Genomic DNA, 72,089 nt, shown 5'->3' with positions numbered 1-72,089 from the left:
AGTACATGAGGGGGCTGAGTACGCACCCTTGTGGGAACACCCCAGTGTTGAGAATCAGCAGAGTGGAGGTGATGTTTCCTACCTTCACCACCTGGGGAAGACCCGTCAGGAAATCCAGGACCCAGTTGCACAGGGCGTGATTTAGACCCAGGGCCTCGAGCTTAATGATGAGCGTGGAGGGTACCATGGTGTTTAATGCTGAGCTATAGTCAATGAACAGCATTCATACATAGGTATTCCTCTTGTCCAGATGGGTTAGGGCAGTGTGCAGAGTGATGGCTATTCTATTGTCTGTGGATCTATTGGGGCGGTAAGTAAATTGAAGTGGGTCTAGGGTGGCAGGTAAGGTAGAGGTGATTTGATCCTTGACTAGTCTCTCAAAGCACTTCATGATGACAGAGGTGAGTACTACAGGGCGATAGTCATTAAGTTCAGTTACCTTTGCCTTCTTGGGTACAGGAATAATTGTGGCCATCTTGAAGCATGTGGGGACAGCAGACTGGGATAGCGAGAGATTGAATATGCCCGTAAACACACCAGCCAGCTGGTCTGTGCATGCTCTGAGGATGCAGCTAGGGATGCCGTCTGGGCCGTCAGCCTTGTGAGGGTTAACACATTTAAATGTTTTACTCACGTCAGCCACGGAGAAGGTGAGCCCACAGTCCAAGTTAGCGGGCTGCGTTGGTGGCACTGTGTTATCCTCAAAGCGTGCAAAGAATGTTTTAGCCTGTCCGGAAGCAATATGTCAGTCTCGGCGACATGAATGATTTTCCTTTTGTAGTCCGTGATTGTCTGCAGTCCCTGCTACATACGTCTCGTGTCTGAGCCGTTGAATTGCGATTTTCTCTCTATACTGACATTTAGCTTGTTTGATTGCCTTGTGGAGTGAATAACTACACTGTTTATATTCTGCAATATTACCAGTCGCCTTGCCATGGTTAAATGCAGTGGTTTTCGCTTTCAGTTTTGCGTGAATGCTACCATCTGTCCATGGTTTCTGGTTAAGGTAGGTTTTAATAGTCACAGTGGGTACTATATCTCCTATACACTTCCTTATGTGGTTCCCAGTTTGCATAAAGTCCATTGAAGTTTTTGAGGGCCAACAAGGTTTTGTCTTGAGGTGGGATGTAAACGGCAATGACGATGATGGAGGAGAATTATCTTGGGAGATAATATGGTCGGCATTTAATTGTGAGGTTTTCTAGGTCGGGTGAAGAAAAGGACTTCCTATATGTTCCTAGAATTACACCATGAGTCTTTAATCATAAAACACACCCCTCTGCCCTTCTACTTCCCGGAGAGATATTTATTCCTGTCTGCACGATGTACTGAGAATCCTGCTGGCTTTACCGACTCCGACAGAGTATCCCTAGAGAGCCATGTTTCCGTGAAACAAAGTATGTTACAGGCCCCAATGTCTCTCTGGAAAGAAATCCTTGCTCTAAGCTCATCAACTTTGTTATCCAAAGACTGAACATTAGCGAGTAATATAATCGGAAGTGGTGGGTGGTGTGTGCGCCTCCTAAGTCGAACCAGCAGACCTCCTCGAGTGTCTTTCCTCCGCCGGCGATGTTTTGAGTCAGCCTCTGGAATAAGTTATATTGCTCTGAGGAGAGTAAACAAAGGATCTGCTCCAGGGAAGTCATTTTCCTGGTCATAATGCTGGTAGTTCTGGTGAGTTACCACCGCTCTAATATCCAATAGTTCTTCCCGGCTGTATGTAATTACACAAAACCTTTCCTGAGCTAATAATATAAAACATAGTACATACAAAAACAAAATACTGCAAAGTTTCCTAAGAGCTAGTCGCGATGCTGCCATCTGTTGTTAAACATATCAAACATATTTTTCCAACAGTCTTGAAGGAGTTCCCACATATGCTGAGCACTTGTTGGCTGCTTTTCCTTCACTCTGCGGTCCAACTCATCACAAAACATCTCAATTGGGTTAAGGTTGGGTGATTATGGAGGCCAGGTCATCTGATGCAGCACTCCATCACTCTCCTTCTTGGTCAAATAGCCCTTACACAGCCTGGAGGTGTGATGGGTCATTGTCCTGTTGAAACACAAAGGATAGTCCCACTAAGCACAAAACCAGATGGGATGGTGTATCTCTGCAGAATGCTGTGGTTGCCATGCTGGTTAAGTGTACCTTGAATTCAAAATAAGTCACAGGCAGTGTCACCAGCAAAGCACCCCCTCACCATCACACCTCCTCCTCCATGCTTCACGGTGGGAACTACACATGCGGAAATCACCCGTTCAACTACTCTGCATATCACAAAGATACAGCGGTTGGAACCAAAAATGTCAAATTTGGACTCATCGGACCAAAGGACAGATTTCCACCGGTCTAAAGTCCATTGCTCATGTTTCTTGGCACAAGCAAGTCTCTTCTTCTTATTGGTGTCCTTTAGTAGTGGTTTCTTTGCAGCAATTTGACCACGAAGGCCTGATTCACGCAGTCTCCTCTGAACAGTTGATTTTGACATATGTCTGTTACTTGAACTCTGTGAAGCATTTATTTGGGCTGCAATTTCTGAGGCTGGTAACTCTAATGAACTTATCCTCTGCAGCAGAGGTAACTCTGGGTCTTCCTTTCCTGTGGCGATCCTCATGAGAGCCAGTTTCATCATAGCGCTTGATGGTTTTTGCGACTGCACTTGAAGAAACTTTCAAAGTACTTGAAATTATCCGAAATGACTAACCTACATGTCTTAAATTAATGATGGACTGTAATTTCTCTTCCACAGTTTTGATGTCTTCACTATTATTCTACAATGTAGAAAATAGTCAAAATAAATAAAAACCCTGGAATGAGTATGTGTGTCCAAACTTTTGTCTGGTATTGTAGGTCAATCAGTAATTTACCCATGTGAACTATGACCTACCCTATTTTCTGTATACTTAATACTGTAATAACAACATACTGAGGCATGGTGTTCTCCAGCATCTAAAAAAATGAAGCTGAAGCTGAATGCTGCAACATTGTCATTGACTATTATACAAGACCAAGACCCTAGATAGATCTTTCTCTGGCAGTTACATGTGTTTCCTATCAGATTTTCAGGTTTCTCTGATGAACAGTTTTCCTGCCATCTAAGAGAGGCAATTTCTGCCTTAAAATGTATGTAATGATGAGGACATCTATGAGTAATGATGAGGACATCTATGTGTAATGATGAGGACATCTATGTGTAATGATGAGGACATCTATGAGTAATTATGAGGACATCTATGTGTAATGATGAGAACATCCATGTGTAATGATGAGGACATCTATGTGTAATGATGTGGACATCTATGTGTAAGGATGAGAACATCTATGTGTAATGATGAGGACATCTATGTGTAATGATCAGGACATCTATGTGCAATGATGAGGACATCTATGTGTAATGATGAGGACATCTATGTGTAATGATGAGGACATCTATGTGTAATGATCAGGACATCTATGTAATGGTGAGCATTGATCTTTTATAATGACCACACTAGAAAGCCATGTTGATTAGATATTTTGAACACGGTTCAATGAGTCCAGACCAGATCATTTTCACGGCAACATTTATTTGGTCTGGTGCATATAAACTAGTAACACCCGCCTACATTGAATACCATAGTTGAGGGGGATATTGAGGGATGTTCTGCATGTCAAGGTCATGTAAACATAATTTACAGTAATATAATATTATTCCGAGAAATAAAAACAATTCCCTAGCCAATCAGTGATATCCATTCATTAGGCAATGAAGTGCCAGGGAGATATGAAAACCAGCAGGACTACAACCCTCGAGGACAGGCGTACTGAACTCCTGGTGTGCTCAGAGAACCTTTTTTACTGTAGTAGGTCTGTACTGCCATCTTTTGGTCATATATATGTGGGTTACAGCTTCCTCCACATAGTACTGATGAAGTTGTGCCATTTTATTTGCAAGAATCATATTGTACTTACATTGCCTTTGGGTAAAGACATGATTGCTTATTTGGCAAATAGAGTATGAGACAAATATTTCAACAACCTCAACACAATAATACATATAAAAAATATAAAATGTTAAAATATACTAGGGTTCAAATACATGTGTATTTGATCATTTTTATTTAAATACAAATCAACTACTACTATTGGAAGTATTTGAAAGTATTTTTAAATACTTAATGAAATATTGTTTTCAAATACCTGGGTTAAAGTGTATTTGAGTCAGTGTATTTGAGTAATTTTAAATACATGCCAAAACTTTCCAATTGTATTTCCAAATACATTCCAATGTTAAACTACTTATCTATCAAATAAAACATATCTGAATTCTTTGTTTGTGAAAGTCATTGAGATATTTGAAATAATATTTGAACCCAGGTCTAAATAATAAACATCAACATTAACCCATTAATAAACCCCTTAGTCTCCTGTCCCTTCTGCCATTTCCTCATCCTTAGTCATTTTCATCTCCTTCTTCCTTGCTTCTGCCTCCTCCGCTACAGACTGCTTAACAGACTGCATCCCAATGGCTCCACTCTGTCTCTCCCTCACCTCCTGGTCCAGTTGTTTGTAATTGAAGTAGTTCATGATGAAGAGAAAGATGCCAGGTGCCAGCATCATGGCACCACATGCCCAATACATGTATTTGTAGTCAACAAAGACATCCACCAAAAACCCTGCAGAGAGAGTAGCAGCCATTTATTATATGATTATATATTATATATATTTTTTAAATATATTTTCCCCCTAATCAATCTACACACAATACCCCATAATGACAAAGCAAAAACAGGTTTTTATACATTTTTGCAAATGTATAAAAAAAATATTTTAAAAAATATGACATTTACATACTGTAAGTATTCAGACGTTTTGCTCAGTACTTTATTGAAGCACCTTTGGCAGCAATTACAGCCTCGTATCTTCTTAGGCATGACGCTACAAGCTTGGCACATCTGTATTTGGAGAGTTTCTCCTCTAAAGCTCTGTCAGGTTGAATGGGGAGCGTTTCTGCAGCTATTTTCAGGTCTCTCCAGAGATGTTCAATTGGGTTCAAGTACGGGTTCTAGCTGGGCCACTCAAGGACATTCAGAGATTTGTCCCCAAGCCACTACTGCGTTGTCTTGGCTGTGTGCTTAGGGTCGTTGTCCTGTTGAAAGGTGAACCTTCGCCCATGTCTGAGCCCCTGAGCAGGTTTTCATCAAGGATCTCTCTGTACTTTGCTCTGTTAATCTTTTCCTTGATCCTGACTAGTCTCCCAGTCCCTGCATCTGAAAAACATCCCCACAGCATGATGCTGCCACCACCATGCTACACCTTTGGGATGGTGCCAGGTTTCCTCCAGACGTGACACTTGGCATTCAGGCCAAAGAGTTCAATCTAGATTTGATCAGAACAGACAATCTTGTTTCTCATGGTCTGAGATTCTTCAGGTGACTCCAAGTGGGCTGTCATGTGCCTTTTACTGAGGAGTGGCTTCCGTCTGGCCACACTGCCATAAAGGCCTGATTGGTGGAGTGCTGCAGAGATGGTTGTCCTTCTGGAAGGTTCTCCTATCTCCACAGAGGAACACTAGAGCACTGTCAGAGTGACCATCTGATTTTTGGTCACTTCCCTGACCAAGGCCCTTCTCCCACAATTGCTCAGTTTGGCCAGGCGGCCAGCCCTTGGAAGAATTTTGGTGATTCCAAAGAACACAGGCCACTGTGTTCTTGGGGACCTTCAATGCTGCAGAAATGTTTTGGTACCCTTCCCCTGATCTGTGCCTCGACACAATCCTGTCTCGGAGCTCTTCGGACAATTCCTTTCACCTCATGGCTTGGTTTTTGCTCTGACATGCACTGTCAACCGTGGGACCTTATATAGACCGTGGGACCTTATATAGCCTTTCCAAATCATGTCCAATCTATTGAATTTACCACAGGTGGACTCCAATCAAGTTGTATAAATATCTCAAGGATGATCAATGGAAACGCTGCCAACAAGTGCTCAGCATATGTGGGAACTCCTTCAAGACTGTTGGTCTGAATACTTATGTAAATAAGGTATTTCTGTTTTTATTTTTAATACATTTGCAAACATTTCTAAAAACCTGTTTTCGGTTTTATTTTTTAAATCCATTATAGAATAAGGCTGTAATATAACAACATTTGGAAAAAGTCAAGGAGTCTGAATACTTTCCGAAGGCACTGTATATACACAAGCATCTTTAAAATGTATGAATACTCACTAAAGACACTGGCTGTATCACAACCAGCAGTGATCAAAATCTAATCTAATCAAATCAAATTTATTTGTCACATACACATGGTTAGCAGATGTTAATGCGAGTGTAGCGAAATGCTTGTGCTTCTAGTTCTGACAATGCAGTAATAACCAACAAGTAATCTAACCTAAAAATTCCACAACTACTACCTTATACACACAAGTGTAAAGGGATTAAGAATATGTACATAAAAATATATGAATGAGTGATGGTACAGAACGGCATAGGCAAGATGCAGTAGATGGTATCGAGTACGGTATATACATATGAGATGATATATACATATGAGATGATCGGGAGTCCCATAGGGAGGCACACAATTGGACCAACATCATCTGGGTTAGGGGAGGGTTTAGCCGGGAGCCTTTACTTGGCTCATCGCGCTCTACCGACTCCCTGTGGAGGGCCGGGCACCTGCAAGCTGACATTGGTTGTCAGGTGAACAGTGCTTCCTCCGACACATTGGTGCGCCTGGCTTCTGGGTTAAGTGGGTGGGTGTTAAGAAGCGCGGTTTAGCTGGTCATGTTACGGAGGACGCATGACTCGACCTTCGCCTCCTGAGCCCATTGTGGAGTTGTAGAGATGAGACAAGATCGAAATTAGGGGGAAAGAAATATTTTAAATTATGAATACATTTCCTTCACTCACCTGAAATTGGGGGACCCAGAAGCACAGGGCCACACTCGAGGATGGTGACCAGTCCTACAGCGCTTGAGAACCGCTGTGCTCCCACCAAATCCATCAGGACCTCAAAGAGCAGAGCACACACCATCCAAACGCCACACCAAAGAATACAGCATAAACCACCAGGCCTGCGTACCCCAGGTATACCGCAAGAAACGGGTAGAGGAGGTGACACACACCGTTGTACGCCACAGAGAAACTGAAAAAGTACTGGATCCTGGGTCTAATCCATTTGGTGTTGGCGATGAGGCCGGAGAGAAGGAAAGCGGCCTGGTAGTTATCAATCCCAATACCTTTGGCATATGAGGGGAGAAAGACCACTGGAGCAAAGAAGCCAAAAAACATGACCACATTGCCTATGAGGTAGATGATGAATCCTCTGTGTTTAAAGAGAGAGATATCCATTAATTTGTCTGCACAGCCACCTATCTTCTGCTTCTGCTCTGTTTCAGTTAGAAGGTCCCCTGCCTCAGGGTTAGCTTTGTTCTCAGTGGAACCAACCTTCTTGGCAGTTGTTCTTTTGGAGGCTGTGACAGGATGTTTTTGGACTGTTATCATGTTAACGGGTCTCATCAGGGCAGTTCATCACTATGGCTCCCAGGATCATAAAGCCTCCCCTCCATCCAAAGTTATCAAACAGGAACTGATTGAGTGGAGCCAGAGTGGAGAGGAATATTGGACTTCCTGCCATGGCCAGGCCTTTTGCCATTGGCCTTTTCACCTGGAAGTATTTTCCTATGATTGTAAGGGAAGACTGTAGGTTGAAAGAGAGGTCAAAACCTGTAGAGAAGAAAGGTTGCTTTATCAATCCATCATCTATGAATTAATGAATTCCATTTACATTGGCCGTATGACAGTGATGGTGTCACCCTGAACCTCTTGAAGATTTAAGCTATCCTCTGCCAATCTGTCAGATAACATGCCACTCAAACTTCACTACTATCAGTCCGAGTACAAATTGTCTGAAGCTGAGCTTACATTCAAGTTGCTGTGGTTTCTCTTTAGAGCTCTCTTCCTCTCCATTTAGTTTTTCCGGCATAGCAGTTTATTGACATTTCAACAATCCTTACCCTATCTGAGAATACTTCACTAAAGCATTGTTTGCTGGTATGATAGTTTTCCAAATACCATGCATGTAAAATTATTGACTCATCAGAGTTGGGGAAGAATATCCCAAAGCAACCTTTGTGATAAAATGGTCTAACAGGCCCCATAGTGAAGGTCCTTGAACTGAAAGAGGGAGAGAGTGTAGAGGCTCCCTAGCGCATTGACCCTGAGTGATCAAAGACTATTCCTCCCTACGAGTGACACGGCCTTCTGACGCACATGACATATCTACTCGGAAACCAACCACTCAGTTCCCTCCCTACCCAGTCAGAACTAGAGAGAGAAACATTTATTAAAACATTACACAACACATGCCTGATATTGATTGAGATTTGTGGTTTTCGTGGCTTTAAGCCCATAACAAAGAAAACTGGTGATTATAAATACATTCTACACATTTTCATAATAATGACAACATTTTAAGAAAACATTCAAATAAATACCTCCAATGACTCCAACTAATAAATACAGATGTATAATCGTAGTGCCAAAGGAAGCAGCAACCATAGATGCCCCAACCATGAGCCCACCAATGATAACCACAGTTCGGCAACCATAGCGGTTGACCAGTATACTGCTCACTGGACCTGCAAAGATAATGAGAGGAAAAGCGCTATATTTAAGCAATAAGGTACGAAGGGGTGTGGTATATGGCCGATATACCACGGCTAAGGGCTGTTCTTATGCACGACGCAAAGGAGAGTGCCTAGATACAGGCCTTAGCCATGGTATATTGGCCATATACCACAAACTCTCAAGGTACTTTATTGTTATTATAAACTCGTTACCAACGTAATTAGAACTGTAAAATAACATGTTTTGTCATACCCGTGTTATGCAATCTGATATACCACGGCTGTCAGCCAATCAGCATGTAGGACACGAACAACCCAGTTTATAATCATATATAATTACCTTTCAGTGGCTGTTGCCTTTATTTACACAATGGGACTGTTTCACAGACATAGAACCTGGCCTTGGACTAAAAATAATGCTAAATGGAGAATCTCTGGGAAATCAGCCCAAAGTGTGTGTTGGACAAATAACATTCCTATTGACACATCGTGATACCCCATAAGCCATGACATGCACACACAGTATACACTTACCTCCTGCGTACATGGCAGCCAGCATGATTGAGGACACCCATGCAATCTCACTGTAGGAGACACTGAAGTACATCTGAATCTCCTTGAAGTAGATGGTGAGAGATTTGGGAAAGGCATAGGAGAACCCGATGGAAATGAAGGCACCAAAGACCACAGCCCAGCCCCAGCCTCCATCTGGTGGGGTGTACCCCAGGTTAGTTGTGGCCGCAGGGGGCATGGTGAGTTAGTGACGGCTGTGGAAACAGGATATCTTTGTCTAAAATAACCAGTTGCAACTTGGTTCAAAAGAAGTGAACTGAATAATAGATCACTATCACAGTGATTTTAACATTCAACAAAAGCAGAGAAAATGTACACTCCTTCCTACCTCCTGTCATTACATGTATTGTTAGACTTGACTTCTCCTTAATCTTATGGCATTGCATTCATTACTATGTATCAAGTTTTGGTCATGTCATATGTGTTTTGTGCTTTAAAATATATGGTTCGGCGTTCCCATTTGGGAACTCCCCCCCCCACGTTCAGCTGGAAGGTGGCGCATGGAACGCAAAAATATTCCTAAAAATATTTAACCTCCACACATTAACAAGTCCAATGGCTCAAATGAAAGATAAACACCTTGTTTATCTACCCAGCAAGTCAGATTTCTAAAATGTTTTACGGCGAAAACATAGCACATATTTATGTCAAACCACCACCGAAGACACAGCTAATTTGCATAGCCAAGTTGAAAAAATATGCAATCAACAAACGCAGGATTAAAAGAAAAATAATTTCACTAACCTTTTGAAATCTTCATCAGATGACAGTAATATAACATATAACACAGTACATTTATGTTTTTTTCAATAATATGCTATATATATCCATAAATCTCTGTTTACAATGATGCATCATTCAAAAAATGCTACTCAAATGTCCTGAGAAATGACGATAGCTCTGGCAGATAACGTCAGCTAACAAGGAATATACATCATAAACTTTGACTAAATATGCATGTTCTACATATATATAGGAAGATATACTTCTTCTGAATGCAATCGCTGTGTTACATTTATTTTTAACGTTACAGGTTTCGTTCACTAGGCTATACTATGAGTCGGCGCTCAAAAAGTAGCATTATGGCTCCTCTATCTTGGAGTCCACAGAAACACAAATTTACCACATAAATATTCCCTTACCTTTGCTGTTCTTCCATCAGAAGACCTGGAAGGAATTATACTTACCAAAAACAGCGTTTAGTTTTGCAGTCTGTGTCTTTCGGTTCTCAAACACGACACATTTCGGTTGAAATGCAGCCAAAAGTCAAGTGGATGCGCACCAAAACGTAGAAATTACATATTATATGTCGACTAACCTTGTCAAACTAAGTTCATAATCAAGCTTTAACATGTTATAAAGGTGTACAGCAATTGTGAGGACGAACAGAAACACAGGCACCGTTTAATCGATCTTGGAAAAAAGACAGGACCCGAGCAGAGCGCGCATAAGAGTAACCTGTTTTTTCGCGTGACCGAAAGGTTTCGGCCCGCCAAAACTCTCGTGAGCGCGCGATTCTCACAATGAGAAGCCCCATTGGAAGCAGACATCGCGCTGAAGACAAAGAGACTATTCCCAGACCTGTAGGTGCTTGGGAAGGGTGGGGGCGATGACGTCAAAGTTGGGCCAACTTTTATGATGACAAGAGAGAGTTTGGGAGAATGACTGCCCTGAGAGTTCTGCTTTACATACAGACCTAATTTAAACGGTTTTAGAAGCTTTAGAGTGTTTTCTATTCAATAATATGTTTTGTTTGCATATATTAGCAACTTTTGACAAAAATAATTTCTGTTTAATATGGGCACGCAATTCCTCCAAAGGGGGCAGTAAACAGCCCTATCCCCAACATTAAGCGTCAGCTTACCTCTTTCAGTGCTATAGAATTCAGATGTGTTACCTCCGTTTTTCTCCTTTGACAATCTTTCATAGGTATCCCTCGTAGCGAAAGTTGTGTCTTCATCACGTTGGTGCTGCTCATTCCAAATATTGATCATCATCTTATCAGGGGTTTTGTCATGGTAGGAGGGAGGAGGGATCATTTCAGGCCAGTCAGAATCAAATTGACACACAGGGACCACTTTTGTGGCACTTTTATACAACAATAATACTGGGGAACAAAAACACATTTGATTAACAGTATCATTCAAAAGTTTGGACACACCTACTCATTCTAGGGGTTTTCTTTATTTTTTACTCTTTTCTACATTGAAGAATAATAGTGAAGACATCAAAACTATGAAATAACACATATGGAATCACGTTGTAACCAAAAAAGTGTTAAACAAATCCAAATATATATTTTAGATTCTTCAAAGTAGCCACCCTTTGCCTTGATGACAACTTTGCACACTCTTGGCATTCACTCAAACAGCTTCACGTGGAATGCTTTTCCAACAGTCTTGAAGGAGTTCCCACATATGCTGAGCATTTGTTGGCAGCTTTTCCTTCACTCTGCTGTCCAACTCATCCCAAACCATCTCGATTGGGTTGAGGTCAGGTGATTGTGGAGGCCAGGTCATCTGATGCAGCACTCCTGTTGAAAAACACATCATAGTTCCATTAAGCGCAAACCAGATGGGATGATGTATCCCTGCAGAATTTGGGCCAAGTCTATTGCTCTTGTTTCTTGACCCAAGCAAGTCTCTTCTTCTTATTGGTGTCCTTTAGTAGTGGTTTCTTTGCAGCAATTCGACTATGAAGGCCTGACTCAAGCAGTCTTCTCTGAACAGTTGAAATGAAATGTGTCTGTTACATGAACTCTGTGAAGCATTTATTAAGGCTGCAATTTCTGAAGCTGGTAACTCTAATGAACTTAATTGAAATGCATCACACCTCATGAAGCTGGTTGAGACAATGCCAAGAGTGTGCAAAGCTGTCATCAAGGCAACGGTTGGCTACTTTGAAGAATCTCAAATATAAAATATGTTTTGATTTGTTTAACACTTTTTTGGTTATTACATGATTCCATATGTGTTATTTTATAGTTTTGATTTGATGTCTTCACCAGTATTCTACAATGTAGAAAATAGTAAAAATTAAGAAAAACCTTTGAATGAGTAGGTGTCTCCTTTCGACAGGTACTGTAGCTAAAATGAAATGCAACACGTTCGCTCATCTGAAGTCACCTTTCAGTGAGATGGAAGCCTTTCCTTTCTATTCTAAGATTTGAAATCTCCAAAATGTGCTTTCCTTGGTTGCTTTCCACAGCTACTTTATTTGGTTTTTACCAAAAAGGCAGACCCAGCTTTACCTCAAAGACACCCACTTAATGAATCATCCCAGATTACATTAGGATTTTGGTGTCAAAAGAACATATTTGATTAGTCAACACAGGTCCATCTTTTTCACTTCCCAAGCACTAAGAAGGTCAATTGCCCAACATGCCAGATGCTTATGTAACGGATGTGAAATGGCTAGCTTAGTTAGCGGTGTGCACTAAATAGCGTTTCGTCACTTGCTCTGAGACCTTGAAGTAGTAGTTTCCCTTGCTCTGCAAGGGCCGCGGCTTTTGTGGAGCGATGGGTAACGATGCTTCGAGGGTGACTGTTGTCGTTGTGCGCAGAAGGTCCCTGGTTCGCGCCCGGGTATGGGCGAGGGGACGGTTTAAAATTATACTGTTACACTTACTCAGATAAATCTGTGTTTTCAGTGTAAATTAGTTCCAAACTTTAAATAATCTACATTTTCACAATTGAACATCGAACTCATTAAATAAGCAGATTTCTCTTAGATTCCTTATTGAAGTATTTGTTCAGGTCAGACAAATTCAAATGATAATTTCCTCCTTTACTGACCACAATCTGCTTGGTGGTCGTGTAGGCCTATAATTGCACAATCAAAGAATGAAGGTTAGGAAGGATTTCCCTGAAACTTGACAGTGAAGCTGACCTTTTAGTAATGATGCAATTTTATCAAGACGATACAGCCGGCAGCCTGGTTCCTTGCCTGGGGACCAAGTGGACCAAATTTCTAAATACTCCGTCTGGAAGATGACAGTGTTTGATCCTGGAAAGGGTCCTCTCAGGTCCTCTACAAGCCAGAATGTTGAATAAAATGATATTTGAAATCACTCTGGTGTTGGTCCTTCAGCTGCTCGAAATTTAGGACAAAATATCCTCAGGAAAGTATTGTTTCGCCGACCTTTTAAGGCACTGGGACTGAAGTTCACATTTCTATCACCAAGCTCAAAACTATGTAAACACCGGCAAGCCTTCGGTTAGTATGCATGGCTCGCGTGCTTGTACTCCATCTCGTGCGAGTGCATTTTGAAGTCGGTTTAATAATAATTTCAACCAGTTGAGGGACAAACACCAAGGATAAGTTTAAATATACACTGAACAAAACTATGAATGCAACATGTAAAGTGTGGGTCCCATGTTTCATGAGCTGAAGTAAAAGATCCCAGAAATGTTCTATACGCACAAAAATCGTATTTCTCTTATATTTTGTGCACAAATTTGTTTACATACCTGCATTTCTCCTTTGCCAAGATAATCCAACCACCTGACAGGTGTGGCATATCAAGAAGCGCATTAATCAGCATGATCATTACACAGGTGCACCTTGTGCTGGGGACAATGCGCGATGGCCACTCTCTAAAATGTGCAGTTTTGTCACACAACACAATACCACATATGTTTTGAGGGAGCGTGCAATTGGCATGGTGACTCCAAGAATGTCCAACAGAGCTGTTGCCAGAGAATTGAATGCTAATTTCTCTGCCTCCAACGTCGTTTTAGAGATATCCAACCGGCCTCAGAACCGCAGACCACGTGTATGGCTTTGTATGGGCAAGCGGTTTGCTGATGTTGTGAACAGAGGAAAAGTTACAGTGCATTTCCACATAACATTTTGGGGGCGATGAAACAACAGAGCCACATATATTTTCAATGTAGGGAAGTGAAGTGGGCGGGGGACCGTTGGGCCATGCAATAATGGGCGATGGAGCGTGAACAAGGTGGGACCAAAGTCGGGGCAAGCATAGAGAATTATAGAGACTTCTAGTGGCCAAAAGGCTGTTTTAGCATGGACAGCACCATTGAGGGCTTCCACCATTTTAATGTCGTCAACTGGTTGGGACATCAAACTTTATTGGCTTATCCCTCCTGATGACCCTGTTGGAGTCATGTCATACTGGGTCATCAGGAGGGATCAGCCAATTGTGAAGAAGAAAATTGACTACTTCACAATTGAGATTGCCTTAATGGTGCTGCAGTGCTCTCACAGAAGCCAAAATAGGAACTATATAGGGATGTTTTCTCTATCATTCTCATTGTGAAAAACTTTATGCAAATACTCAGTCATATGGCTATGCTATTGACCAATCAAAGCTCACTAGCTTCCAGACCCTACTGGATTGGCTGTTGAGACCTAGCACCACCTATTCTGCTTGCTAGCACCCATATGAGGGTAAGGCTAGAGTGGCTATCCGAATGATCATGTTATGTGGAAATTCCCTCTTCTTACACAGACATTTCAGTGTGTATGACCACCAGAAAGGAAAAGGCGAAGTGAGAGGGTCGACTCCCCCCAAAATCTGTCCTCTCAGATTAAGCAGACTTGGTCTGTTTAAATGGATACTTTGAGATTTTGGCAATAATGACTTTTATTTACTTCCCCAGAGTCAGGTGAACTTGTGGATACCATTTGTCGTGACTGTCCTGATGAGGTCAGGTTACAGGAGACCACAACCCTACAGATTCTCTCTCAACCCCAACAGAGGAGGAGAGATCTAGGGGTCTGAAGATGTGGGGTTTTTATGACCCCTCACGCCCATGGTAAATCTTAGGCCACAGACAAATTCCTTTTGTCCTGTTACTATGGAGAACCAGCCTCAGAACATTAAACATGAAATAAAGAGATTTGGATCAATGGTTTCTATCAGCCACAATGGTGGTCATGACGATAGATGGAATATAAAAATGTATGTCATTTTTGTTTTGTTATTAAAGGTTAATAGATTACGTTATTACGAAAACATTGTAACGTCAACAGTTTACCTAGTATATGTTTGATGTTTATACATTGTACGTTGTACGGAAAATGTCCAAATCAAAGAGAATGTTTTGGTAAAGATGAAATGTGAAATTAGTTGTCTAAAATTGGATTTGAGTCAAATCTAGACCATGCCCATAACTTACTACGCCCAGAGAATTGCCCTAAAGGCGGTTACGCCCACTTCTGACACGAGGGTATAAAACCTGTAAGTGAAGAATTTACAGATAAGACTATGTGACCCAAGCTGCAGCCGAGGTCTAAAAAGTAAACGAACCCAAAACGCCACACAAGTTTGAAGACAAATAAATATTTTTCTACTCAAGCTATGGATGAGTAGCTGTGTCTAAGTGGGTGAATTCAAGTCGAACCACCTAGCCTCCACTCCCCCTCGAATCGTGGTATCTACACTGTTTCATTCCTACGCTGTGAGCTCTGAGCTACAGAGCTGTCGGTCCTCAGAAGAGCCTTTCCAGAGCAAGGGCGAGGGAATAGACTCCTCAGCCAAAATGACACTGACATCGTGAGGGCGACCAGAGAGTTGCGCCGGAGAAGTGCGTCATTGAGCAGCCTGAGCGGTCCACGCGGAGAATCCACAGAGACCTTCCCCACGTAATTACATCATTATAGGGTAAGTAAGGGTAAGTAATCCTTCTCACCCCCCTTCTCCCCCCCAACAAGATTTAGATGCAAGTGGCTGTTCCACTGGTTGTCATAAGGTGTATGCACCAATTTGTAAGTCGCTCTGGATAAGAGCGTCTGCTAAATGACTTAAATGTAAATGTAATGTAATTATATTCTGACCCATAAGAGCGGCAGTTTGGGGCAAGGCTAGGGTTAGAATAAGCATAGCTGACAAATTCACCCAAATGTATATTTCTCTCGTGTACTTTCTCTTTTTCTCTCTCTTTTAAAACCCCATTTTGGGGTTTTCTAATCAATAGCCTAGAATGTGTTTTGTGTATGTATATCTTTTATCATCATTTTAGCATTCCAGTAAATAAATACTCAACTAAGATTGGTGTGGTACGAACTCATTGGTGAGACCCGGGTCCGTGCAGATTCCAGGATTATGCAATGTTCAGAACGAGACTGTAGAGGTAACTGATTAATTAGCGGCTGTTGTAAAATCGATATTCTGATATTCTTTGAGTTAATTTGGGAAATAGAAACTCAATAAAACAAAGTTTCCCATGGTGCCCCAGGTTAATGAGTTAATAATTGCTTGATTCAGTTAATCAAGCAATTAGAAACCTTTAATCATTTGATGAGCAACAGTCGTCACATTAACTAATACAATGTCACAACACATTTGTATGTCTCTGTGTCCAGTATGAAGGAAATTAGATGTAGTTTTGTGAGACAAAACGATGATGCAGCCAGTCAAGATGCTGTAAATTTTGTAGCTGTAGAACATTTTGAGGATCTGAGGGCCCATGCCGAATCTTTTCAGCCTCCTGAGGGGGAAGAGGCGTTATCGTGCCTTCTTCACAACTATGTTGCTCTGTGTGGACCATGTAAATTACAGAAGTGATGTGGACAGCAAGGAACCTGAAGCTCTTGACCTGCTCCACTACAGCCCCGTCGATGTGGATGGGGGCGTGCTTGGCCCTCTGTTTCCTGTCGTCCACGATCAGCTCCTTTGTCATGCTGACGTTGAGGGAGAGGTTGTTGTCCTGGCACGAGTGTATTGATATGTTTTCTACAAAAGATCATTGGCTAGAATGTTCCCACCTGATCTTACCTCGTCCCATCTGCCTTCCGCCTTTACGAACATGTCTTTCCATTGTAGAGAGGTCAGTCGACCATCCAACCTGGTCTCCGGCATTTCTTATTGTTCTGTACGTAAATCCGAGATGCTCCATTTAGTGTGATATGTTACATTTCATATGTTATCTATTCATTTATGGATGTCCATCATCCATTTCTTAGGATATGTTACGAATTGCAATTCATATGACGTGTTCATTGCAATTTGTTGTGACTAACCTTAGCTAGGTGGCCAAAGGAACATAACAGAAATATGATGCAAAGTTTTTGATCTACCAGTAGTTTCTTTGCAAAGATATATAAAGCGATCTGTGCATTTGAATAACAGCAGAAATACACCTATTTCACTTTTGCATTTCAAAAATTGAATGACCCCTTCTGCCTGCCCACTGTTTTGAACAGATTAGATAATACTATCTAGAACAAGCAGCCAGCTCATGAACAAACAAGTGCACCAGGGAGAACAGTCGTCACTAGTTACCACAGCTACAAGTTGTTTTTATGGGTATCTGTACTTTGCTTAACTATTTATAGTTTTAACATCTTTTACTTCACTACATTTATAAAGAAAGTAATGTACTTTTTACTCCATACATTTTCCCTGACACCCAAAAGTACTTGCTACATTTTGAATGCTTAGCAGGATAGGAAAATGGTCCAATTCATCCACTTATCAAGAGAACATCCCCGCTCATCCCTACTGCCTCTGATCTGACAGACTTTCTAAAAAAAATTATTAGCTTGTAAATTATATGTTGTGTTGGAGTGTGCCCCTGGCTATCCGTAAATTAAATAAACAAGAAAATGGTGCCATCTGGTTTGCTTAATATACGGAATTGAAATTATTTATACTTTTACTTTTGATACTTAAGTATATTTTAGCAATTACATTTACATTTACCATAACATTAACCACACTGCTAACCTTATACCTTACCCTAACCTTATTAAACCAAGACCAAAAAGCTAATGTTAGTTTTCATACATTTTTACAATATAGCCAATTTTGACTTTGTGGCTGTGATAACTAATGGAAACCAGGGCGAATGCAACAAGCATAGTATATGCAATAAGTGAAAACACATTATGTAACTGGGGATAGCGAGCTAACATAATGTCACAAAACATAATGTGTTAGCCAGGTAACATTCATTCTGAAATAACTCCATATATTTCCCGAATTAGTTAGATATTAGTTTAGAAATATGTGAAATTGATATGGGAGCTAACTAGCTAGTGAGCTATCATATAGTTATAGCTAGCTAACTAGTTAGCTGCTTATTTGACCCGAACATCTACCAAACTATTTCTAATTGTTTTTTTTTAATTACTGTAGTTGGCTAATTAATTTGATCCTGCTTTGTGATACACCAAGTTTAATGCTGTTTGAGTCCACACAACATGATGCCCTGTCACCCTAAAACCTCATGAACAACATGGGAGGAATGAAATTGGCCATGCTTTTTTGTCCTACCAGAGCCGAGATGAGAAGGTTCCTAGTTAGTGTATCCCTCTGTACTTCGACTCTTGTTGGATGTACTGTAGTTGTCCAGTTTATCAGGTCCCAGGCTCCCATGACTGTTGTGATTATTTATTTACAAGTAAATTACAATTAGCTTTTTGCTTTAGCGCCATATGTACCTGATAGAGCAGTTCTAGTCTCATGTGCGGAAGTAAGCCAGCTGTCTGGCGTGAGAGACTCATTGGGAGGAGACTAGAGCAGATCCAGAAGTTCTGACTGGTCGCACATTTGAACACACCAGGACAGCCCATTTACTTTGTGCTGTTATAAATTATGCTATGAAATCCTACGATTTCGTTGGGGCAGTTCCCCCTCATAGAAAATAGCTGGCAAGACAATCCAAGCAAGCAAAATCATGGGCATTGATATGGAGTTGGTACCCCCTTTGCTGCTTTAACAGCCTCCACTCTTCTGTGAAGGCTTTCCACTAAGATATTGGAACATTGCTGTGGGGACTTGCTTCCATTCAGCCACAAGAGCATTAGTGAGGTTGGTCCCAGATGTTGGGCGATTAGGCCTGGCTCGCAGTCGGCATACCAATTCATCCCAAAGGTGTTCGATGGAGTTCATGCCAGTCAAGTTCTTCTACACCGATCTCGACAAACCATTTCTGGATTGACCTTGCTTTGTGCACGGGGGCTTTGTCATGCTGAAACAGGAAAAGGCATTCCCCAAAATGTTGTCACTAATTTGGAAGCACAGAATCGTCAAAAATGTCATTGTGTGCTGTAGCATTAAGATTTCCCTTCACTGGAACTAAGGGTCCTAGCCCGAACCATGAAAAACAGCCCCAGACTATTATTCCACTTCCACCAAATGTTACAGTTGGCGCTATGCATCGGAGCAGGTAGCATTCTCCTGGCATCTGCCAAATCCAGATTTGTCTGTCGGACTACCAGTTGGGGAAGCATGATTTATCACTCCAGAGAACTGCTTTACATCACTCAAGCATTGCGCATGGTGATCTTAGGTTTTTGTGCGGCTGCTCGAAACCCATTTCATGAAGCTCCCGACTAACAGTTATTGTGCTGATGATACTTCCAGAGGCAGCATGGAACGCGGTAGTGAGTACTGCAACCGAGGTCAGATGATTTTTACGTGTTACGAGCTTCAGCAGTCAGCGGTCCCGTTCTGTAAACTTGTGTGGCCAAACCACTTTGCGGCTGAGCTGTTGTTGCTCCTAGACATTTCCACTTCACAATAACAGCACTTACAATTGACCGGGGCAGCTGTAGCAGTTCAGAAATTTGACGAACTGACTTGTTGGAAATGTGAGATACACAGGTGTTGGTGGTTTGGATTTCATCAGAGATCTGTATATATTGACAAGATGCTTATGCCTCCACCTAATAGTGGGAGTTGTTATCCCAAGGCATGAAGATAGGTGACAAGCTTAAATAAGAAATGCATTGGGCTTATTTTGGACAGATTTGGGTGAGTGTGAAACCTTTCGCTTCACCTCTTCCTCTTTGGTTTCAATCAACAGGTGATTTGGCATTCACTCATTTCACCTGGGTTACAGATGTAACCTTGGTTCTCTGAGTAGAGTAACAGGTCGTCAAAAGACCTATAGGAACTCCTTCCCCTTCATCCGATGTCATTGAGATGCTTATTATATAATATGTTCGCCCTCCCTAGAATCCTGTGTTTCAGACATAAGGAAGTGGATGGCGGCAAATGTTTAACTTTTAAACTCAGACAAAACAGAGATGCTTGTTCTAGGTCCCAAGAAACAAAGAGATCTTCTGTTGGATCTGACAAATAATCTTGATGGTTGTACAGTCATCTCAAATAAAACTGTAAAGGACCTCGGTGTTACTCTGGACCCTGATCTCTCTTTTGACGAACATATCAAGAATACTTCAATTACAACTTTTTTCCATCTTCGTAACATTGCAAAAATCAGAAACTTTCTGTCCAAAAATGATGCAGAAAAATGTATCCATGCTTTTGTCACTTCTAGATTAGACTACTGCAATGCTCTACTTTCCGGCTCCCCGGATGAAGCACTAAACCATTTCAGTTAGTGCTAAACATGGCTGCTAGAATCTTGACTAGAACCAAAAAAATGGATCATATCACTCCAGTGCTATCCTCTCTACCCTGGTTTCCTGTTAAGGCTAGGACTGATTTCAAGGTTTTACTGCTAACCTACAAATAATTAAATGGGCTTGCTCCTACCTATCTTTCCGATTTGGTCCTGCCGTACATACCTACACGTATGCTATGGTCACAAGACGAAGGCCTCCTTACTGTCCCTAGAATTTCTAAGCAAACAGCTGGAGGCAGGGCTTTCTCCTAAAGAGCTCAAATTTTATGGAATGGTCTGCCTATCCATGTGAGAGACACAAACTCTCAGACACTCGACCTTTAAGTCTTTATTGAAAACTTGTCTCTTCAGTAGGTCCTATGATTGAGTGTAGTCTGGCCCAGGGGTGTGAAGGTGAACAAAAAGGCACTGGAGCGACGAACCACCCTTTCTGTCTCTGCCTGCCCGGTTCAAATTCAATCAATCAATCAAATTTTATTTATATAGCCCTTCGTACATCAGCTGATATCTCAAAGTGCTGTACAGAAACCCAGCCTAAAACCCCAAACAGCAAGCAATGCAGGTGTAGAAGCACGGTGGCTAGGAAAAACTTCATAGAAAGGCCAAAACCTAGGAAGAAACCTAGAGAGGAACCAGGCTATGTGGGGTGGCCAGTCCTCTTCTGGCTGTGCCGGGTGGAGATTATAACAGAACATGGCCAAGATGTTCAAATGTTCATAAATGACCAGCATGGTCGAATAATAACAAGGCAGAACAGTTGAAACTGGAGCAGCAGCACAGTCAGGTGGACTGGGGACAGCAAGGAGTCATCATGTCAGGTCGTCCTGGGGCACGGTCCTTGGGCTCAGGTCCTCAGAGAGAGAGAGAGAAAGAAAGAGAGAATTAGAGAGAGCATATGTGGGGTGGCCAGTCCTCTTCTGGCTGTGCCGGGTGGAGATTATAACAGAACATGGCCAAGATGTTCAAATGTTCATAAATGACCAGCATGGTAGTAAGGCAGAACAGTTGAAACTGGAGCAGCAGCATGGCCAGGTGGACTGGGGACAGCAAGGAGTCATCATGTCAGGTAGTCCTGGGGCATGGTCCTAGGTCTCAGGTCAGTTGAAACTGGAGCAGCAGCATGGCCAGGTGGACTGGGGACAGCGAGGAGCCATCATGTCAGGTAGTCCTGGGGCATGGTCCTAGGGCTCAGGTCCTCCGAGAGAGAGAAAGAACGAAGGAGAGAATTAGAGAACGCACACTTAGATTCACACAGGACACCGAATAGGACAGGAGAAGTACTCCAGATATAACAAACTGACCCTAGCCCCCCGACACAAACTACTGCAGCATAAATACTGGAGGCTGAGACAGGAGGGTTCAGGAGACACTGTGGCCCCATTCGAGGACACCCCCGGACAGGGCCAAACAGGAAGGATATAACCCCACCCACTTTGCCAAAGCACAGCCCGCACACCACTAGAGGGATATCTTCAACCACCAACTTACCATCCTGAGACAAGGCTGAGTATAGCCCACAAAGATCTCCCGCACCCCCTGCAGGGACGGCATGAGAGAGCCCCAGTAAGCCAGTGACTCAGCCCCTGTAATAGGGTTAGAGGCAGAGAATCCCAGTGGAAAGAGGGGAACTGGCCAGGCAGAGACAGCAAGGGCGGTTCGTTGCTCCAGAGCCTTTCCGTTCACCTTCCCACTCCTGGGCCAGACTACACTCAATCATATGACCCACTGAAGAGATGAGTCTTCAGTAAAGACTTAAAGGTTGAGACCGAGTTTGCGTCTCTGACATGGGTAGGCAGACCGTTCCATAAAAATGGAGCTCTATAGGAGAAAGCCCTGCCTCCAGCTGTTTGCTTAGAAATTCTAGGGACAATTAGGAGGCCTGCGTCTTGTGACCGTAGCGTACGTGTAGGTATGTACGGCAGGACCAAATCAGAGAGATAGGTAGGAGCAAGCCCATGTAATGCTTTGTAGGTTAGCAGTAAAACCTTGAAATCAGCCCTTGCTTTGACAGGAAGCCAGTGTAGAGAGGCTAGCACTGGAGTAATATGATCAATTTTTTTGGTTCTAGTCAGGATTCTAGCAGCCGTATTTAGCACTAACTGAAGTTTATTTAGTGCTTTATCCGGGTAGCCGGAAAGTAGAGCATTGCAGTAGTCTAACCTAGAAGTGACAAAAGCATGGATTAATTTTTCTGCATCATTTTTGGACAGAAAGTTCCTGATTTTTGCAATATTACGTAGATGGAAAAAAGCTGTCCTCGAAATGGTCTTGATATGTTCTTCAAAAGAGAGATCAGGGTCCAGAGTAACGCCGAGGTCCTTCACAGTTTTATTTGAGACGACTGTACAACCATTAAGATTAATTGTCAGATTCAACAGAAGATCTCTTTGTTTCTTGGGACCTAGAACAAGCATCTCTGTTTTGTCCGAGTTTAATAGTAGAAAGTTTGCAGCCATCCACTTCCTTATGTCTGAAACACATGCTTCTAGCGAGGGCAATTTTGGTGCTTCACCATGTTTCATTGAAATGTACAGCTGTGTGTCATCCGCATAGCAGTGAAAGTTAACATTATGTTTTCGAATAACATCCCCAAGAGGTAAAATGTATAGTGAAAACAATAGTGGTCCTAAAACAGAACCTTGAGGAACACCGAAATTTACAGTTGATTTGTCAGAGGACAAACCATTCACAGAGACAAACTGATATCTTTCCGACAGATAAGATCTAAACCAGGCCAGAACATGTCCGTGTAGACCAATTTGGGTTTCCAATCTCTCCAAAAGAATGTGGTGATCGATGGTATCAAAAGCAGCACTAAGGTCTAGGAGCACGAGGACAGATGCAGAGCCTCGGTCCGATGCCATTAAAATGTCATTTACCACCTTCACAAGTGCCGTCTCAGTGCTATGATGGGGTCTAAAACCAGACTGAAGCATTTCGTGTACATTGTTTGTCTTCAGGAAGGCAGTGAGTTGCTGCGCAACAGCCTTTTCTAAAATTTTTGAGAGGAATGGAAGATTCGATATAGGCCGATAGTTTTTTATATTTTCTGGGTCAAGGTTTGGCTTTTTCAAGAGAGGCTTTATTACTGCCACTTTTAGTGATTTTGGTACACATCCAGTGGATAGAGAGCCGTTTATTATGTTCAACATAGGAGGGCCAAGCACAGGAAGCAGCTCTTTCAGTAGTTTAGTTGGAATAGGGTCCAGCATGCAGCTTGAAGGTTTAGAGTCCATGATTATTTTCATCATTGTGTCAAGAGATATAGTACTAAAACACTTGAGCGTCTCTCTTGATCCTAGGTCCTGGCAGAGTTGTGCAGACTCAGGACAACTGAGGTTTGGAGGAATACGCAGGTTTAAAGAGGAGTCTGTAATTTGCTTTCTAATAATCATAATCTTTTCCTCAAAGAAGTTCATGAATTTATCACTGCTAAAGTGAAAGTCATCCTCTCTTGGGGAATGCTGCTTTTTAGTTAGCTTTGCGACAGTATCAAATAGGAATTTCGGATTGTTCTTATTTTCCTCAATTAAGTTAGGTTCCCCTCTTTCCACTGGGATTCTCTGCCTCTAACCCTATTACGGGGGCTGAGTCACCAGGCTTACTGGTGCTCTTCCAGGCCGTCCCTAGGAGGGGTACGTCACTTGAGTGGGTTGAGCCATTGACGTGATCTTCCTGTCCAGGTTGGCGCCCGCGTTGGATTCATAACATGGGGGAGATCTTTGTGGGCTTTACTCAGCCTTGTCTCTGGGTAGTAGGTTGGTGGTTGAAGATATCCCTCTAGTGGTGTGGGGGCTGTGCTTTGGAAAAGTGGGTGGGCTTATATCCTGCCTGTTTGGCCCTGTCCGGGGTTATTGTCAGACAGGGCCACAGTGTCTCCCGACCACTCCTGTCTCAGCCTCCAGTATTTATGCTGCAGTAGTTTGTGTCGGGGGGCTAGGGTCAGTCTGTTATATCTGGAGTATTTCTCCTGTCTTATCCGGTGTCCTGTGTGAATGTAGGTATGCTCCCTCTAATTCTCTCTCTCTTTTTCTCTCTTTCTCTCTCTCTCTTTCTCCTTCTATCTTTCTCTCTTCTCTCAGAGGACCTGAGCCCTAGGACCATGCCTCAGGACTACATGGCCTGATGACTTCTTGCTGTCCCCAGTCCACCTGGGCATGCTGATGCTCCAGCTTCAACTGTTCTGCCTGCGGCTATGAAACCCTGACCTGTTCACTGGACGTGCTACCTTGTCCCGGACCTGCTGTTTTGGAACCTCTCTCTACCGCTCCTGCTGTCTCTAACTGTGAATGATCAGCTATGAAATGCCTACTGACATTGACTCCTGAGGTGTTGACCTGTTGCAACCTCTACAACCACTGTGATTACTATTATCTGACCCTGCTGGTCATCTATGAACGTTTGAACATCTTGGCCATCTACTGTTATAATCTCCACCCAGCACAGTTAGAAGAGGACTGGCCACTCCTCAGAGCCTGGTTCTTCTCTAGGTTTCTTCCTAGATTCCAGCTTTTCTAAGGAGTTTTCCTAGCCACCGTGGTTCTACATCTGCATTGCTTGCTGTTTGGGGTCTTAGGCTGGGTTTCTGTACAGCACTTTTTTTAACCTTTATTTAACTAGGCAAGTCAGTTAAGAACAAATTCATATTTTAAATGACGGCCTAGGAACAATGGGTTAACTGTCTGTTCAGGGGCAGAATGACAGATTTGTCCCTTGTCAGCTTGGGGATTTGAACATGCAACCTTCTGGTTACTAGTCCAACGCTCTAACCACTAGGCTACCCTGCCGCCCCACCCTGTGGCATCGGCTGATGTAAAAAGCTCTTCATAAATACATTTTATTTGATTGAACTCCAAGTGAGGGAGTGATAATTCTGGATGAATAGGCTGGTGTGGCAGTCAAGGGGGGACTGGCATGACACCGCGGGTCGACAAGCGCCAACAACAGGTACGACAAGCGAATTAGCTACAGTAGCTATGTGTAGCTATGAGCTAACCTCTGAGGTAACGGGATAGACCCGAAGCTAACACACAAGGATGAAAATGCCCGGCAAAAGCAATAACAGTTAGCTAGTATGGGCAGCACAATTAAGAGAGAGAGGGGGAGTAGAGTCGTTGAAGAATTGTAATTCCGTAAAACAGTAATTCAAAGGGGATTAATAGCAATCTTGTAATGTAAAATACATAAACATGAGAGTAAAGAAAAAGACAGTATGTCACACCACACTGCCTTTTATAGTGACAGGTCACGTGGGTACAGTAACGGGTGTGGCGTGACTGTAAACATCTTTGATATTATTAAGCATCTCAATCACATCGCCTAAAGGGGAAGGAGTTCCCATAGGTCATTTGGCGACCTGGTATGAAAACGAAAGACGATAGTATCTTCTGGCCGGGAGAGTTTTGACGACGCTCGTTCTGAACGTTAAAACGCTTGTGGTACGTTTTTTGGAAACATAAGGAACAAATCTTTCATTTCAGCTAGAAATCTTTTTTATTTTTTATTACTACACACCTTTATAGGGGTAGTGTTGCCACACAACCATGTCTCCATGTTACAGCCCTTGTTAACATTTTAACGACAGATTGAAGACAGAAGCGAGCACCTGTGCTAATTAGCTATCTAGCGTGCTTTGAACACCTGTGTGTAAGCATAACTGGGAAGGAAGTGTAGTTAGTCAACTGGAGGCACACACAGCGTATGAATCTGTGCACATCTACTACAGTAAGTGTATCTATTTTATTTGGAAGACTCTTTCTCGTTGATATGTTAAGAGTATTAAGCCAGTAACCAAAAGGTTGCTGGTTCGAATCCCTGAGCCAACTAGGTGAAAAATCTGTAGATTTTCCCTTTAGCAAGGCAATTAATCTTAATTTCTCCTGCAAGTCACTCTGGATGAGAGTGTCTACAAAATGACTAAAATGTCAAATGTAATATATGAAAGATAAGGACATATTTATCTGGCTAGAATAGCCAGTAATGTGAATTCAAGGGCTGTGATTGGTTTGACACGACCTCTTTGCAGCCATCAGACCTATTCCACCAACACTGTTGGTGTCATGGTAAGACAACTATACATACCATAGGCTCCAAACAAGTCTCATGTGAATAATGTAGCTGCATGTATGTGTTTTACATTCGTAGTATACATGACTGTCAACTGAACAGGAACATTTTGAGCTTACTTGGCTAGGTAGCTGTAGATCAATAATTAAGGAAATTAAGGAAACTAATCTTCCTCTTTTCTGCTCAATCACAGGTGCTATATGATGGAGAGTGCCCAATATGTTTCGCCCATGACCAGGGAAAGTAAACTTTGTGGACATCTCCCTGCAAGGATACGATGAAGAGAAGCATGAAGAGAGCAGCTATGAGATGGCCATGGGCGAGATGCACGGTATTGATGAGAAGAACGAGGTTAACAACTTGAGTTGGAATGACACAGAAAATATGCATAGATAGTCAGCATTAAGCATGGCAATCATGTCTATATTTGATTTTCTTTCTTCTGTTTGCTTTATTAGTTATTTACACCCACAGTATATATCTCCCTTAACTTATTTCACTGACTCTACAACCTCTTTACCTCCCTCCAGGTTCACTGTGGAGTCCCAGCCTTTACAGTCATGTACAGTGTATTGGGTTTAGGCTGGCTGGGCTGCTTCATGTCATACGTTAGACCAGACATCGACAAAGACTACTCAACTTTGCCAAAAACTGGCTGAAATGGACCGGACCAGAAGACTGTACTACAGGACGCTGTCTAAAGAAACAACCTTGACCAGGCAGTGCGTTTAAGAATTGAACCATACATAGACGAGACTGTGACAGCATCTCTTTACAGGTGTGGCACCACTTTACTTTAATATAAACTCTATTTCCTCTCCATTTCTGGTGCTCTTGACTGGAACTTAATTATAGAGCTTCTGCTCCTTTAGCTGGAACACATGCAAGAAATGTACATTACATAAATGCCCTTGAAGCCCCATCTCTTTGCAATACAGACATATTTTAAATTTGAAAGCATTGGGCTGATAAGGCATACCTACCTAGGATAGGGTAAGTAAGGGTAAGTAATCCTTCTCACCCCCCCCTTCTCCCCCAACAAGATTTAGATGCAAGTGGCTGTTCCACTGGTTGTCATAAGGTGTATGCACCAATTTGTAAGTCGCTCTGGATAAGAGCGTCTGCTAAATGACTTAAATGTAATGTAAATATTTAAAGCTACCACTAGATGGTATCCTTATCTGAGACAATAATATTGAATAGATCCCAATACATTTTAAGTTATTGTTTGTAATTCACTCATGCACAAATTATTTGCTGAAGTTAACTTTTATTCCTCGACTGTATCCCTTCAGAGAGGCACGTCAACTCTTTCTAATCTTCAGAGTTCTTGCCACCTGTTTCCTCAGCAAGGAGTCACTGTACATCATGTGTCTGACAAAGGTTGAGATGCATATTGATTATCTATGTTGTTTGTCGAAAATGGACATGGCATGTGACAGGGTTGGTTCTAGGTTCTTGGGCTTTGGCCATTGTACCTGTTGACCTACTGTGTATTGCCTTATGCTTAAGGCTAATGTACATATTGCAAATATTTGGAACGTAAGTTAACAATGCTCGTGGGATGAGAAATATACACTGTAAATGTGTAAACGTTAGATCTGAGAAGCATAACAAATAATCACTTGACTCCCACATCTGTCTAAAACACAGTATGTACTGGGTCGAACATAATTGGACAAAAGCTGAAGAACATTCGCACATCCAGGTACTTTCCGCAGGTGCTGGAGTTGTAGGCAAACAAAAAAAAAATTATAACATAGTTTCACAATATTAACATTCAATGTATCAAAGTATATGATCATACACAGGGAATGTGATCAATATTTACAGTAATATACATACACATACAATATTCAATTAGGTTAAAAACATTTTTTTTTAGACATATTGAAACTATAATAACGGTTTTAAAGTCGAACTCCTCATTAAGTCCAAGAAGTGTACTGCCCCTATATATAGGACCTTCCATCCCCACCTGGGATTACGGATCCCTGATAAAGACCTAAAAGTCGAAACATTGTTGTAAATCAATAGAACATAATTGTGTCATGCAAAGTGTGACTGACATCCATGACAACTTCCTTAACTCACTTTTAAATCCCTATCACCCCTTCTCTAATTCTAGACATCTACTCCATGTACTCCACAGCCTGTAGTCAGTCAGTGCTGACAGACAGGATAGAGCGCAACATATTAAGGAAGAAAGGAGGACAACAGGAGGAGATTGACTCTCCAAGTCTGACTCATGTCATATTTGCTGAGAATGTAGTTTCAGAGGTGAAAATATCTCCCATGTAAAATCAAATTCACTGTACACTTCTATACTACTCACTGCTGTATCACTGTAAATCCAATTGCTGAACGTGTCTGACTCACAATGTCTGTCCCTCTGTAGGATGGAGGCCTCATCCTAAACAACCCGTGTGCCCTCACTGTCCACGAGAATTGTTTCAGTTCAGGGCTGTGGAGCAGCTATTGGGTCTAAGAGTAATAGGTCATAGTCTGGGTCACACACAGGCACAGTCACAACTCGGCTCTGGAGGAGAGTTGTAGGGTTTTGTTACTCAGTGCCTGTAGTTTAATATCCTTTTAGATTTTTTTAAGCTTTGAAAAAAACTGTTCCTTCGTCCCAAATGCACATACAGTGGCAAGAAAAAGTATGTGATCCCTTTAGAATGACCTGGATTTCTGCATATTAATTGGTAATCAAATTTGATCTGATCTTCATCTAAGTCACAACAGACAAACAGTTTGCTTAAACTAATAAAACATACATTATTGTATTTTTCTTGTCTATATTGAATACATAATTTAAACATTCACAGCGTAGGCTCCAATCAATGAGACAATCTTCCTGTGAAGATTGGAAATGTTGCCTGGCCCTATAAAAAACAATCGCAAAATGTGTGTTTGCTATTCACAGGAAGCATTGCCTGATGTGAACATTGCCTCGTACAAAATAGATCTCAGAATACCTAAGATTAAGAATTGTTGACTTGCATAAAGCTGGAAAGGGTTATAAAAGTATTTTTAAAAGCCTTGATGTTCATCAGTCCATGGTAAGAGAAATTGTCTATAAATGGAGAAAGTTCATCACTGTTGCTACTCTCCCTAGGACTGGCCATCCTGCAAAGATGACTGCAAGAGCACAGCGCATAATGCTCAATGAGGTTAAGAAGAATCCTAAAGACTTACAGAAGTCTCTGGAACATGCTAACATCTCTGTTGATGAGTCTATGATACGTAAAACACTCAACAAGAATGGTGTTCATGGGAGGACACCACGGAAGAAGCTACTGCTGGTCAAAAAACACATTGCTGCATGTCTGAAGTTTGTTCCACAGCGCTTCTGGCAAAATATTCTGTGGACAGAATTGTTTGGAAGGAACCCACAACACTATGTGTGGAGAAAAAAGGCACAGCACACCAACATCAGAACCTCATCCCAACTGCAATGTATGGTGGAGGGAGCATGATGGTTTGGGGCTGCCTTGCTTTCTCAGGGCCTGGACAGCTTGATATCATTGACGGAAAAATTAGTTCCCAAGTTTATCAAGACATGTTGCAGGAGAATGTTAGGCTATCTGTCCACCAATTGAAGCTCAACAGAAGTTGGGTGATCCACAGGACAACGGCCCAAAACACAGAAGTAAATCAAAAACAGAATGACCCGATTGAATGCTGTGGCATGACCTCAAGAGAGCAGTTCACACCCGACATCCCAACAATATTGCTGAACTGAAACAGTTTTGTAAAGAGGAATGGTCCAAAATTCCTCCTGACTGTTCTGCAGGTCTGATCATCAACTACAGAAAATGTTTGGTTGAGGTTATTGCTGCCAAAGGAGGTTCAACCGATTACTTTTTCCACCCTGCACTGTGAATGTTTACACAGTGTGTTCGATAAAGACATCAAAATGTATAATTGCTTGTGTGTTATTAGTTTAAGCTGACTGTGTTTGTCTATTGTTATGACCTAGATGAAGATCTGATCAAATTTTTTGACCAATTAATGCTGGAATCCAGGTATTTCCAAAGGGTTCACATACTTTTTCTTGCCACTGTACATATACACCTTTCTGTTTTAATTACTGTGTATGTACGCAACCTGGTCTCAGAGAATTTTGCATTATTCTGTATGTAAATCCGAGACACTCCATTTATACTGAACAAAAATATAAACGCAACATGCAACAGTCTCAAAGATGTTTCAGCTCATATAAGGAAATCAGTTATTGTAAATCAATTCATTCGGCCCTAATCTATGGAGTTCACATTACTGGGAATACAGATATGCATCTGTTGGTCACAGACGCCTTAAAAAATAAAAGTAGGGGAGTGGATCAGAAAACCAGTCCGTATCTGGTGTGACCACCATTTGCCTCATGCAGCACGACACATCTCCTTCGCATATAGTTTATTAGGTTGTTGATAGGGGCCTGTGGAATGGTGACGTACTCCTTTTCAATGGCTGTGCGAAGTTTCTGGATATTGGGGAGAACTTGAACACGTTACCGCACACTTCAATCCAGAGCATCCCAAACCTGCTCAATTGGTAACATGTCTGGAGACTTCAGGCCGTGGAAAAACCGGGACACTTTCAGCATCCAGGAATTGTTACAGATCCTTGCGACTTGGGGCCATGCATTATCATGTTGAAGCATGAGGTGATGGCGGCGGATGAATGGCACGACAATGGGCCTGAGGATTTCTTCACCGTATAAAATGCAATTGTGTTCGTTATGCCTGCCCATACCATAACTCCACCGCCACCATAGGGCACTCTGTTCAAACTTTGACATCAGCAAAACGCACAACGCCATGCACGCTGTCTGCCATCTGCCCAGTACAGTTGAAATAAGGATTAATCAGTGAAGAGCACATTTCACCAGCGTTCTAGTGGCCATTGAAGGTGAGCATTTGCCCATAGCAGCAGGAAGTAGGGGTGCTGAGGGTGCTGCAGCACTGCCTGAATGTTTTTTTTATTATAAAAAATTGCACAAAGTAGTGCACTGGGCCTTTACTAGTCCTGTATTAGCGGACCAATATAGCCTTCTGTAGCAGAGCCAAAAAAAACATGTATAGCACCGCAATATACTGTATCTCAGCGTATTGCATAAATCGGCATCCATTAGATTGCAATGCTGGTGCAGTAAAATAATCCAGTCCAGTTTAATGAATTACAGTGTAGGCTAATCCAAGTGTAGGCTATGACACAATGTAAATGGAGAACAACGCTAAAACATGGCCAGTGGCATATCGAAATAGTGTTGTGAAGACTCGGAGGCGTTGTCCATGGTGCTGTCATTCAAGGTCCTTTATTTGCCCTGTTCTTATTGAGCACTGGACGGTTGCATTTTGGCTGCTGCGCAGATGGATGAAGCCAGTGGTGTGTACATGCAGCATACAGACACCACCGCCTACAGTCCTACCACAGATTTTGCTTGCAGTAGTGTAGTGCTATTTTTTTTAGATGAGGGTGCGCAAAAAAATATGTAAATGACGTCATAATTTCTTCAATCAACTTTGGTACAGAAAGATGTAGCCTATTGAATAGCCTATCATTGCTCTCCAACCCTGTTTCCGGAGTGCTACTGTCCTGTAGAGTTATTCGGGTTATGTTATATTTAATCCAATTAATCGTTATGTGATCTTGCAAGACATTGATTCAGCTTTGATCTAACTTTACTAAACAAGCGCCATTGTGAGAAGTGATGATCTTCTATTTGTAGAAATAATAATAATATAATAAGTCAAAGAAAACAGAGGGCAGAACTATCAATTCATATCATTTATTTTCATAGATTTTAATCATCAAATCAGTTGACCAAGTAGTAAATATAAATCATTACTACTTAGAACTGCAGCATATTCATTTTAATAGAGTCATAAAATCATGGGGTATTCATGAATCTACCTACATTTATCATTACCTCCAATTCACAGTCATCATAGCCTAACGATCCCAAGCAGGGCTACAGCAACTTCCAGAGAGGGTAAGGCTTTTGGGCTTTAAGGTGGCCAATCTGGTTTGGGTGTCCTCAGTAGAATGGTGTCGCTGTAACCAAGTGGTCACATATCGTTCTGGCTTCCATTGCGCAAGAGCAGGTCGGTGGAGTTTTATGAACATCAAGGCAGACCGGTACATTTTTTTGACATTATGAAGTTGTCAATGGGCCTCTACAGTGCTCATATGTAGCCTACAGTTCTTCATCATTCGCCAGAGCGAAGACAGGGAAGAAACCACTATTTACCACTATCATATTTCATGGAATTTGTGTGGTAATTAAATATAATTTATTTAGAATTTATCCTGCAGGTGAAGAAGCCGGATGTGGAGGTCCTGAGCTGGCGTGGCTATACATGGTCTGCAATTGTGAGGCCGGTTGGATGTAATTGCCAAATTCTCTAAAATAGCATATGGTAGTGAAATTAACATTCAATTATCTGTCAACAGCTCTTGTGGACATTCCTGCAGTCAGCACGCCGATTGCACACTCCCTCAAAACTTGAGACATCTGTGGCATTGTGTTGTGTGACTAAAATGCACATTTTAGAGTGGCCTTGTATTGTCCCCAGTACAAGGTGCACCTTTGTATCGATCATGCTGTTTAATCAGCTTCTTGATATGCCACACCTGTCAGGTGGATGGATTACCTTGGCAAAGAAAAAATGCTCACTAACAGAGATGGAAACAAATTTGTGAGAAATAATATTTATGTGCATTTCAGCTTATGAAACATTGAACCAGCACTTTACATGTTGCGTTTATATATTTGGACACTGTGTAGATTCTCCCTCTTTCTAAGTTTCTAACTGAGATTTTCATCTCTGTCACAACTGCTGGCATTAGGTTTGCTGTTTATAACTGTGTTTTCCGCTAATTGTATTTTGGCAAATTTAGAAAATTGTGTTTTATTAGCTGCTTCATTACAGGAGTTGCATGTTATATAATAGTCTCTATATAGTCTTTTGACTGTAAGATAATAGGCTTGCTATTGTTGCATGTTTCCATTAAGCTCATAATGAAAAATGTCCGATCCTCATGTGCATGCATAGTATCAGAGAGGAAGAAGCTAAGCAAGAGGTTTCACACTCGCAAAAATCTGTCCAAAATACGCTTATTTTGGGCCTAAGCTTGTCGCCTGCCTGCCTTCTCGCCTTGGGACGACTACCATTGTTAGGGCGGAAACATAAGCATCTCGTCATTATGTACAGATCTCTGATAGTGTTGTCTGTTGGTCACGTCACTTTAGTGTTTGGAAAAAATGTAACAGTTTGTTGACTGGTTAATGAAGGTCAGTTAGTCGGCAGCAAAATGTACAGAAATTAGCATCCCTATTACGAATTTGCAAAACGCATGAATTCTAGCTAGGTGGATAACGTTAGCTAGCTCACGAACGTTAGCTAGGATAGGGGTTAGGGTTAAGTTTAGGAGTTAGGTTAAATAGTTAAGATTCGTGTTAGGGTTGGAGTTAAGGGAAGGGTTAGGGTTATTATTTATTTTAAAATTATATAATGTGTTTTTTAGTTATGATATTTGTGTCAACGTGCAATTAGCTTCAGCCTCTCAAAGCTATGAATTACTCTGATGTATACAACAACTTGTCTCGCACATAATTATGAAATGTCTGGCCTCTGTTGGTCTGTTGTGCTCAGCTGAAGCCTTTACATTCAAGTAGTAACTTATCTCACTTCTCTCAGACCCAGTCATTCCCATCCCAGACTTGGATTGGTGTTGGTGATGCAACAACTGAACAATTAAAAGCAGTAAGTCATGTATAGTTTTGACTGTGTTCTGCTGGAGTGTGAGGGGTTAACGGCAGCCTGCCTGCATCTAGAGGCTGTACCCTCCCTGGTCAGTGGTCAGTCAGTGTAAGACACACTTTGTTTGGGACAGAAAGGCCTTGTGAGAGAGGGAATGAGTGTGTCCGTGCCAGCCAGAGAGAAGACACCGTAAGGTCAGTAATCCCCCGCCTTTCACTCTGAAATAGCACAGATAACAAAAGGCATTAAAATACTTTTATCCAATTGACATTTTTCCCCTATTAAAGTTGATGTATAAATAAATGACATGTTATGACCTTTGTTTCCATTCTATTGACTTGTGAAGTCTGCCATCACTTTTGCTATCACAATGGTACGGAGATGACGTTATCTTTGTATCCCTATTACACAAAGGACACATTATGGTGCCCATTTGACATGTCGTGTGACCAGAGAGTTTGACCTAATTTTGTCCCGCATGTGATTGGAAATAATGCAAACTAAAATTCACAGCACTCACACTAACTTTCAGAAGCTTGATTGTAGACTGATGTTAAGACCAGAGTAGCTGCTCTGAGTTCACGGAGAGAGCAGCAGAGGAGAAGCACAGTAGCTGCAACTGTAGGTGGAAAGAGACTGAACAAATACAGCAACTTAATTCTCCAGATAACTTTTGTTTTATTTTCTTGTATTGCATGACTTTTGGCAAGTATGAATGCCTTTTAATTTAAATGCAAGAATTATTGGTGCAATCTTGGTGCAAAAGATTTTCTGCTGCTCATTAGTGACTTCAACTAATAGAGGTTACCCTGTGATTGTTGAAGAATATGACTCTTACCTTCACCGTTGTTGATATTTTAGTTGTCTTTGAAGACTTACATTTATTTATTTTTTCATTACATTTATTTGTATTTTATAGACCTGAAACGAGAGTTGTGCACATCGTACGGAGTGTACCTTTAAGTCATGGATAGATGTTGAGATCTTATTCCATGACAAGTGTCTTTGTTTTACTGTGTATGACTGAGTACTCTTCTAGCTTTTCGTCAGAAGGAATCAGAGGCAGGGTCAAGCTTTAAAAGAGGGAGATTCTTTCACTGAATCAGCAGTTTTGTAATGAGACAGCCAGTGAATAGTGTATATACAATATATATTATAATATATATACAGTGTCTTCAGAAAGTATTCATACCCTTTGACTTATTCCAAATGTTGTTGTGTTACAGCCTGAATTCAAATGGATTAAATATATTTTTCTCACACTCATCTACACACAATACCCCACAATGACTAAGTGAAAACATGTTTTTAGAAATGAAATACAGAAATATCTCATTGAAATAAGTATTCACACCCCGGAGTCAATACATGTTAGAATCCCCTTTGGCAGTGATTATAGCTGTGAGTCTTTCTGGGTTAGTCTCTATGTCACACCCTGGTCTAAGTATTTTGTGTTTTCTTCATGTATTGGGTCAGGCCAGGGTGTGGCATGGAGTTTTTGTATTGTGGTGTGTTTTGTCTTGGGGTTTTGGTGTGTATGTATTTGGGATTGTAGCTAGTGGGGTTATCTAGCAAAGTCTATGGCTGTCTGGAGTGGTTCTCAATCAGAGGCAGGTGCTTATCGTTGTCTCTGATTGGGAACCATATTTAGGCAGCCATATTCTTTGAGTTTGTCGTGGGTGATTGTCCTGAGTGTCTTGATGTCCTTAGTCTGTGTTAGTTTGCACCAGTTTAGGCTGTTTCGGTTTTCATTACGTTTATTGTTTTGTAGAGTTTGTGTTTTGGATTCGTGTTACGTTTGTTTTATTAAACATGGATCACAATATACACGCTGCAGTTTGGTCCGACTCTCCTTCACCACATGAAAACCGTGACACTCTAAGAGCATTGCACACCTGGATTGTAAAATATTCACGCATTATTCTTCTTTAAATTCTTCAAGCTCCGTCAAGCTGGTTGTTGATCATTGCTCGACAGCAATTTTCAAGTCTTGCCATAAATTTTCAAGACGATTTAAGTCAAAACTGTAACTAGGAACATTCAATGTTGTCTTGGTAAGCTACCCCAGTGTATATTTGGCCTTATGTTTGAGGTTATTGTCTTGCTGAAAGGTGAATTTGTCTCCCAGTATCTGTTGGAAAGCATACTGAACCAGGTTTTCCTCTAGGATTTTACCTGTTCTTAGCTCTATTCCATTTCTTTTTATCATAAAAAACCTCCCTAGGCACTTGAAACAGAGCATCCTAGTCCTTGCGACGACATGCATACCCATAACATGACGCAGCCACCACCATGCTTGAAAATATGAAGAGTGGTACTCAGTGATGTGTTGTGTTGGTTTTGCCCCAAACATAACGCTTTGTATTCAGGTCAAATGTTAATTGCTTTGCCATTTTTTGCAGTTTTACTTTAGTGCCTTATTGCAAACAGGATGCATGTTTTGGAATATTTGTATTCTGTACAGGCTTCCTCATATTCACTCTGTAACTTGTGGAGTAACTGGAATGTTGTTGATCCCTCCTCAGTTTTCTATCACAGTCGTTCACCTCTGTAACGGTGTTAAAGTCACCCTTGGCACCATGGTGCCCTTCTTTGTGAGGTATTGGATAACCTCCCTCGTCTTTGTGGTTCAATCTGTTTTTGAAATTCACTGCTGGACTGAGCGACCTTACAGATAATTGTATGTGTGGGGTACAGAGATGAGGTAGTCAGTCAAAAATGATTGCACAAAGAGTGAGTCCCTTCAACGTATTATATGACTTGTAAAGCACATTTTCACTGAACTTATTTAGGATTGTCATAACAAACAGGTTGAATACCTATTGACTAAAGACATTTCAGCTCTTCATTGTTTATTAATTTGTAAAAATTTCTAAAATCATAATTCCACTTTGACATTATGGAGTATTGTTTGTCGGCCAGTGACACATGCTCTCAATTTAATCCATTTTAAATTCAGGCTGTGACGCAACAAAATGTGGAAAATATATATATTTTGATTTTATTTTTTGGTTCCCACGATTGCACATAGAAGCTGTTGGCATGCATTTAGATGCATTCACTGTTTTGGTATTGACCATATTTTAGCTGTCTCTTTTGCGGACATCCAGTATTTGCTTTTGAATGAAGATCACAGTTATAATGACAGTCTTGGTAGCCTGATTGTTTATACTTGTCCATGTTAATTTCATTTTCATGGCACTTGAAATGGTCCAGGCTCAAACCAGGCTTAAAATTCTAAATACCGGTAACAGTCAGGAGAAACAGAGCATTAGAGGGGCAACAGAGCATAAGCACTCCAGATCAGTCCAAATGAAGATGATGCTGAGTATTGCACCTGCCATCAGATGTTACCTCAAGAATACTCCTTTGTATCTGGCAACTGCCACCCCTCCTCCTCACTGGTGTAGGCCTAGTGACACTGCTTGTACATTGAGTGATGGGTTGTCTCTGACTCCGTTCCTGAACAGGCAGCTTGTGTAGAGATGGAGAAATCCTCCCACATGCCATCTGCTCCTAGCCAAGCCATAGCCTCACGTGCCAAAGGGGACCCACGGGACATAGAGACATTGTTGTCCTCACAGAGCTGCCTCCGCCCGCCTCTCGAGCCCTTCACACTGTGCAATCTGGTGCATGGCACTGGTCAGACTGAAACCCCGCTGAAGTCAAATGCATGGGAAGAAAGAGGCCATGCCAAGAGCCAAACTGAACATACTTTTTGCTTTTGTTTCCTTTGTGAGGGGACTCAAGTTCTGTTTCAATCAAGATGACGTGGGGGGAAAAGCCCAGATCAGTTCAAGTGGATGAGCCATGCTCAAGTTCTATTCTCATTCCTGTGACACTGTTATATGTCTGTTATTGCAGGGGCCTCAGTGGTTGACATCATGGTCATGGTCAAAACTGGTAGTGATCTGTGACTCCAAGCCCCGATTGCAATGGCTCGCCTATCACGAATCAGGATATTTTTATTTAACCTTTATTTAACTAGGCAAGTCAGTTAAGAACACATTCTTATTTTACATTAAGAACACATTCTTATTTTACAATGATGGCCTACCCCGGCCAAACCCTCTCCTAAACCTGACGACGCTGGGCCAATTATACGCCATCGTATGGGACTCCCGATCACGGCCGGTTTTGATACAGCTCGGGATCGAACCAGGGTCTGTAGTGACACTTCTAGCACTGAGATGCAGTGCGCTGCACCACTCGGGAGCCCTATGGCCCAGATGCAGACACAGGAGGCTGGAGAAACGGAAAACACGCTGGTGGTGCACCAAAAGAACTGGCAACAGACAGACAGAAAACGCAGTTATAAATACACAGAGGATAATGGGGAAAATCGGAGACACCTGGTGGAGGGTGGAAACCATCACAAGGCAGGTGAAACAGATCAGGGTGTGACAGAACCCCCCCCCCAGTGATGAGGGTGTTCCTACCCGGGCCCATACCTGGTTGATTGGGGTGTTGGTGTTGGAACACAGCGATGAGGGCTGGGTACAGGATGTTTCTAGCGGGAACCGAGCACCTCTCCTCTGGGAAATAACCCTCCCAGTCAACCAGGTACTGGGGCAACAGAAGACGAACAGCAGTGAGGATTTTAGAGATGGGGAAAGGGCAGATAAAGCAGGGGGAAAGTTTACGGGACTCCACCATGAGGGGCAGATCCCGAGGGAAGAGCCATACCCTCTGCCTGAGAGGATAGCGGGGAGCTGGCATCCGGTGGCGGTCCACCTGTCGCAGATACCTGGAGTTGGTCTTAAGAAGAGCAGACCGGGCTCTCTTACAGCGGTGGAGGGTATGCTGACTTTTTCCTCTTGCTCAGGGAAGAGTGAAGGCTAGTAACTGAAGGAACACTCAAAGTGTGAGAGACCAGTGGCTGAGCAGGGAAGGGTGTTGTGGACGTACACCACCCACACAAGTTGCTGGCTCCAGGTGGTGGGGTTGGCAGAGACAAGGCAACAAAGAGTCATCTCCAGGTCCTGATTGGCTCATTCCGACTGGCTTTGGATTGGGGATTAAACCCAGAAAACTGTCTGGTTGATGACCCAATCAGGGTGCAAAATGCCTTCCAGAACCTGGACGAGAAGTGAGGACCACGATCGGAGACCATGTCGACCGGAAGTCCATGGATCCAGAAGATGTGCTGCACCATAAGCTGGACCGTCTCCTTGTCTGAGGGCTACTTGGGAAGGGGAATGAAATGTGTGGCTTTGGAAAACCTATCCACAACCGTAAGGATGGTGGTGTTGCCATCTGATGGGGGGAGACCAGTGACAAATTCCAGGGATATATAGGACCAGGGTCAGTGAGGAACAGGGAATGGTTGAAGGCCAACTGGAGCTTGCCGTTGAGTCTTGTTCTGTGCGCACATAGTGCAGGCGGCGATGAATGCGGAGATGTCAGGAACCATGGTGGGCCACCAAAAACATTTTTGGATGAATGCCAGGGTCCGACAGGAGCCGGGATAACTGGTAAGTTTAGAGGAATGAAACCATTCCAGGACCGGGAACCGGGCCGAATCAGGGACAAACATCTGGTTAGCCAGGGCCCCCGCCCCCTGGTTCTGGCTGTGAACGTTGCACCTTGTGGACCAGGCTCTCGATACCCCAGACAACTGTAGCTGCAAGACAGGAGGTAGGGAGGATGTTTTGTGGGTCAGAGGGTGTAGCCGTAGAACTAGACAGGCTTAACATTCTTGGACCCAGGGCGGTAGGAGATGGTAAAATGGAACCGAGTAAATAACAGTGCCCAACGAGTCTGCTTTGAGTTGAGGCATTTGGCGGTGCCAAGATATTCTAGATTCTTATGGTTGGTCTACACCAAGAATGGGTGTTCCTTCCCCTTCAAGGTAGTGCCTCCACATCTCCAGGGCCATCTTGACTGCGAGAAGTTCCCAATTAACAACGTCATAATTCCTCTCAGCGGGATTAAGGTGATGGGACAGGAAAGCGCACGGATGCAACTTTTGGTTCTGGGCAGAACGTTGGGACAGAACGGCCCCCACTCTAACGTCCGAGGCGTCGACCCCCACCACGAACTGACAGAACGGGTCCGGATGGATTAGGATGGGGGCAGTGATGAAATTATGCTTAGGATCCAAAAACAGCAGCTGGGGACCACGTGAACGGAACCTTGGGAGAGGTGAGTGCAGAAAGGGGGGAAGCCAGGGTGCTGTAGCCCCAAATGAAGCTGTGGTAGAAATGTGCAAATCCCAGGAAACGTTACATCTGCACTCTGGATGTGGGTTGGGGCCAATCCACTACTGCTCTCACCTTGTCAGGATCCATCTGAATGTTCCCTGCAGCGATGACATGTCCCAACAAGGAGATAGTGGAGCAATGGAATTCACATTTCTCCGCATTGACAAACATCCGGTTCTCCAGGTGGCGCTGGAGGACTTGTCGGATGAGGAGGACATGCTCTTGAGCCAAACGGGAAAAGACAAGGATGTCGTCGAGGTAGACAAACACAAACCAGTTTAACATGTCACAAAGCACATCGTTGACCAGAGCCTGGAACACGGCGGGAGGGTAGGTCCGTCCGAACGGCCTAACCAGGTAGTCGTAGTGTGTACTAGACGTGTTGAAGGCTGTCTTCCACTCGTCTCCTTCCCGTATCCGAACTAGGTGGTAGGCGTTCCGAAGGTCCAACTCTGAAAAGATGATCGCCCCCTGGAGAGGCTCAACTGCTGAGGAGAGGAGTGGTAGAGGGTAACAATTTACTTTGTCATTGAGGCTCCAGTAGCAGATACACGGGCGCAAGGTTTTGTCCTTTCTGCCACAAAGAAGAACCCTGCGCCTGCAGGGGAGGCAGAAGGACGAATGCTCCCTGCAACCAGAGAGTTCTCAATGTACTCCTCCATGGCCTTGGTCTCTGGGCCAGACATGGAATAAAGCCGCCCCTGAGGCGGTGTGGTGGCCGGAAGGAGATCAATGGCGCAATCGTAGGGATGATGCGGTGGAATGTGCATGGCAATGTGCATGGCAGAACGGGCTCCAATCTAGGATAGACCCAGTAGCCCAGTCGATCAGGGGGTTGTGCCTCTGAAGCCATGTAAATCCCAAAACCACAGGAACATGAGGTGATTCAATTAGTAGAAACTGTATGGACTGTGATTGCCCAACACTCCCAGGTTAATGGGAACAGTACTGTGAGTGACCCTTCCAATGAAGCGTCCGTCCAATGGAGCGTCCGTCCAATGGTCTGGCATCCATAGGAATAGAGAGGGATTGTGTGGAGAAACCCAGCTCAGATACCAGGATAGCATCCATAAAGCTCTCGTCAGCCCCAGAGTCAATGTTGACCGGGAGAGATTTAGACCGGTCACCCCACAGCAGGATAGCATGGAGAGGTATACAAGTAATAGGAGTTTGGAGACTTCCAGTAAGGCCCGCCAGCGTATTCGTACCTACTGATGAGCCTGATCTTTTACTGGACAGGTGGATATACCACAATACAGGCAACTGTTGGAGCTCAGCCTGCGTAAACAGTCATTAGGAGACCGTCTAGCCCTGCCCAGCATCATGGGCTCTGAAGGAGACGAGTCGCCAGTCCCCGATGATTCCCGAGGGAACTTGGGTGACTTCAGATTCTCTCCGGAATACAGGCACTGGGGACTTCTGGGGTTCTTCGGAGGTGAGGCAGAAACCGTTGAGGAGCGAGTGTGGCCAAGAACAGACCTCCTCTCCCTCCTGCATTCCCGTAGGCGCCCATCGGTCCTTATAGTCAACTCTATGAGGGAGTCAAGGTCCATGGGTAACTCCCAAGCTGCGAGAACATCTTTAATTTCCTCCGATAATCCATGAAGGAAGGTGTCAACGAGAGACTCCGGGTTCCAGGCACTCTCGGCGGCCAACATGGTATAGTCTACCGCATAGTCTGCCACACTATGGGAGTGTTGATGTAGCTGAAGTAGCTTCCGAGCCGACTCTCTCCCGGACACCGGAGAATCGAACCCCTTCCTCAACTCTACTACAAAATCCTCCAGACGAAGGTAAACGGCGGATTGTTGCTCCCACACCACTGTAGCCCAGGCGAGCACCCTTCCAGACATGAGCGTTATGAGAGACGCTATCATCGGACGATCTGAAGGAAACGAAGAGGGCTGCAGCTCAAAGATGGGAGAGGAATGCCCGGCAGGCTCCAGGATCCCCAACATAGCACTCCGGAGGAGGTAAGTGGAGTTCTCGGGAAGCCAGGGTAGGCTGGGGAAAAGCACCCCTGGTATCAGAGTTACTGAGCTTCTGGGACGTTTCCGTTATGGCTTGCTGCCTGATAGATAGTCAGCGGAATTGCTCCAGTAATGAGTTGAAACCCTGGTCATGGCATTCCACCAAGGTATGGAGTCCTTCCATAAGGTTCAAAAGTAGCTCCTTGTGTCTTCTTGCAGGCAGACAGCGTTGTGAAGCTGGTCCGAGTCTGCTGGGTCAGTCATGGCCAGTTCGTAGTATCTCGACTCAGGATATGACCCAGATGCAGACACAGGAGGCATATGGTTCTGTTCTCAGAATATTTATTATAACAAAGAGGCAGGCAAAAGGGCAGGTTGAGGGCAGGCAGGCGGAGGTTCGTAATCCAAGGCAGGGTCAAAAAGGGACAGAATGGCAGGCAGGTTCAGGGTCAGGGCAGGCAGAACGTTTGGAACAGGGTAAACTAGAAAACAAGAACTAGAGAACTGGAGAAACGGGAATCCGGAGACACCTGCTGCGGGGTGGAGACAAGCACAAGGCAGGTGAAACAGATCAGGGTGTGACATCTCCAAACAATTGCTTACAGTGAAACCCTTTGGATTCTTTAGAAAAAAATAGGCAGAGATAATTAATTGGTTTGGTTTTCATCTTACCCTCACCAGTCGTGTTTGTCCATTTTAGCATAGAGTATAGTACATATGCATGAATTAGTGCTGTGTCTGCATTCCTGGGCCCCTAGCCTATTGGGTCAGAACTATGTAGAGCAGGGGTGTCAAACATACGGCCCGCGGGCCGGAACCGGCCCCCAAGGAGGTTCGATCAGGCCCGCAGGATAATTTGAAAGTGGAAAAAAATGCATAAAAGACATGGAATTAATTTTTTTTTTTTTAAGACAAGCCGCATCACTGAGACAGACTGAAAACAGCAGACGGTATCAATGCGCCATCTGCTGCTTTTTACGACGTTGTTAAGATTGTTAATGTCTCTACCTCTCCACTACACCCTCATTAGCCAAAATGTCGTTATCCAAACGGAGAAAAGTAGATAAGGAGTGTAGAATTTTCAAAGAAAAATGGACCACGTCCTATTTATTTACAGAGATGCACGGAAAACCTTTGTGCTTGGTGTGTTTGCAACAAGTTTCGGTATTGAAGGAATATAATATTCGACGCCACTACGAGACTCATCACAGCGAAAAATATGACGGCTTGCAAGGACAACTGAGAAGAGATAAGATTAACGAATTGCTGGCGGGTCTGAGGAAACAGCAGTCAACTTTCATCCAGAGCCGAGAAGTCAGTGAAGCAGCGGTAAAAGCCAGCTACCTAATTGCTAGCGAAATAGCATTAGCATCGAAGCCGTATTCCGACGGTGACTTTGTTAAACGATGCATGATGAAGGCGGCTGAACTTGTATGTCCCGAGAAGCGACAAGCTTTTGCCAATATTAGCATGACGAGGAATACTATAGCAGAGAGGATTTCGGAACTATCGGCAGATTTAGACAGTCAATTGAAACAGAGTCAAGTCATTTATTGCATTTTCCGTGGCAATTGACGAGAGCACTGACATCACAGACGTGGCCCAACTGGCCATATTTATTCGAGGAGTTGATGAGACATTGACTGTTACTGAAGAGTTTCTTGAGTTGGTGCCAATGATGGACACCACAACAGCCGAGGACATTTTCGGCTCTGTCCTTGCTGCATTGGACAGAGTTGGAGTGGACTGGTCCCGCGCTGTCAGCCTGGCTACAGACGGCGCGCCATCCATGGTCGGAAAGAAAGCAGGTGTCGCGACAAAGTTCAAAGACAAAGTACAAGCCCTTAATGGAGGAGATCGTTTCTGGACATTTCACTGTATTTTGCACCAGGAGGCATTGTGTTGCAAGTCGCTGAAAATGGACCACGTCATGGAGGTGGTTGTTCGCACTGTAAATTTCATCCGGTCCAGAGGTCTGAACCATCGTCAGTTTGACAAACTTCTCAGCGACAGCAACATTACCCACAGCCTGCCATACCACACTGAAGTGAGATGGTTAAGCCGAGGCGCTGTGCTGAGGCATTTCTTTGATCTACGAGAGGAAATCGGACAGTTCATGGAGAAAAAGGAAAACCGGTGTTGGAATTACAATCTCAGGAATGGCTACGGGACCTTGCATTCTTGGTTGATATTACTGAACACTTGAACAATCTGAACAAAATGTTGCAAGGCCGCAAAAAGTTGTCACACAGTTTTCTGACAACATACATGCATTTAAGTTGAAGCTGACTTTGTGGGAGATGCAACTGGCAAATGGCAACCCTGCCCTGATTTTATCAGTATCTACTACCAGGGTACCCCAAATTAACAGCCCTGGCTGCTAAAATTTTGTGCATGTTTGGGACAACCTACCTTTGTGAACAAATTTTCTCAGTGATGAATATCAATAAAACAAAAATGCGTTCAAGGCTCACAAACAAGCACTTAAATGACATTCTGAAAGTGACAGCTAGTCAGGACATGACACCTGGTGTTGATGCACTTGTACAGGCCAAAAGATGCCAAGTTTCAGGTACAAATACAAGTCCAGACTAGACTAACACCTTTAAAATGCTGCCTTAGATACTGTTTGCATTGAAAGAATACAGCTCTGTGAAGATGAATCCTTACTGTGGTGATTTAAAAAATGTGCACTTTAATGTTAGTCAGCAGCTTCAAAACAAAAGTTGTGTGATGGAATTCTACTGTTCATACAACTCCATACATTTTCAGTATGTATTGTATGTGTATGTATGTTTCATGTATGAAGTTTACAGATTTACAGGACAGGCGAACACTTTCTTCATTACACATTTAAAATCACTCTCCTTAGTTTGTAAGGTGTACGCAGGGATTACATTTAGATTTTATATGCGTATGTGTAAGTGGTTTAAAATTCCTTTCTTTAAAAGTCTCATTTAATCTTAAAGTGCATTACTATATTTTTCAGTACCAATTAAAGTTTTGTGCCTTTGTACAATCAGTGGGATCAGTTGCAATGCATATTTGTGAATGATAAAAGTAAATTGCACATTTGTCTAAGGAAATATGAGGTGTTTCATGAAATGTTTTGTAAAAGGATAGTTCATTAAATTTCAATATTTTCCTAATGTTCTTGTGCTTCTTTACACCAAAACAAAGGAAAGACATGATATTTTGGTTATTTATAGCAGAGTATGGTATAATTTTAATGGTCCGGCCCACTTGACATCTCCCTAGGCCGTATGTGGCCCACGATGCGAAATGAGTTTGACACCCCTGATGTAGAGGCTTAAGACTGCCACAGAGACAGAGGCCTCTTCTAGAGTTCTGTGCTGTTTCTAGAAAAAAAGCATTTTATTCTCCTGAAGAGTCCTCTGCTGAACGGCTTTGACCTGTGCCCTTTCTGAGGATGTCAGTCAGCATGATTGATTGTTCTTGCTTAGGTGTACCACAGAAGGCTGGAATGGAGTGAATGGAGTGTTATCAAAGGCATGGAAACCATATGTTTGAGTGTTTGATTCCATTACATTAATTTCTGTTCCAGCCAGAATAGAATGGGAATAGAAAATGCTGATGAGCTACACATTGGAAGGAGACAATAGAGGGAAGGTGGCCAGAGTGCCAACAAGTGAAGTGTTTATTTTTGTTTTCATACAAAAGGAAGTTAATTTGGCCAGAGGGTTAGACACCATAAAATCGCTTTCAACACAATTCACAAACAGACACAACAGACATTGCTTGCTACAAATATGCCTCTGTTTTGCCGATAAAACAGTCATTCCTTCGAACAGCCTTTGTGATGAGTTCATTTGCCAGGGTTTTTTCTTCCATATAAAATTCATTTGAGACAAACATTGCACTCATACTCTGTTCCCTGGTTTTCAGCAGCCAACAATAAGGCCCACATCATTGATGTCATCAAAACCAATAAAAATGCTAACCATGTGCAGACTATGGGCTGGCTTGTGTTTCCATTGAGTACACAGAGTATTTCTGTGAAATTATTTTAGGCACTGAAATTGCTCAATATGAATAAGCTCATAAGCAGAGTGTGGGAATGCAATAGAGATAAAGCTGTGTTGTTACAAAGCTTTGATGTAAATACAAACAATTCTGTCTGGCTTCCCTCATAAGTTTCCCCAGATAGGCATCATCAAATGAGTCAGCATACAAGGTTGTGACCACAGACCATGTATCAAGGCTCTATATCTATGGTTGTGACAACCATCTTTCTTTCCATGCAAATGATGTCATGTCCAAACCTCAACAATGCCAATCATTCCAATTCCAAGCAGTGCTCAATCATTCCACTCAAACCACATTTTATCATCTCATTGTTAAAACTATCCATGATACTTATTCACAAATGTCTTTGAACGAATATGTGCGTGTACACGAGAGAGCGAGAGAGAGGGAGCTTGGCAGGCACAGAGATGTGGGTGGTGGGGGGGGAGCTCATTCATTATTCATGAGATGGGTGGGCAGAGTGCAGAACGGCCATGGCACAGACAGAAACTCTATTACTGAGATGTTCACTCTGCTCTGCCTCTCCAGATTCCTGCTATTTGATTGACCAAGGATACAAAATTGACTGATTGACCAAGGATACAAAATTGACTGATTGACCACCAAGGATTTTATCTGTTTACGGTACTAACTGGACATTGGAATTGTGGAGAAACTCAATGCATTGGAGTGTCATGGAGATGATGGGGAAGAGGGGAACCTCATGATATTCCACTTGAAGGATAGTACTTATGAAAGGTAACGCAGATGTAATGAGCTAATGTGTTCTAACAAGAGGAAGAAAAGTTCTGATAATTGTTGTCGATGAGTTGATCAATGAGTCTGATCAATGATCTGTTTTGTTACACTTTGTATCATATATATATATATATATATAACTAACAGGGTAATATAGTAGTGACATATTAATTACATTATAACAATGTATTTCTTTGGGATTCAAGTACTTCCTACACAGCAACTAACAAAAGCTTTATTAATGTAGTCCTGTGGAGGAGGTAAGTTTTTCATAATGGCTTGAGACTGGAGTTAAGTGCTGGGCATGTGTTGCGTTGGTGGATCTATTGTTTGGAAATAGTGACAAAGAGACTCTGTCAGAGAATGTGACAGCGCAGACTGTTGAGTGGGACAGAGATTAAATACTGCTGTTTGGATACTAAATGGCATTTCATTTTATTTTGTTGTTTTGAGCTAGAAAATATTGTCTTACAAAGCAATTGGTCCCATATATGTATTTTATATATTATATATATATTTATATATTTATATATTAATTTAATTTGATTTCATGAAACATTTTAATTGCTTAATCGATCACTATTAAAACAGTTCCTAGATAAAGGCGTCCGGCAGTTCAACAGGATCGGTGAAGGTCATTCACTGTAGAGATGGGGATGCTGGCCAGATCCACTCTATTACTACTGTTATGGCAAGGACTGTCTGCCATTGACGTCCCACTGGAAAGTAAGTCAATACCACCACCATTGTGTCCCTGCAATATGGTGATAATAGTGTACAGTGCTGTATATTGTCAAATACAGTATGTAAATGAATGTACAATCCTAATGCAATCAGGTCTTTCATTTTGACTTGTCAACCTAAAGTCAGACAGCCCCCCACCATTATAAAACAGTCGTTGAAGGATCATGTCGTGGACCCCAGAGACAACATGGTCATTGAGTGTGAAGCCAAAGGCACCCCCCACCCAATGTAAGAACTGACAAATCAAAAACACTTTCTTGATAGTTCAAAACCGTATAAAAATGGTGAGTAGCTATAGTACAACTCTTTTAACTACTTTAACCAAATTACTTGCCTTTATCCCTAAGTTTCTCATGGAGGCGTAATGGGAAGTATTTCAATGTGGCACGGGACCCTCAGGCCTCGATGAGGAGACGTTCGGGGACGCTGGACATCTATGCCTGGGCTGACCCGGAGGCTTATGAGGGGGAGTACCAGTGTGTTGCCACCAATGAGTATGGCACTGCATACTCAAACAAGATCAACCTACGCATCTCTAGTAAGCTGCCACTCCATTCAGGCTTTTGAGTCCATTGTCACAGAGTACATTCGAAAGCTAGGGCCTCAAACCTTGAAAATGCTCAACTTTGGTGGCAGAACCAAGCAAAGCTTAAAGGGACAAATCCGTACAAAATCCCATTTTGTCAGCCATTTTCAGACCTCAAAAGTGGTCTTGTGTTAAGATAAGTCCATATCCCGGCAAGATTCTGCTCTCTGTGTTAAATGCCACTAACCACATCTTCTTAACCCTATGTTTTCATGTCAGGGGCCCCTCTGTGGCCCAGAGAGGTTTTGGAACCGGTAACGGTGAGTGTTGGTCTTCCTCTGGTCCTGGACTGCAGCCCTCCTCCAGGCCCTCCCAAACCTGAGACCTATTGGATGAGCAAGTGTGAGTAGGCCTACCTCCTATTCTCAAATCAGAAGTACATCATGTCTAGGAATGGCATTGATATTCTATAATTAATGACAACCACTTGTCTCTCGTTCGGAACTGACAAGCTTATTTTGCTCATGTTTTTGTAATATGGCACTTATCCCAAACATTATCTGTATTTATCCTATCAACTCCAGATGACCTTAACAGGAAATGCATAAATAACTTATATAAATAACTGTATTTATTTCAGGTTCATCAGGGAGACCTTTCAACTGGCCTCACCAGCCCCACCCCCCAGTCATGCTGCCTATCAAACAAGACCGTAGAGTGTCTATGGGGGTGAATGGAGATCTCTACTTCTCTAATGTCTACGTCAATGACTCTGCAACCGACTACTGTTGCAACGCGCGCTTCCCCTACAAAAACATCATTCAACAGAAGATGCCTATTACCGTTAGAGTCCTTACAAGTAAGTATTGGTATGTAGCACAAGGGATGTTGCATCATTTACTTAACTTACCATGTCCTAACTGGCCTTCCTTATTAAACTGTTGCTTTGGTTTGCCCCACATTGTTTTATTTCAGACTATCCCTAATACGACTCACCATAGCTCTTCTCCGATCTTACTGACCTAGTGCAGTGGTGAGTGTGTGCTCTGCTTCTTTTGTTGTGTTTAATTTTTACTAAGTATACTATCAAGAATGAACAACCTCGTCTTAACAACCTGACCCTTCTTTAACATTGGTCTGCCTTGACACAGTCTTCAGGCCCAGGATGAGTTAGGCACCACTGTTTTCCGTACCCAGTGTAAAGTACCATTCGTAGTCAAAGCACAGTCGTAGTCCATGCTGTCAGGATATTTAAGTGAGAAAAGTTCTAACCATAGACATTGCATCATTGTATCTGTCCCATTATGATGTCTCTGAGAACACGGGCAGCGCCATTGAGGCCAATTTTCTTCTTCTACTACTTCTATGAGTTGGCAAACAAACTGAAAGAGTGCACACTGCCACCTAGAGTGTGTTGTTGGAACTGGTATAAAGCCACGGTTGCCTATTTACTGCCATCTGCAGTTATGGAATGTTTCCTCACAAGTATAATTCATTGTCTGATCCCTCCTGGTGACTTGGATGGAATTATATTATCCTTCCTTTAAGGTGCAATATGCCGAAATCGCTCCGCCATTTCCTGGTTGCTAAAATTCTTGTACATATGATAGGTAACGCAGATGTAATTTGTCCCAAATTTCAGTTTGTGACAAAACAAGCACTCAGGGTTTAGAGAATCATTGTACCATCTAAACCTCTGTGAAATGTATTTCCAATAACCAAAAATATTGTATTTTCAGCTGTTTGAAGCTGGTGTACAAAACCGGAATCATATAATTAGGGGAGAACAGATTTACTGCTTATTAGACTTGCTTTCAATGAGAATGATAGAGCTATAACTCACATTTCTATGTGAATTGGGGCAGGTCGCCCAAAAAGTTACAAATTGCAGCGTTAACTCATAGGAAGTCCCACCCAGTTGACGATTTCAAAATGGTGAAAGTCCATAATGGTGCTTCCCATTCTAAAACGGGCTTTTGTGGTAAAGAGTCCTTTATCTATCTCTGTGGTTCTAACTCTGTGTGGTGTGTTGTGTTTCCTCCACAGCTCGCATGGTGTCAGAGGCCGCTCCCACCTTCCTGTCTCCAGCCGGGAGGTCCAGCTCCCAGACTGTCCTGCAGGGGGAGGAGCTGCTCCTCGAGTGCATTGCTGCTGGAGTGTGAGTGATCCTCGGTCATCACTAGTTACCACAGGCACAAAGTCATAATTATGGCTAAACCCCGCCTGTTTAAAAAATGTATTATTAAAATCAGATTTTTCCACCTGACCTTAATTAAATCAAGACCAAAATGCAAATAGTTGTTTTCATGAATATTTACGATATAGCCATGATCCTCTCAACCACAAACTTTTTGGGACATTCTTTCCCTCTGCAAGTCAGTTGAGAACCACTTCTTATTTACAACCACGACTTGACCAAAAGGCCAGCACAATAACACAGTAAAAACAGGAACATGGGACAACACAATAGTTCAAATATAGGAGTACCAGCAGTGCTCCAATTGAGGGTTTAGAAAAAAGGGAAAAAAGCGCACCCCTTTTTAATTTAAACATTTGAAGGGGGGAAAATGGATCCCGATTAGAGGCCTAAACGATCTATAACAATGCTTTTCTCCACGAGGCTAGGAAAATAGGTCATGCTGCAGACAGTATAGGGAAGGAAAATACATGTTTAGAACTGAACATTGATTTCATGGTGTTAAAAAGAATGCATGAACATAGCTTTATAGAACCAAAACCTACACTCAAAAAAAATGAACTCGAGAACAAATCATTGCTAATCTCCCCCGCGGCAGTCAAGCAATTGAATTCCGCCAAGAATCGTTCACAATCTATTCCGGTTATGGCCGCAACTAGACCTCGTTTCAAAATTAAAATGTATCAAGAAATACAAGAAATACGGGGAAGGACTGCCCGTTCCATGATCTCGCCATCACGGTTGACAACTCCATTGTGTCCTCCTCCCAGAGCGCTAAGAACCTTGGCGTGATCCTGGACAACACCCTGTCGTTCTCAACTAACATCAAGGCGGTGGCCCGTTCCTGTAGGTTCATGCTCTACAACATCCGCAGATTACGACCCTGCCTCACACAGGAAGCGGCGCAGGTCCTAATCCAGGCACTTGTCATCTCCCGTCTGGATTACTGCAACTCGCTGTTGGCTGGGCTCCCTGCCTGTGCCATTAAACCCCTACAACTCATCCAGAACGCCGCAGCCCGTCTGGTGTTCAACCTTCCCAAGTTCTCTCACGTCACCCCGCTCCTCCGCTCTCTCCACTGGCTTCCAGTTGAAGCTCGCATCCGCTACAAGACCATGGTGCTTGCCTACGGAGCTGTGAGGGGAACGGCACCTCAGTACCTCCAGGCTCTGATCAGGCCCTATACCCAAACAAGGGCACTGCGTTCATCCACCTCTGGCCTGCTCGCCTCCCTACCACTGAGGAAGTACAGTTCCCGCTCAGCCCAGTCAAAACTGTTTGCTGCTCTGGCTCCCCAATGGTGGAACACACTCCCTCACGACGCCAGGACAGCGGAGTCAATCACCACCTTCCGGAGACACCTGAAACCCCACCTCTTTAAGGAATACCTAGGATAGGATAAAGTAATCCTTCTCACCCCCCTTAAAAGATTTAGATGCACTATTGTAAAGTGGCTGTTCCACTGGATGTCATAAGGTGAATGCACCAATTTGTAAGTCGCTCTGGATAAGAGCGTCTGCTAAATGACTTAAATGTAAATGTAAATAATCTAAAAATGTATACCTAGCAATCACAATTGTACTGTACATTGTTTGAAGCAGTCATCAATGGCAGCTCCAATAAGCCCCTTGTGGTGAACAAGAGGCTTGTACAGTATCATGATGCTTTCGAGTTATTGTTTTTAGGGCCCTGAATTTAACAAAACCAACTGTTGGTGGTATATTTAACGTACTGTATCTCAATGAACAATAATTAAAATAGGACCAAATGCAGGCTCCGGTCATATTTCACACATATCTGTTTAATTTATTTGGTCTTTCACAATAGCTAATCAAGTCAGTGGAACAATTCTGATTGCTTATAATGGGCAAAACATATATGGTAATTAATGTGCTTATTCTCCATACTTCTTCTACTATTCCACTTCCCAGTTTTGCCGGTGCAACTACTGTACTTGTTTTAAGCTATGTCCTGGACAGTGTTGTAAGTCATAAAAGGCTACATTGAAATGCCTCAAGTATCTTGTTTTGTACTATTACTTCTTCAGACCAAGTCGTCAAGTTTTGAATGTTCATTCAACATTGAAAGCATTCTGAATACACCTGACATGTGATTTATTTGGTTTGAATTATAATTACCATATAATAGTCCAACCCCTGTCATCACATGGACCAAAGATGGACAGGAACTGGACACGACCAACATGAAGGTGAAGAACTACAACAAGTTACTGCAAATCCCCAAGGCCGCTTTTGAGGACTCTGGTGAATACACGTGCAGTGCCACAAACAAGATTGGATACTTGGAACACACCATCACTGTCCGGATCAAAGGTCAGCCAATCATCTACATCACGTCATCCTTCATCACACCAACACACAGATACTGGGACATGTTCAGCATATTTACTCTCACAAGGATTTCGATTTGAACTTTACATTTCACTGTTTGATTTCCCGTGGAAGGAAATAGCCCATTAGTTTGATATTCAGTAGTTTGATATAGCCTGGACAATGTTACTTGTCCTTGTATGGGGTTTGATATTACGGAAATATTTAAGATTTATGAAGATTTATGTGATATGATATGTTTGTCTTTTTCTGCTGACCTGATCTCCATGACAGCTGCTCCGTTCTGGTTGGAAAAGCCCAGTAACCTGGTGCTGGCCCCAGAGGAGAATGCACGCTTAGTGTGCCGCTCTGACGGCATCCCCCGGCCCAGTATCCGTTGGTTCATCAACGGAGATACAATGGAGGGTAAGCAGCTAACCTAAGCACAATTATAGATGCCACTCACATTTTTCAATAATGATATGAATAATATCAGCCATTTTGTCACTTAATTGAAAAGGTTATATGATAAAGTTAGTTGAACTACTAGGAAATAATAGTTAACTTCTTCTTCTCCTATCCTTTCCAGATGCTACTCCAGTCCCAAACAGGGAGGTGTCCGGAGACACAATTACCTTCCGTTCTGTGACTGTGGCGAACACCGGTGTTTACCAGTGCAATGCCTCTAACCAGTATGGCTACCTGTTTGCCAATGCTTACATCAACGTACTGCGTAAGATATCACATTTGTTTGCAGAAAATAACCCTAAACCTCTTTATCAATTGGCATATGTGTAAATGCAGATATCAGGTCACCAGTGCAAGATTCTAGTGTGATACAGTTTCTTTTTCTGTTCCTCAAGATGCAACACCAAGTATGTAGAGATTTCAGTGCCAACAGAAATGTTATTTCAATGTAGAATATTAGGATATTGAATTTGAATGTAATATTTTTGAATTTGTAATTGGATTCTATCTGTTCTCCTTTAACTTTCCTGGCTGGCAAAGTACCAGGATGTTGTCTTTGGTTTTAAATCTGAATTTAGAGAACTGCATTTTAAAACGGAATCTGAATGCGTTTGAGAAGTTGAATATATGAAACTTAGATAAACTTGAAATAATAGTTTGTAAACTGGATATTCAGACAACTAAATGTATAAATATTGAATTTAAATGTCAATTTGTCATTCATTAAATTCAGTTTCAAATCATAAAACAAAAGATCAATTTATACATTTTGTGATTTAATTTGTGCAAAATTCAAAATTATCCAATTTCTGTTGCCACTAAAATCGTGAGTTGTCTAATGTCTCATCTTCTTATCTGCAGATGCAACGCCACGTATCCTTAGGCCTAGGACTGACCAGGTGAAGGTCATTGAGGGCAGACGCGCCTGGCTAGACTGCCGCTATTTTGGCTCGCCCGTGCCTGATCTGCGCTGGTGAGAACATGTTTATGATGCTCTTCTCTCGTGTGTGTATGCATGTGTATAACTGACTACCTGTTTTTTCACAGGTCTAAGTATGGACTGGGCAACCTGGAGGGGAATCGCTTTAAAGTACACAGCAACGGGACACTACAGATCAAAGGCACCCGTATGGATGACCAGGGGACATATCTGTGTATTGTCAGCAACGTAGCAGGACGAGATGAAAACCAGGTCAAACTAGAAGTCAAAGGTGAATGCCTAATAATAGATTTACTGTAACACTTTGCTTCTGCATGTTGTCCAAACCAGAGGTACACTGCTCATGGATCACATTGCAGGTGTTCTCATGATCCTTATCCTCTCTTTTTCAGAGTCCACCAAAATTCTCAAACGCCCAGATAATATGAGAGTCCTCCGGGGGACTGATGTCCGGTTGGAGTGTAAGGCCCAACATGACCCCACGGTCGCCGTCACCACCACCTGGCTGAAGAACAAACAGTTCCTCATCATAGGCTGGAGGTGAGCCTGAATATGACTACTTGTCCTTGTAACCATTGTAACAATGGGGTTATAGTTATAGATAACCAGTGGTGTAAAGTACTTAAGTAAAAATAATTTTAAGTACTACTTAAGTAGTTTTCTTTAGGTACTTTACTTTACTATTTATATGTTTGACTACTTTTACTTTTACTTCACTACATTACTAAAGAAAACAATGTACTTTTTACTTCATACATTTTTCCTGACACCCAAAAGTACTCGTTCATTTTCAATGCTCAGCAGGACAGGAAAGTGGTCCAATTCACTCACTTATCAAGAGAACATCTCTGGTCATCCCTACTGCCTACTGCCTACTACTTACTACTTAGCTTCGGCTGTTGGAGGTCCTGATGAACAACGTCCAGATAAAGCGTCCTGAGTGAAAAAGTTGAATGAAAAAAAGTTGATTGAGGGAAAATACTAAAATATAAACGGTAGTTAAAAAGTAAAAACGCAAAGTTATCAGGTAGCAAAGTAAGGTTGGCAACAAAACGCACAAAACGCACAGCAACACGTAAACAAGTCTGCAAGTTGTGACCGGAAATGGCTTCACACTGATTGAAGTGGATTTCGATGACTGTAGCTAACATCAAATTAACAGAGTTATAGTCTATATCTGAGTATAACTAAAGGCTAAATGGTGAATAGTTCAACTGAATTTGTCAAGATGACTTCGTAATAATAACAGTATTGTGTCCTTTTAATTATCTCCAGGCTGTCGCTGGATGAATCAACTCTGGTCATCACAAACGTCAATAGAGGAGACGAGGGCAATTACACCTGCATCATCAAGACTGAGATGGACAAGAACACTGCCTCCGCCCGCCTGGTGGTGATGGGTAAGGACTATAACTTGACACTTAGTTAACATACATAGCTACAGTACATACACTGTGTTTCGGCAATTGCATGACACGTTATGTAATGTTAATTACATTGCATTATGTAAGAGTAGCAGATAAATACTTCATAAGCATGCTGTATGTTTTTGGAATTTGCATCAAAAGTTTCCTTACCTTCCTCCCAGATCGTCCAGACCCCCCTACAAACTTGCAGTTGTCGGACCCCTTTGAGCGCAGCGTCAGGCTTACCTGGACCCCTGGAGATAGCAATCACAGTCCTATCAAAGGTAACAGCTCTACCCTACTGTCTACACCTCAAGAGCAGGACATCCAGAGTAAACATATAAGCCTGGATTCAGGCCAGGTATATGCCATAGTTTCATTGAAATAGTCAGTTAGCTACCATCAACTGAAGGAATCAGTGTGTTCTTCTGGGCTTTTCCTCCAGAAAACCTGGTGCAGTATGATGATGACGACTGGTTACCTTTCAAGTGGAGAAACCTTTCCACGTACCCTGGAAACCTGAACTCTGTCATTCTGCAACTGTCACCATTCATTATCTATGAGTTTAGGGTCATTGCTATCAATGACATTGGTATGAGTAAACCCAGTCGCTCGTCAGCCAACTTCCAGACTGGTGGAGCACGTGAGTATTTCATGCTTGATGAGTTTGATAATGTGATATGAATAATGGATTTCCCATTGGCTTCATTAATTGTATTGAACAGGAACATAGGTGACAATTATCTTTCATATTAAAAAACTTGGACCATGAGCTTTCCCAAAATAATCTGTGTACTTGCTATGATTCTCAGCTCCAGACGCCATCCCTAAAAACATCCAGGGAGTGGGAACATGGAGAAACAACATGATGATCAGCTGGGAGGTGATACATTCAAAGTGTTTTCAAAAGCTAATTCTCCATTAATTCGTTTGTAACTCAATGTTTATTCAATGAAAAATAACAACTTTTATTCCGTACAATTGAACTTCCGTGTCTGGTATGGGAAAAAGGCATTAAACAACAGAGAGTGGAACGGTCCCCACCTAAAGTACTTGGTGTGGTGGAAACGGAGGGATTCCAGGGAGGAGTGGAAGAACGCTACCACTTGGTGGTGTAAATACTACATCTACGACACAGACACCTTCACACCATACGAGATAAAGGTCCAGGCTGTCAATGACTTTGGGATGGGCCCAGAGTCCCCTGTCATCATAGGCTACTCTGGAGAAGACCGTGAGTATGACCTCCCATCCCTTCCTGCAGATACAGAGACACTTTTTTATATACATTTACAGGTAGCTATAGACCTAGATCGATCCATATCATAGTTAGCCATACCGTAGTGAATTACAACTTCCTCCTGGTGTCTCTCAGGTCCCACTGCTGCCCCCCTCAACCTGCGTGTGTCCAGGATAGAGGCCACTAAGGTCACCGTGCACTGGGACCCCGTGGCTCGCAGCAGCATCATGGGAGAATTGAAGGAATACAAGGTTAGACTAATGGGAATAGGTGGCCTGTTTAGTTTCTGGTTTTCAATTCCAAGTGTGACAATCTGTTCTGACAAGTAGAGATCCAGGCGAAATTGTTATTCATTAGGAGAGAGGTGGAGGAAGAGCCCTTCACACACTGGCTGCATGAATGAATGAATGAATGGATGAATGAGGGAATAAAAGACAGAACAAAAGAGAGAACGAATGCATGTGTTGTGTCCCCCTTATCCCAGGTCTACTTCTGGCGAGACAGTAGCCAGCTGAGGTGGCTGAGTGTGAGCAGGGCCATGAAGTCGAAAGCCTTTCCAGCCAGCGGGCCGCGTCTCTCTGGTGTCCTGCCGGGACTCATCCCTTACAGCAACTACAAGATGTACATAGTGGTGGCCAACAACCGATACGAGGGACATCCCAGTAACACCATAGAGTTCTCCACTCCAGAGGGAAGTAAGGAAGAGGACTGCGGTGCTGTATTAGATGTGGCAGACACTTTTTCTGTCAGGGTTCTTTTCCTAATCATGTATTTCCCAGTGTTTATTCTCAGACTTGACCTCTGATCTATGTCTGTAGCACCCTCTGCTCCAAGATCCTTCAGAATCCAGCAGAGACATTTGGACATGATCTGGGTGGACTGGGACACTCCTGCAGAGCCCAATGGCATCGTCACCGGATACATACTCAAATATCAGACAGGTAGGAAGACTTACTCATAAGCCAGGTGAGCAAATAAGGTACAGTATCTACAGTAAGTACAGTAGCTGCATGTCTCTTAACCATACGTTCTCATGGCTCACTACTGTGCACTCTCTCTACAGTGAACGCAACTCAGGGGGAAGAATTGCACGTTGAGGGATTTCCCCCAAACACCACCAGTTTTGCTGTTCGCAGATATGATCGCTACACCCGCTATAGATTCACCATAGCAGCACAGACTAGAATCGGGGTAGGAGAGTGGTACACAGAGGAATCACCCCATTATACAACTGAAGGTATAACACTGCAGATCAACCACAGCACACAATTACAAGCCATTAAACATCCACACATCTGCAGATTTGATCATGACAATTAATCATGTGTGTGTTTACATACAGCTTATGCTCGGGAGCAGGTGGACCTCTCCACTCAGGGCTGGGTAATTGGTGTGATGTGTGCTGTGGCTCTCTTCGTGCTCATCCTGCTGGTCGTCTGCTTTATCAAAAGGAGCCGAGGGGGCAAATACCCAGGTACTGTAGCAATACTGTAGTCCACAAGACTTCTCCATTAAAGGACTAACATTATTAGATGGAGAGACAGACCTAATACTCAGTGGCATGTCCAGGGGGTGCCCTGAAATTCAGATCTGATAGGTTGTCTCAGAATATATTTATAATTTTTACCTAGAACAATGACCAAACAGCAAGATTCATCGGTCTTACCGGAGAAAGCATTCGAGCAAAACAGTGCCCTTTTTTCTTAGTATGTGTAGCCCATATATCTGATGCTGTCTGGACAAAAAGAGTTCAACTGAATGCTTTCAACCAAAATGTGTATTCCGCATTGAATCCAACCCCTCTGAATCAGAGAGGTGCAGAGGGTTGCTTTAACTGACATCATCGGCGCCCGGGGAGCAACTGCCTTGCTCAAGGACAGAACGGCAGATTTTTTCCACCTTGCCGGCTCAGGGATTCAAACCCTCAACCTTTCAGTTACCGGCCCAACAATCTTAACCACTAGGCTGGGCTACAGATACTACAACAGAGGGTTGTTGTTTGCCTCACTCAGATGCTTTCTCTAGTGAAATAGATTCCGCCTCTTACGAATTGACTGGAAAAGTATGAAACACGGATCGTCATGAATAAGAAATCATTATACGCTTCGTTTCTTTTTTATTGTACATTTTTTGAGGGAGGCTGGCCTAGTTTTTTAATTGATTTGTTTGACAATCAGATAACAACATCATAACTAGTTGTGTTCATGACTCATTAAAAGGTAATACATTTTTACAGTTAAATTACATGTCTTTACTCTAAAGAGGGGGTCCCCAATTACATTAAGCCGTGGGTCAATTTTTCTCCTTGAGCGCATGGTTGTGGGGCCGGAACATACAGTTGATTTGAAAAGTATTCAGACCCGTTTTTTCACATTTTGTTAGGTTACAGCCTTATTCTAAAATGTATTAAATAGTTGTTTTTTTCTCATCAATCTACACACAATACCCCATAATGACAAAGCAAAAACTGTTTTTTTAATACATTTTTGCAAATTTACAATAAAAAAATCTACTTTAATATCACATTTACACAAGTATTCAGACCCTTTACTCAGTATTTTGTTGAAGCACCTCTGGCCTGGTTAGCCAATGTGCGGGAGCACTCGTTGGTCGGCCCAATTGAGGTAGTATGTACATGAATGGTTTGTCGCAGCGCATAGCAGGATTTCTTGTAAGCTTCCGGGTTAGAGTCCCGCACCTTGAAAGTGGCAGCTCTACCCTTTAGCTCAGTGCGAACTTGCCTGTAATCCATGACGTCCTCAATGCACTTATTGACAAAGCCAGTGACGGATGTGGGGTACTCCTCAAAGCCATCGGAAGAATCCTGGAACATGTTCCAGTCTGTGATAGCAAAACAGTCCTGTAGTTTAGCATCTGCTTCCTCTGACCACTTTTTTAAATACCGAGTCACTGGTGCTTCGTGCTTTAATTTTTGCTTGTAAGCAGGAATCAGGATAGAGTTGTGGTCGGATTTATCAAATGGAGGGCGAGGGAGAGCTTTGTACGGGTCTCTGTGTGTGGAGTACAGGTGATCTAGAATTTTTTTCCCTCTGGTTGCACATTTAACATGTTGATAGAAATTTGGTAGAACTGATTTAAGTTTCCCTGCATCTCCGGCCACTAGAAGCGTCGCCTCTGGGTGAGTGGTTTCCTGTTTGCTTATTTCCTTATACAGCTGACTGAGTACGGTCTTAGTGCCAGCATCTGTCTGTGGTGGTAAATAAACAGCCACGAAAAGTGTAGCTGAAAACTCTCGGCAAGTAGTGTGGCCTGCAATTTATCACAATAAACTCTATTTCAGGTGAGCGAATTCTAGAGACTTCCTTAGATTTCGTGCACCAGCTGTTGTTTACAAATGTGCACAGACCTCCCCCTCGTGTGCTGTTCTATCTTGCCGGTGCAGCGTATATCCCGCTATCTGAATATCCATGTCGTCATTCAGCCACGATTCCATGAAACATAGAATATTACAGTTTTTGATGTCCAGTTGGTAGGATATTCGTGATCGTACCTCGTCTAATTTATTGTCCAATCATTGCACGTTGGCAAGTAGTATTGACGGTAACGGCAGCTTTCCTAGTCGCCTTCTCTGGGTTCTGACCAGGCATCCGGCTCTTTGTCCTCTGTACCTGCGTCGCTTCTTCTTGCAAATAACGGGGATGTCGGCCCTGTGAGGTGTTTGGAGAATGTCTTGTGTGTCGTCCTTGTCGTAGAAAAAATCTTCCTCTAATCCGAGGTGAGTGAACGCTGTCCTGATATCCAGAAACTCTTTTTTTGCCTTAAAATATGGTTGCAGAAACATTATGTTCAAAATAAGTTACAAATAACGCGGAGAAAAACACATAATAGCACAATTGGTTGGGCGTCCGTAAAACTGCTGCCATTTCTTCTGGGGCCATTTAAAGCCAAAGGCCAAAGAGTTCAATCTTGGTTTCATCAGAATAAATAATCTTGTTTATCATGGTCTGAAAGTCCTTTAGGTGCATTTTGGCAAACTCCAAGCGGGCTGTCATGTGCCTTTTACTGAGGAGTGGCTTCCGTCTGGCCAGTCTACCATAAAGGCCTGATTGGTGGAATGCTGCAGAGATGGTTGTCCTTCTGGAAGTTTCTCCCATCTCCACAGAGAAACTCTGGAGCTCTGTCAGAGTGACCATCTGGTTTTTGGTCACCTCCCTGATCAAGGCTCTTCTCCCTGATAAAGCGAAATGCGCCAAACCTAAGCTGAAGCATTCACCCATCACAATTGCTTATATTATATTTGGTCAAAGTAACAAGACAGAGAATTTTATTTTCAGTACGGGACAAGAAAGAAGTGACATTGGAGCCAGTGGATGACAAAGATCAGGAGGGATCATTTGACTATCGGTAAGCAATATAACAGAACTGTCTGAAAATCAACTGAGAAAACCTTGACTTGAGATAGGTATCAGTGGTACCAATGCAAGATTTGTGTAGGTCAAAGTAAACCACATATACCATGTATAATAATTTTGTGAAGTATTCCTCAGCATGTCAGTTTCCCTTTAAGACAGATAGGGTATCTAAATAATTCCACATGAACAGTGATCTACAGTCATATAAACATGTATTCATACTGTAATATGTCATGGTAATAATATTCAACATTGGGGGAAAAAATCATTTAATTCCCTAACAATATTGTACCATTTGGTGTTGTCATTATTTCAGAATAATGTATTTTTCCTGGTAACTCCACAATACTCCCCAATTGATCTCTCTATTCTGACTACTAATGTTTTCAAATTTTCATCCTTGTTCTTTTCGTCTTTGGACTACTGAAGGTCTCTGGAAAGGTATGATAAGACTAACACTGACAAGTTTACACCATTTTTACTCTATTATTTTGTATTATTTTACTTATATATTGACTTTATTTCATATTTATAACCAATAATCAGAAATCTGAACAACAACAAAAAACAACATAAAAAAGGTCTGTCTACGATTCAACTTGTTGTCATTGTTGAAACAAATGAATGGTTTAAGTGATTTGATTGAATGATCAACCATTTTAGGACATTTTATAGCAAAGTTCCTCAACACTCTCTCTCAACACAATTCCTTAACAATCTATTTGAATGTTTCAGGATAAGTCGTGTCACCACCATTCCCTACTCTGCCCGACGGTAAATATTATAACCAGTTAGTCTAGAACTGTATGCAGAAAGCTGTGAAGCCATAACCACAGCTGCTGAAGCATATCCTCTGATATTGTCCTTTTTCTTCCAGGGAGGAAGAGACTAAAGTTGGCAGGGGCCAGACGACAGTAGACACCATGATGAAACGGACAGATAGTGACGACAGTCTGGTGGACTATGGTGATGGACAGGAGATTGAGTTCAACGAGGACGGCTCCTTCATTGGCCAGTACACTGGACACAAGGAGAGGGATGACAGAGACACAGAGTTCAGTGAGAGCAGGAGCCAGGAAGCCCACTCCCCGATGGCCAACTCCCCCATGAGCCCCATCTATTCATTTGCATAAGGAAACAAGACGTACAATGGGTGTTACACTCAGACTGGGTCCGGAATGAACATTGCCGACTAGCGCCTCTATAAACAGTTGTATATGCGTATCAGACTGGGTCTGGAATGCCCACTGCCCACTAACTGGGGGACACAGGTGCTCCCAAACAAATCCAACATCTTCTTCAATCCAGGCACACAACATGATGTGGTTGGAGCCTGGTAGTGTTCCTCTATTCTCATGCTCTGCATTGACACTGGGTTGGTGCTGTAAATGCAATACAGCAGCAATTTAACAATAATATGAAGGTTACAGTTACAGTCTGGTTACAGTTACAGTTATGAAGTTGTAAAAAGTACATGCTTTTCAGGTGTATTTTGTGGGTGTGGAATTGCATGCGTACATGTTGATGTGCGTGTGTAATATTCCTACTAATGGAGAGATATTGACTGAACATTAGGCAGAGGGATACATTGATAAGTTTATCATGTTGATAAAAGCAGTGACACCTGGTAGAGAAACAATTTATATGATAAATATTATTTATATGATGATTTATATGACAGTGGGAGAAAAATATTAATTAACGATTCACTGCTAAGTCACTGGTTTAGGCCTGGCAGGATTGCAAAGGATCCTTTTAACTTACTCTCCACCTGATGGCAGTAAATATAGTACCACCTTTAGGGCTCTGTGCCCTTGACTTGTTTGTCTGTTGCTTTGTCTAAACATTGTTCTGTGAATCTTGGCTGATGTTGTTATTGGTATGATGACACATTGTCATTGTGTACACACATTTCAGGACTGTGGGCTGTTTCAACATCTTTCAAAGCTAGACAGATGTCATCTGTAGCCTTGAAAATGTCTGGACAGCAAATGGTCTACTTTTGGGTGTGAGCAGAAAGTGTAAACACAGAGATATCCGTAATATCCCTAAACATATCCCTAATCAATGTCTCTAGGACCATACCGTACCTTTTTTTCCCCTGTGCACTTTTATTTTTACGAGGAATTTGTGTAATTGTAATGTGGTGAGCTACAGTATTTAGAAGTTGTAAATGCTATGATATTATTTAATAATTTATTTACTTTCTGCTTATTATTAATATTCCTTGTAATTTTGACAATATTAACTGATAGAGATTTACCTTGTACTCATGGTACTCTAATTAATACACAAATAGATTAAAACACTGTTCTAATGACATGAAATGCTCAAGGCCAGCTGCATTTTTCCATCATGAGTAATAGTGTTGAAAGTACAATATGGAGGAGCAGCGGTACAGTATCATCATGTTCTCAAATGATATGATGCACACGACATACTGTATATTAACCTTCCAGTCAGGGACTATGAATCTGCAACATCGTCAGTAACATTAGTGGGGGAAAGCTGACAGGTGATTCAGAGCTGTATTTCAGACATAGTTTAGTTTTTTTTTAACTGTAATGTGTCTCTCCCCTTAATAACCCAGCACTTGTGCAGTGCCTTCAGAAAGTATTCACACCCCTTGACTTTTCCACATTTTGTTGTTACAGCCTGAATGTTAAATGGATTAAACTGAGATGTTGTGTCACTGGCCTACACACAATACCCCATAATGTCCGTGGAAATGTTTCTTCAACAAATTAATTAAAAATGAAAATGTTGAAATGTCTTGAGTCAATAAGTGTTCAACCTCATTGCTATGGTAAGCCTAAATAAGTTCAGGAGTGCAATTTTGCTTAACAAGTCACATAATGAGTTGCATGGACTCTGTGCAATAATAGTGTTTAACAGGATTATTTAATGACTTCTAAATCTCTGTACGCCACGCACACAATTGCCTATAACGTCCCTCAGTCGAGCGTTTCAGTGAATTTCAAACACAGATTCAACCACAAAGACCAGGGAGGTTTTCCAATGCCTTGCAAAGAAGGGCAACTATTGGTCGATGGGTAAAACATGTAAAAGCAGACATTGCATATCTGTTTGAGCATGTGAAGTTATTCATTACACTTCAGATGGTGTATCAATACACCCTGTCACTACAAAGATACAGGCGTCCTTCCTAACTCAGTTGCTGGAGAGGAAGGAAACCACTCAGGGATTTCACCATGAGGTCAATTGTGACTTTAAAACAGTTAAGAGTTCAATGGCCGTGATAGGAGAAAACTGAGGATGGATCAACATTGTCATTTCTACACAATACTAACCTAAATGACAGAGTGAAAAGAAGGAATTATATTCCAAAACATACATCCTGTTTGCAATAATGCACTAAAGTAAAACTGGAAAAAATGAGGCTAAGAAATCAACTTTATGTCTTGAATACAAAGTGTTATGTTTAGGGAAAATCCAACACAACACATCACTAAGTACCACTATTCATATTTTCAAGCATAGTGGTGGCTGCATCATGTTATGGGTATGCTTGTCATCGGCAAGGAGTGGGAAGGTTTTTAGGATAAAAATAATTAGAATAGACCTAAGCACAGACAAAATCCTAGAGAAAAACCTGGTTCAGTCTGCTTTCCAACAGACACTGGGAGACAAATTCAATTTTTCTGCAGGATAATAATCTAAAACACAAGGCCAAATATACACTGGAGTTGCTTACAAAGACGACATTGAATGTTAGACCAAGTTACAGTTTTGACTTAAATCAGCTTAAATCTATTGCAAAACTTGAAAATGGCTGTCTAGCAATGATAAACAACCAACTGGACAGAGCTTGAAGAATTTGTCAAGAATAATGTGCAAATATTGTACAATTCAGCATTGCAAAGCTCTTAGAGACTTACCCAAAAAGGCTCACAGCTGTAATCACTCCCAAAGGTGATTCTAACATGTATTGACTAAGGGGTTTGAATACTTTCTAATCAAGAGATATTAGTATTTTATTTAATTGTTTTACAAATGTTACAATTTTTCTTACACTTTGACATTAAAGTTTTTTGTGATGATAATATAAAAGACAAATACATTTGAATTCCCCCTTGTAACACAACAAAATGTGGGAAATGTCAAGGGGTGTAAATACTTTCTGAAGGCACTATTGATATCTAATTGATTGTCTATTTAGTTCATAGAGCTCTTATTATGTTGTGTCATGCTATCATCAAGTGTTGCTACATGAATAAAGTGCTTGTTTTTTAATCTCAAGTATTGTAGTACATTTAGTATACATTGTTTACATTTAATTTATTAAAATCTAGTTTCAGATTTGCATTCATTTTTATTTTATTTTTATTTCACCTTTATTTAACCAGGTTGGCTAGTTGAGAACAGGTTCTCATTTGCAACTGCGACCTGGCCAAGATAAAGCATAGCAGTGTGAACAGACAACACAGAGTTACACATGGAGTAAACAGTTAACAAGTCCATAACACAGTAGAAAAAAAAGGGGCAGTCTATATACAATGTGTGCAAAAGGCATGAGGAGGTAGGCGAATAATTACAATTTTGCAGATTAACACTGGAGTGATAAATGATCAGATGGTCATATACAGGTAGAGATATTGGTGTGCAAAAGAGCAGAAAAGTAAATAAATAAAAACAGTATAAAAACAGTATGGGAATGAGGTAGGTGAAAATGGGTGGGCTATTTACCAATAGACTATGTACAGCTGCAGCGATCGGTTAGCTGCTCAGATAGCTGATGTTTGAAGTTGGTGAGGGAGATAAAAGTCTCCAACTTCAGCGATTTTTGCAGTTCGTTCCAGTCACAGGCAGCAGAGTACTGGAATGAAAGACGGCCAAATGAGGTGTTGGCTTTAGGGATGATCAGTGAGATACACCTGCTGGAGCGCGTGCTACGGATGGGTGTTGCCATCGTGACCAGTGAACTGAGATAAGGCGGAGCTTTACCTAGCATGGACTTGTAGATGACCTGGAGCCAGTGGGTCTGGCGACGAATATGTAGCGAGGGCCAGCCGACTAGAGCATACAAGTCGCAGTGGTGGGTGGTATAAGGTGCTTTAGTGACAAAACGGATGGCACTGTGATAGACTGCATCCAGTTTGCTGAGTAGAGTGTTGGAAGCCATTTTGTAGATGACATCGCCGAAGTCGAGGATCGGTAGGATAGTCAGTTTTACTAGGGTAAGCTTGGCGGCGTGAGTGAAGGAGGCTTTGTTGCGGAATAGAAAGCCGACTCTTGATTTGATTTGGCGGTGGGTCAGTCATGGTGTGGGGTGGCATTTCTTTGGGGGGCCACACAGCCCTCCATGTGCTCGCCAGAGGTAGCCTGACTGCCATTAGGTACCCGAGATGAGATCCTCAGACCCCTTGTGAGACCATATGCTGATGCGGTTGGCCCTGGGTTCCTCCTAATGCAAGACAATGCTAGATCTCATGTGGCTGGAGTGTGTCAGCAGTTCCTGCAAGAGCAAGGCATTGATGCTATGGACTGGCCCGCCCATTCCCCAGACCTGAATCCAATTGATCACATCTGGGACATCATGTCTCGGTCCATCCACCAACGACACGTTGCACCACAGACTGTCCAGGAGTTGGTGGATGCTTTAGTCCCGGTCTGGGAGGAGATCCCTCAGGAGACCATCCGCCACCTCATCAGGAGCATGCCCAGGCATGTAGGGAGGTCATACAGGCACGTGGAGGCCACATACACTACTGAGCCTAATTTTGACTTGTTTTAAGGACATTACATCAAAGTTGGATCAGCCTGTAGTGTGGTTTTCCACTTTACTTTTGAGTGTGACTCCAAATCCAGACCTCCATGGGTTGATAAATTAGATTTTTGTGTGATTTTGTTGTAAGCACATTCAACTATGTAAAGAAAAAAGTATTTAATAAGAATATTTCATTAATTCAGATCTAGGATGTGTTATTTTAGTGTTCCCTTTATTTTTTTGAGCAGTGTATATATATATAATTGGAGGCTGCTGAGGGGAGGATGGCTCATAATAATGGCTGGAACAGAGTGGATGGAGTGGCATCAAACACATGGAAATACGCTCCAGCCATTACCATGAGTCCGTCCTCCCCAAACAGCAAACAATGCAGGTAAAAGGTGCCACCAACCTCCTGTGATATATATACTGTATATACAAATCACTTCAAAAAGTAGACTACCTGCTGTGCATGTACATCCACTCCAAAATAATTCCAATGTCCAAACATGACATTTGATGAATATAACGGGGAAGCCATGCTTCCCCAAAGATGTGAACAATAAAAAAGATAATAATATTTCATAATTTTCCATCATTTCACAAGAGGCTGAATCTATCTCACCGTAGTAAGCATCCGCATCGCTCAGAGTTATCGCTGAAAGATTTCTCTGGTGAGATTGATGCGTATTGCTGTTGGCGTCTCTGTCAAATTATCAATATTGAGACCCCACCAAAGTTGGACTTTTGTTGCCTTTAGCAGAGCTCATGCCTCATGGGTCTCACGGCTTACTGGCGCACTCTGGGCCTATAGTAGCTGTTATGTGTGAATGAATGATGAATACTACAATAGGGTCCAGACCCTGGACAAATTGTATTTCTTAACTAGTTCAATGCCGGCTCTAGCCTTTTGGGGGCCCCCCAAATTCTGCACATTTTGACATCGGGTGAAGAGAAAATGTAGCACTTTCAAAGCACCTTTTCTGCAGTTCTACATATTTTTCCATAGAGTGTAGCGAACACTTAGCAATTTTGCCATGGGGCCGAGAATTTGTGTGTGTGTGCAATTTCTCAGCTAATTCCCTGCCGTTCTACCCATTTTGCCATGGAGTGGAGAGAAAAGTTTTCAGTTTCACAGCTAATTGCCTGCAATTCTAAAAATGTTGCCATGACTTACGTTAAGGATATCTGAGTGACTAACTAAATTAATGGGGGCCCCTGTTGGTCAGGGCCCTGTGCACGTGCCCTGCATGTCCAGTCAGTATTCGGCCATGATTACTACAAGTTTAGATTGCTGGCTAGACTAACTTCCCAATCTGAAAATGTTTAGCTGACATGGAAAAGGAATACCTAGTTGTCACTCCCTGACCTTAGAGAGCCTTTTTATTTCTCTATTTGGTTAGGTCAGGGTGTGATTTGGGTGGGCATTCTAGTTTGTCTATTTCTTTGTTGGCCGGGTATGGTTCCCAATCAGAGGCAGCTGTCTATCGTTGTCTCTGATTGGGGATCATACTTGGGCAGCCCTTTGTTCCACCTTCAGTTGTGGGATCTTGTTTGTGTGTAGTTGCTTTCTGCACTGCATATAGCGTTACATTTGTTTTGCATTTTGTTGGTGTCATTTAAAATAAAAGTATAATGTACGCCTACCACTCTGCACCTTGGTCTCCTAACAACGGACGTAACACTAGTCAGTTGTACAACTGACATGTGTCTTAATTGATTGACATAACAGAAAAATTGCTGATTCAAAACCAAATTTCCAACCTGGTGTATTCAACTATTCTAACTCTCAACAGTAAATTGACACAATGACTGAGTTCAGGGGCTCCCTAACAGCCTGGGATCCTAAGCGACCGCTTATGCCTGGAGCTGGCCTTGCGACTGTTGTACAATATTTGAACAACTGAAAGTCCCAATTCTACATTGCTGATACAGAGGGTAGAGACGGTTTATTTTAGATACTAATCATCCAAGGTAGGTAGACCATAAAGATGTGTCTCAATCTCTGGTACAGTTCAGACATTTCACTTAAGGCTATGACCTGACAAAAATGGTATTTAGCCTTTGGCCCAGGCTTATCAGAGCGGTATAAAGGGTGAGATGTGTTCTCCTCCAGACACGGATCTAGCTTCTCACAGAGGAAGAGGTAGGACTTGGGCTCTATGTTTTTATCATTACAATATAGTTCTACTATTACCATTCATTCAGCTAGGTTTACAATTCTAAACTATAACCTTTTTGGTACTATCAAAGCAAAATATATATTGCCTATGCTCCACTGATTTAAAGTGCAATCAGAAAAACTTTAGCCACAATATACAAACACATTTTTACCACCATGCTTTGTTTAATGAAAAAAAAGTATACATTTTTCCATGTTCAACTTTGATTTTGAAAGGAGAGGCTGTGCAACTCATCGTCAAACTAACACTGATTTGACTAACACTCCTTGCTGGTAAGTCAAATTCTGACAATTAAATATTGTGATCAATTTAACATAATTGTGTATGGTGTTACTATGACACCATAGTGTAGATTCCTCAATGACTGCATACAATGAAGCTTGTTTGGTTTTTCTAGTGAACAAATGTTTTGTTCCTGTTTTAGGCCTGTCTCTCTTGATGTGCCTTCAAATGGGTAAGAATTGTGCTTATTATACTATTGAATGTCAATTCAAACCTTGTCTGTACAATAGCTGTACCAAAAATGTGCTGTTTGTTGGTTACATTCATAGTTTGAATAACATGGCCCAGTACAATCATACATGTATTCTTTAACCTTGTTCTGACAGAACGCCCGATACCAGTATTTTAATTCCTCAACAGTGTCATCAACAAAACTGGTGTGCAATTTCCCAGTGCCTGGTCTCAGTACAGACCAGAGGCTCTGGGAAATACCTGCCTGCCAATGTGGACCCCAACCTCTGCACTCATCTGACAACAACCAGCTGGTCACCTATGAGTGGAAAAATAATGTTCTCTACACATCTTTCAATGGGCTCAAGACACAGGGAGTTTTACATGCTGAGCTATATGTCTATGATCTCCTAGGGCCTCCAACAGCAATCCTTGCATTTACAATAAGTGTTACATACAGTCACATTTCTCTTTAATTTATTTAAATGCATGACATTGGGTGTGCAAATTAATGAATCTCTCGTCTTGGACAGAAATCCTGCTCTGAAGACATTATTGGCAGTTGGAACTTTGGAACCACCCAGTAGGTATTGTTGTCAGAAAGCAATGATTAAGTTTGTCATGTTTCAGGAGATGTTACAGCAGTAGGAAAGAAAGAGAACATTTCTTAATAATCTACTGTTATACCCTGGAGCAGGAGGGAGCCGCCCAGAGGACAAGAATAGGTTCACATTGCTGTGCGGGGTCAGTTTGGCATTCACAGCAACAGTAGTAATAATCACAAATATCTGGAAAGCATTATATTTGTATCCTGAGTAGCAGTATTTAATGGGTCCTCCATAATGATTACGTTCAACCTTAACTGATCCAGCACAACATTGTCATGATATCATTTCATGGATTAAAAAAACATGAGCTGGCACACACCCAGAATAATAGTTTGTGTGGAGGTGCTGACTAACGGTGAATAAACTATCAAAATAAAGTCGCACACTCCATGTATAGTCTCACAGCAATTTCATGGGTATTTACCAACATTTCAGCATCACTGTGCCTTCCTCTGGGTAATGTCATTAATACTTGAACCAGGTTATGTAGACACACAGTGCAATTAGTGTAATCAATGACAGTAGTGAGGGGTGTGTCATAATGATTAAGTTCATTAAAATGTATTAGTGAAACTGTTAAAAAATAGTATATGGCATATTAAATATATTACGCTATTGTTATCATATAGATACGTAATGGAATATTGTACATCATATTAGCATCAACATACATTATTGTTTAATTCAATTTCACAATTTCGTATTTCATTTTTGTAACATGTAATCTTTTGGTTCAACCTGAATATATAATGAACATCATCAGAGGGAACATATTAGGTGTACAGTACGCTAATAAGCTGTAGAAAGAATATATACATTCATAAGACTTGTTCATAAAGGAAAATGTGTTCATAAGAAGGGCCAGAGATCAAAATCAATATTCAGACCACGAGGGATCAATGTTTTTAGATAGGATATCCAGCCTCCCTTTGTAGTAGTAGGATCTCGATGTTACCTCCTCTCCTTGGTAGAGCAACATGCTCATTGCCTGTGTGGTTGAGGGAGGAGATGGGATGGTTGGCTTCAACAAAGTGAGCTGCTACTGGATAGTCAATGTTCTTAAACCTGATTGAGCTGCGGTGTTCAGCTATGCGTTGTTTTAATTGTCTTTTTTCAATTGTCCTACATAAGCTTTTCCACACAAACAGTCTTGCATGAGATGATACCCCTAACAGGGATCTTTACACCTGTATGTGGGTGTCTGAAGAAAGACGTTGTTATAGTACTAATGCACTGTGTACATGAGCCACATTTGTAGTTTCCATTTGGGATAGGTGTCTTAGAGTGTTTGAGTGGGCTCAGTTTGGTGAGATCTGACATGCCTCCTATCTCCAATATTGCGACCACGCTTATAGACCACAAGTGGGTGTTCCTTGAAGATTATTATTATTATTTTTGTCTGATTGCAGAATATGCCAGTGCTTTTTCAGGATTGCTTTAATTTTCTCTGAAACTTTGGTGTAAAAGACAGTTGCGTTGTTTTTCTTCTTTGATTTGAGTTTTTAGTAATTTCGCTCTTGGTTTTTGAGATATTTTCATCATTGCAGCATCAAGAGTTTTGTCCTTGTAGCCTCTCAT

The 72,089-nt window shown here is 42.2% G+C and overlaps 1 protein-coding gene and 1 pseudogene across 5 annotated transcripts; one reads left to right on the top strand and one right to left on the bottom strand.

The window, feature by feature from the left end:
- Positions 1-3,585: 3,585 nt before the first annotated feature.
- Positions 3,586-9,860, bottom strand: LOC118360398 (monocarboxylate transporter 2-like; annotated as a pseudogene).
- A 24,597-nt stretch (positions 9,861-34,457) lies between these two features.
- nfascb (neurofascin homolog (chicken) b) lies at positions 34,458-65,830 on the top strand. 5 transcript variants are annotated; one of them, XM_052485154.1, is made up of 27 exons: positions 34,470-34,551; positions 47,106-47,315; positions 47,907-48,041; positions 48,182-48,287; positions 48,407-48,597; positions 48,865-48,987; positions 49,226-49,444; positions 50,632-50,743; positions 52,931-53,115; positions 53,407-53,538; positions 53,702-53,845; positions 54,442-54,553; positions 54,628-54,791; positions 54,913-55,060; positions 55,796-55,920; positions 56,109-56,210; positions 56,372-56,569; positions 56,739-56,809; positions 56,938-57,160; positions 57,302-57,417; positions 57,651-57,861; positions 57,985-58,107; positions 58,230-58,403; positions 58,509-58,640; positions 61,462-61,531; positions 62,275-62,313; positions 62,417-65,830. In XM_052485154.1, exons 3-27 carry the CDS (start codon positions 47,966-47,968, stop codon positions 62,670-62,672), a joined length of 3,552 nt encoding a protein of 1,183 aa, XP_052341114.1. In that variant the 5' UTR covers positions 34,470-34,551; positions 47,106-47,315; positions 47,907-47,965; the 3' UTR covers positions 62,673-65,830. The 5 variants fall into 5 exon arrangements, 4 of the variants coding, with proteins under 4 accessions (XP_052341116.1, XP_052341114.1, XP_035596274.1 ...); XM_052485156.1 differs by lacking the exon at positions 47,106-47,315 and having other exon boundaries at positions 34,458-34,551; XR_008085450.1 differs by lacking the exon at positions 34,470-34,551 and having other exon boundaries at positions 46,141-47,315; positions 61,969-62,313; positions 62,417-62,527.
- Positions 65,831-72,089: the final 6,259 nt, after the last annotated feature.

Source organism: Oncorhynchus keta, chromosome 28 (genome assembly GCF_023373465.1).
Source record: "Oncorhynchus keta strain PuntledgeMale-10-30-2019 chromosome 28, Oket_V2, whole genome shotgun sequence".
NCBI lineage: Eukaryota > Metazoa > Chordata > Actinopteri > Salmoniformes > Salmonidae > Oncorhynchus > Oncorhynchus keta.
Note: the sequence above shows the minus strand (reverse complement) of the source record. Positions and strands in the feature narration are given on the sequence as shown.

What these genes read in the sequence shown, in the direction of transcription:
- nfascb (XM_052485156.1), top strand. Translation starts at nt 47,966, where the DNA reads ATGGGGATGCTGGCCAGATCCACTCTATTACTACTGTTATGGCAAGGA. An exon ending in CAATCACAGTCCTATCAAAG is followed by an intron (nt 56,211 to 56,371) that starts GTAACAGCTCTA and finishes CTTTTCCTCCAG; the next exon opens with AAAACCTGGTGCAGTATGAT. An exon ending in AGGCTACTCTGGAGAAGACC is followed by an intron (nt 57,161 to 57,301) that starts GTGAGTATGACC and finishes GGTGTCTCTCAG; the next exon opens with GTCCCACTGCTGCCCCCCTC.